Source organism: Oryx dammah, unplaced genomic scaffold (assembly GCF_014754425.2).
Source record: "Oryx dammah isolate SB20612 unplaced genomic scaffold, SCBI_Odam_1.1 HiC_scaffold_11077, whole genome shotgun sequence".
In the NCBI taxonomy this organism is placed as follows: domain Eukaryota; kingdom Metazoa; phylum Chordata; class Mammalia; order Artiodactyla; family Bovidae; genus Oryx; species Oryx dammah.
The window spans coordinates 2,578,616-2,650,704 of NW_024080471.1; the positions used below are offsets into that span (position 1 = coordinate 2,578,616).

Consider the following 72,089-nt stretch of genomic DNA (forward strand, 5'->3'; position numbering starts at 1 on the left):
CTTCTGCACCACCCAACTGCCCACTAGCTGATCCTGTGCCACAGCTGCCTCTTGCCATTCAGTTGCTGTTCCCTGTCTTATCAGCTACTGTCTTACTTGGGTTTCTCTTGATTTGGATGTGGAGTATCTCCTCTCTGCTGCTTGCCACTCCTGCACCGTGCAGCCACCGCTTGTGGCTCCTGCACCAAAGATGCTTGAGATGATTTCCATTTTTTTGAATTTACCAAGGTTAGATTTATGGCCCAGGATGTGATCTATCTGGAGAAGGTTCCCTGTGCACTTGAGAAAAAGGTGAAATTCATTGTTTTAGTGTGAAATGTCCTATAGATATCAATTAGGTCTAACTGGTCCATTGTATCATTTAAGCTTGTGTTTCCTTGCTAATTTTCTGTTTAGTTGATCTATCCATAGATGTGAGTGAGGTATTAAAGTCTCCCAGTCTTATTGTGTTACTGTTAATTTCCCCTTTCATATTTGTTAGCATTTGCCTTACATATTGGAGAAGGCAATGGCAACCCACTCCAGTACTCTTGCCTGGAAAATCCCATGGACAGAGGAACCTGGTAGGCTGTAGTCCATGGGGTCACTAAGAGTCAAACACAACTGAGAGACTTCACTTTCACTTTTCACTTTCATGCATTGGAGAAGGAAATGGCAACCCACTCCAGTGTTCTTGCCTGGAGAATCCCAGGGATGGGGGAGCCTGGTGGGCTGCCATCTATGGCGTCGCATGGAGTTGGACACAACTGAAGTGACTTAGCAGCAGCAGCAGCAGCCGCCTTACATATAGTGGTACTCTTATGTTGGGTGCATATATATTTATAATTGTTATATCTTCTTCTTGGATTGATCCTTTGTTCATTGTGTAGTGTCCTCCTTTGTCTCTTTTCACGGCCTTTATTTCAAAGTCTATTTTTATCTGATATGAGTATTGCTACTTCTGCTTTCTTTCGGTCTCCATTTGCATGAAATATCTTTTTCCAGCCCTTCAGTTTCAGTCTGTATGTATCCCTAGGTTTGAAGTGGGTCTCTTGTAGACAGCACATATAGGGGTCTTGTTTTTGTATCCATTCAGCCAGTCTTTATCTTTTGGATGGGGCATTCAACCTATTTACATTTAAGGTAATTATTGATAAGTATGATCCCGTTGCCATTTACTTTGTTGTTTTGGGTTCAGGTTTATAAACTTTTTCTGTGTTTTCTGTCTAGAGAAGATCCTCTAGCATTTCTTGGAGAGCTGGTTTGGTGGCGCTGAATTCTCTCAGCTTTTGGTTGTCTGTAAAGCTTTTGATTTCTTCTTCATATTAGAATGAGATCCTTGCTGGGTACAGTAATATGGGTTGTAGGTTTTTCTCTTTCATCACTTTAAGTATGTCCTGCCATTCCCTCCTGGCTTGAAGAGTTTCTTTTGAAAGATCAGCTGTTATTCTTATGGGGATCCCCTTGTGGGTTAATTGTTGTTTTTCTCTTGCTGCTTTTAATACTTTTTCTTTGTGTTTGATCTTTGTTAATTTGATTAATATATGACTTGGGGTGTTTCACCTTGGGTTTATCCTGTTTGGGACTCTCTGGGTTTCTTGGACTTGGGTGATTATTTCCTTCCCCATTTAAGGGAAGTTTTCAACTATTATTTCCTCAAGTATTTTCTCATGGCCTTTCTTTTTGTCTTCTTCTTCTAGGACTCCTATGATTCGAATGTTGGGGCGTTTGACATTATCCCAGAGGTTTCTGAGGTTGTCCTCATTTCTTTTCTTTTTTCCTCTCTGCTTCATTTATTTCCACCATTCTATCTTCCACCTCACTTATCCTATCTTCTGCCTCAGTTATTCTACTATTGGTTCTGAAAGGTTGTTGCTGAACGAAAAGACACCAGGATTCTTGGCCTCTGGAGGAGAAGAATTCAATCTGGGGTCAGAGACACGGCTTGATCGCTCAAAGCTTTTGTATAATAAAGTTTTATTAAAGTATAAAGGAGATAGGGGACAGAAAGAGTACCCCTTCCCCTCCACTAGTCTTCAGCTGGGTGTTATATAGTCACTAGCAGTCTGTTAATGAAAGAAAGGAATGTCTTAAAACTCAGAAGGGCACCAGGCCCCTCACCCATAAGATGCATTTTGGGATAATCTTGGCACCAGATTCATCCTGGGCCATAAAATGATTAACTTGAATCTTGTAGAAGGGCAGATTACCATACAGATAGTTTCATTTACATAGATTTCTACTACTACTACTAAGTCTCTCCAGTCGTGTCCGACTCTGTGCGACCCCATAGACAGCAGCCCACCAGGCTCCCCCGTCCCTGGGATTCTCCAGGCAAGAACACTGGAGTGGGTTGCCATTTCCTTCTCCAATGCATGAAAGTGAAAAGTGAAAGTGAAGTCGCTCAGTCGTGTATGATTCTTTGCGACCCCATGGACTGTAGCCTACCAGGCTCCTCTGCCCATGGGATTTTCCAGGCAAGAGTACTGGAGTGGGTTGCCACTGCCTTCTCTGTTACATTGATTAGGGGAACAATATCTGAGTATAACATACTGGTTTGTCAAGTAGGTTCTGAGCCATTAGGCAGAACGGACTTGAAGACAGAGTCTGGGGTAAATGTATAGTACATTAAAATAGCTTAAGACAAACATTTCCATAAGAAAAATGAATTGGTTAACTCAAGGTTTGAGAATAATTAACTTAAGGTGAAACCAGGTGTCACTGTGGCAACACAGTATTTAAGAGAAACCTCCTTTTAAATTTGTATAGAGAAGAAAATAATATCGCTAGTTTGTTTCCTCCTGCTTAAGAGAGATAAAAATGTCTGACACGGGTGCAGCAAAATATCGCTAGTTTGTTTCCTCCTGCTGCTTAAGAGAGATAAAAATGTCTGACACTTGCAGGCTATTCTCTCCGTTTGGAGACCCCTGGCTTTCCTGCCTGTTACCCTCTCATTCCTCCCTTTTCTTTTAGGAGAATTATGTTGCCTAGGGAAAAGGGGCATCATTCTCATTCCATAACTGCTTCCGAGCTGACAAGGGGCGTTGTCCCTAAATTGATGAGGCAACATATTCTCCTAATCCGCATACTCAGGATATCTGATCCAGGGGTCCCAAATAGTAGTTGGAAGAAGCTGCAGCAGTAGCAGGAGTTTGAGCAATCATTTGTAACATAAAAGCTTTCATGAGACTAGAAATAAATCCAGTTACACAGTTACAGATGCAGGGAGCAAACAGCAAAAACAAAACAATCAGAATTATTATAATTAAGATAGCTTTTCACCATGAGGAACTAGCTAACTCTCCCAAAGTGAGGCAGTTGAGGCTTCAGGAGTATCCATGGCCACAATCATCTTGTTCATGTGTTTAGTAAAATGAGTAACATTAGTGCTCATATCAGGTATATATGTACAGAGTTGGGTATGAATAATGGCACACGTTCCTCCTTGCACAGCTGTCAGACTATCTAAAGCCAATCTGTTTTGTAAAACCACCTTTCTAATTTGTGCTTGTTCAGCATTAAGAGCTGAAATAGCTTTTTGAGAATCTTGTAATGCCTGTTGAGTAAAATTAGTCAGAGCATCCACTCATAGCATAACACCTGTAGTTCCCAAAGAGGGAACAAACACTGCAGCCAAATAATCACACCAGTGAAATACAGACCTTGCCCACCGAGTTTTAAGGTGGCATAAATTAGCAGGCTTTTCTGGAAGCTCTGAAAACACAAAGCCATGAGTAAAGGCTAGACCCAGGGTGCATCTCCCTATCCAACCAGGGGGAAGCCATGCCCATAGGTAAGAGCCACATATCCAATAAGTCCCATTTGGAGCAAGCCAGCATGACTGAGATATCCAGTCCCAATTAGTGCCTGGTCAGACAAAGGGAGGACCTGAACTGGGGTTCGGAGAAGGCAATGGCACCCCACTGCAGTACTCTTGCCTGGAAAATCCCATGGACGGAGGAGCCTGGTAGGCTGCAGTCCACGAGGTCGCTAACAGTCGGACATGACTGAGTGACTTCACTTTCCCTTTTCACTCTCATGCACTGGAGAAGGAAATGGCAACCCACTCCAGTGTTCTTGCCTGGAGAATCCCAGGGACAGAGGAGCCTGGTAGGAGGCTGTCTATGGGGTTGCACAGAGTTGGACACGACTGAAGCGATTTAGCAGCAGCAGCAGAACCGGGGTTGGAAAACACGGGAATGATTATGTTGCATATTTCCTGAGGCAAAAATCCCAACTGTTTCCAGTCATTGTAATTAAGTTGTGAGCTAACTTTTGGGGATGGCTCTGTTTATTCCCAGCATATAGGGGTAGTAGATATTGGACGTCCTTTTTCAGGAGTTAGCCATATCACCTCATCCCATATTTGAGAAATGTCAGGTAAAAAACAATTAGATCTAGACCTATTTGCCTTATGTGTAGCAAGATAGTCATTGAACCGAGACAATGTATAATCAAAATTAAAAGTCACATTATGTCCATAGTTAAAGTGCAACGTGTTGCACCAGTCCATTTTAGGGTCGTTAGATGTCATCAGATGAAGAAGAGGCATCCCATATGATTGTTGTTGAAGGTATTCACAGACTTGGAGAAAGTCTTTTCCTTGAAGTGGAGATGTCCACCATGGGAAGCCTTCCACTGATGAAGAGGAGAGTGCTCCGCAGACCTAGCAGTTAGACTGTGGAATGCAGCGTAGGAGTTAGCCCAGGACAGGAAGGCATTGTCTTGGAGATCAAATGGCAGACTCAGGATTTTTGGAGTCAGCAGAAGTAAGCTCACATAAGTTATCAGGCCCATCTGAAAAGTACAAAGTCAGAGCCATAGGAAGTAAAGACATAAAATGAAGTCACTTAGTTTTGGTCAGGGTGCCACCTCTTAACTTGAGTGTGATGTACCCACGAATCAATTCCTGGCACTTTGACAGCTGTGGGAGAAGAAAGAATAACCTGGTAAGGGCCTTCCCAGAGGGGCTCGAGGGATGGGCCCCTAAATCTCAATGTTTTTATGAGGACCTTGGTTTCTGGCTCAAATAGAGGCTTGCTTGACTTAGAGGCTGGGTCAGGAGTCGTCTCTTGGAGTTCTGTTAATGCCTGTTGAAAAGCTGAGAGCTAAGTTACATAACTAGTTAATTCCAAGGCTTCAGGGTCTATAACAATGTCTGTGCATAAGAAAGTCCTTCCATAAATACATTAAAAGGGGGACAGTCCCTCCTTTTTTGGGGGGAATTCAAGCCCTCATTAAAGCTATGGGTAGGACTTTAATCCAGTTATCCTGAGTCTCTTGAGTTAATTTGCACAGGTGTCTTTTGATAATGTCATTAGCTTTTTCAACCTTTCCTGAGAATTGGGGTCTCAAGGAACAGTGTAAGTGATATTCTATTCCTAGAGTGTTAGATACCCGCTGAGTTACAGCAGCTTTAAAGGCAGAGCCATTGTCACTCTGAAGGCTCCATGGGAGCCCAAACCTGGGGACAGTCTCATGCATTAAAATCTTTATAATCTCCTTAGCCTACTCACTATGACAGGGAAAAGCCTCAATCCATCCAGTAAAAGTATCCACCCAAACTTGTAAACAAGAATACCCATTAGCTTTTGGCATATGAGTAAAATCAATTTCCCAGTCCTCTCCAGGATACTTTCCACTTCATTGTAACCCAGATTTTGCTAGCATTGGTTAACTCAAGGTTTGAGAATAGTTAACTTCAGGTGAAACCAGGTGTCATTATGGCAACACAGTATTTTAAGAGAAACCTTTTAAATTCATATAGAGAAGAAAATAATATCACTAGTTTGTTTCCTCCTGCCACTTAAGAGAGATAAAAATGTCTGACACGTGCAGCAAAATAACGCTAGTTTGTTTCCTCCTGCTGCTTAAGAGAGATAAAAATGTCTGACACTTGCAGGCTATTTCCTCCGTTTGGAGACGCCTGGCCTTCCTGCCTGTTACCCTTTCAGTTCCCTCCAGAGTGCTTTTGATCTCAGCTATTGCATTATTCATTATTGATTTACTTAAAAAAAAAAATTCCTTCTAGCTCCTTGTTAAACTTTTCTTGCATCTTCTCAATCCTTGTCTCCAGACTATTTATCTGTAGCTCCATTTTGTTTTCAAATTTTTGGATCATTTTTTCTGTTGTTATTCTGAATCCTTTTTCAGTTAGACTCCCTATCTCCTCTTTTGTTTGGCTTGGTGGGCTTTTATCATGTTCCTTTACCTGCTGAATATTTCTCTGCCTTTTCATCTTGTTTAGGTTGCTTTGTTTGGGGTGGCCTTTCTGTATGCTGAAGTTTGTGGCTCCTCTTTAATTGTGGATGTTCCTCCCTGTAGGTGGGGTTGGACGAGTGGCTTGTTAAGGTTCCTGGTTAGGGAAGCTTGCATCGGTGTTCTGGTGGGTGGAGTTGGATCTCGTCTCTCTGGAGCACAATGAGTTTTGAGGTGTCTATGGGTTTCGTGTGACTTTTGGCTGCCTGTACTTTTGTGCTCAGCTTTATGTTCCTGCTCTGTTGGAGAAGTAGCTTGGTGTGTCTTGCTCTGAAACTTGGTGGCTCTTGGGTGGAGTTTGGTTTCAGTGTAGGTATGGAGGCTTTTGGATGAGCTTTTGTCAATTAATGGCCCCTGGAGTCAGGAGATTTCTGGTGATCTCAAGTTTTGGATTTAGCTCTGGCTTTCCATCTTATACTTGTAGTAGCCTCAAGACTTCTCCATCCACACAGCGCTGATAACAAAACACCTAGGTTAATGGTGAAAAGATTTTCCACAGTGAGGGACACCCAGAGAGGTCCACAGAGTTACATGAAGAAGAGAAGAGGGAGGAGGGAGATAGAGGTGACCAGGAGGAGAAGAGGGGGAATCAAAAAGGGAGAGAGCAGTCTAGCCAGTAATCAATTCCCTATTTGCTCTCCACAGTCTGGAACACTCAGAGAGGTTCACAGAGTTCCATAGAGAAGAGAAGAGGGAGGAAGGAAATAGAGGTGACCAGGAGGAGAGGAGGGGGAGACAAAAGGAGAGAGACCAGTCTATCCTGTGATCAGTTCCCTAAGTTTTCTCCACAGCCTGGGACACCCAAAGAGATTCACAGTGTTAAGTAGAGAAGAGAAGGGGTAGGGAGGAGATAGAGGTGACCTGGGGAAGAGAAAGGAGAGTCAAAAGGGGAGAGAGCAATCAAGCCAGTAATCACACTCCTAAGTAAAAATGGGTACTGAAGATTGGATTTTTAAAGGTACAATTTTGATAACAATTACCAAAAAGCAAAGATTAAAAATCTAGGGTAGAGGTTAGACTCTCAAAAATACAATATTAAAAAAGCAAAACCAAATAGCAAAAGTTATATAAAAAATGAAATTTGCTTTAAAAATAGGGTCTTTTTTTTCAAGGTTAATAGTAGGTTTTAAAAATGAAAGTTAAAGGATTATTAAAGAATTTAAAAATAAAAAAATTAAAAAAATTTAAAAATGATAATAGTAAAATATATCTAGGAATATCTCTGGAGCTGTTGAGGGCAGTGGATAGTCAGTTCAGTTTCAGATAGTTCCTTGTTCCACCTTATACTTCTTCTCAAAGTCTATAGGTCCCTTCCAATTTAGCCAGTGTTAACTACAGGGTTTTACTCTGTTGCACCTGTAACTTCCAGAGCCCTTCCCTCTTGGTTTATTTTGGCTTCCTCTCTTTGCAAGTCTCTTCACTATCTAACTTCTGCCCTGACACAAGGGGGCGAAGGTGGTCATTTATTTAGGCTCACTTGTTCAAATGTGCTATAGGGAGGGAGCAACACTGCAAACAAATACCCTTGGTGTGTGTGGGGAGTGCTCGCAGTGTCTGGGTCACACTGGGTTTGCCCCCACTCACGGCATGTGTGCTTTCCCAGTCTACACTGCTTAGGCTCCAGGTTGCTCTGCTGGGGAACTTTCTGGGGTGGGCCCTGGGTTGCATGCACTTCCCAGATCTACACAGCTCAGGCTCAGGTTTTCAGGTACTCCACAAAGGCACAGACTCAGTTGTGCCTGCGTTTTGTGCCCTTCCCAGGTCCAAGCAGCTCAGGCGACCAGGTGCTTGGCGAGCGCACACTCCCCAGGTGCCATGCATCTTATCACCTCCCTGGTTCCAGCTGCTTGGTTTTCTGGGTGTGCAGCTGCATCTCAGGCGTGCCATCTGTCTCTTCTGGGGAGCTGATCTCTGGCTGTGACTCTCCTGATGTATGTCAACTGTCTAGGATCCCAGGAAGATTTGGTTAGCGACTGAGAACCTGTTCACAGTTTGGTAGAGGATGCCCCTTTCCTTCCAGCTCTGGCTGGCACCCGCCTGCCTTCCTGCCTCCAGCGGGGGGTTGGCCGGTCCCCAGCCGGCTAGCTGTCCTCTGGTATTCGCTTAGTCCATTGTTCTGTGTGCTGCCCGGCAGTGTTAGGTTAGAGCTTTTTGTGGGAAAGTGCTCTCTTTCTCTCTCTTTCCTCCCCCTCTCCTTTTTTTTTTTTCTCTCTTTGGCTATCTCATAGTTTGGGTTGCTGTCTCATGTTAGCTCCCTCATATTGCCCTCAGGGCATTCAGGCCTGGTCCTTACCTTAAGCAGTGCAGCCCGCGCCTCCCTGTTCAGCCCCCACTTGCTGGTGGCGGATGCAAGTGCCTGGGCTACTTCTCCTCTGGGAGTTGTAGTTAGACCTGTAATCTGTGGGGTTTATTTATTTTTTCCTTCTGGTTATGTTGCCCTCTGAGATTCCAAAACTCCCCACAGACCCGCTAGTAAGAGGGTCTCCTGGTGTTTGGAAACTTCTCTTTTAAGACTCTCTCCCTGGGATGGGTCACCATCCCTACCTCTTTTGTCTCACTTTTTACCTTTTATATTTTGTCCTACCTCCTTTCAAAGACAATGGGCTGCCTTTCTGGGTGTCTGGTGTCCTCTGCCAGCCTTCAGAAGTTGTTTTGTGGTATTTGCTCAGTGTTCAAATAATCTTTCAATGAATTTGTGGGGGAGAAAGTGGTCTCCCCATCCTATTCTTCCACTATCTTAGGACTGCATCCCTGTCTCTGCTTTTCAATACACTGTCTAGGTTTGTTAAAGCTTTCCTGCCAAGAAGCTTTCTCATTCCTTGCCTGCAGTCACCGTGTAAGGTTTACCTTGCAGTATAAGTCCTGTAGCTTTATTTTGCTACTCCAGCTATGGCCTTTGGTCATTGCATCTGCACATACATTTTAGATTCAGACTTGTTAATTTCCAACAACAAACCTGCTGTTGATTGGTGATTAGTTTTGTACTACATTAGTCATTCAGTTTAGGAAGAAGACAGTTTTCAAATCAACACTAAGTAAATGTTTTATTTTTGCTGTTTTGGATTTGTTTTTGCAGGTGTCTTTCTTCCCCTTCTTCTTTTGTTATTTCTTGTGATTTGATGACTAACTTTAGTGTTGTGCTTAGATTCCTTTTTCAAAGTATCTGTTGTAGATTTTTGGTTTGCAGTTATAATGAGGTTTTGATATATCAGACTGTCTATAAACAAGATTGTTTTAAGTTGGTCATCTTGTAATTTCAGATTCACCTCCAATATCTTGCATTTGTGCTCTGATCTTTTCAGTTATATGTTTTCATATGTTTGTGTGCAAATGATTTCCTGCCTTTACTGTTTCCCTTTACTGGTGAGCTTCTCCAGTCATAATTTTCTTATTTCTAGTTGTTGCATTTTTTTCTTCCCCACCTGGAGAAGTTCCTTTAGTATTTGCTGCAAAGCTGGTCTGGTGGTACTGAATTATCTTTTATATTATTGGTCGTAGATTGTTCCCTTTCATAACTTTAAATAATTGTGTCACTCCCTTCTGACTTGCACAGTTTTTGCTGAGAAATCAGCTGATGACCTTATGGGAGTTGCCCTGTACATTCCTTGTTGCTTTTAATATTTTTTATCTTTAATTTTTGTCAGTTCAATTACTGTGTGTCTTGGCATATTTCTCCTTGGGTTCATCCTGCCTGAGACTGCCTGCTTCCTGGACGTGGATGACTGTTTTTTTTTTCCCATGCTAAGGAAGTTTTCAGTAGTTATTTCTTCAAGTATTTCCTCAGATCCTTTCTTTCTCTGGATCCCTACAATGTGAATGTTTGGGCATTTAATGTACCAGAGATCTCTAAGACTGTCCTCATTCCTTTTAATTCCTTTGTCTTTATTCTATTCCATGGCAGTGATTTCTAGTGTTCTATTTTCCAGGTCACTGATCTGTTCTGCCTGTTTTTCTATTGATTATTTCTAGTGTGTTTTTCATTTCAGTTATTGTTCATCTTTTTTCTTTAGTTCTACATCTTTGATAAACATTTCTTGTATCTGCTGTATCTGTGCCTCCATTCTTTTTCTGAGATCTTGGATCATCTTTACTATTGTTACTCTGAATTTTTTTCAGGTAGGTTGTCTATCTCCACTTCACTTAGTTGTTTTTCTGAAGCTTTATCTTGTTCCTTCATCTGGGACATATTCCTCTGCTGTCTGATTTTCTGACACTGTGGTTTCCACTCCATAGGCTGCAGGACTGTAGTTTTTCTGGCTTCTGCTGTATGCTCCCTGATGGATGAGGCCAAGAGACTTATGTAGGCTCTCTGGTGGGGGGAGGTATTGGTAACTGCCTACTGATGGATGGAGCTAGGTCTTGTCCCTCTGGTGGAAAGGGCAGTGTCAGGGGATGTTTATTGGATAGCTCTTTATTCAGGAAGGCTTTAAGCAGCCTGTCTGCTGATAGGAGGGGATGTGTTCCCCCCTTGTTGGTAGTTTTGCCTAAGGCATCCTAGCACTGGAACCTGCAGGTCGTTGTCTTGGTGAAAAATGGAAACCTCCAGTGGCACCAATGAGTATGCACCAGAACTGCTACTACCAGTGTCCTTTGTCCCTGCAATGAGCCACAGCCACCCCCTGCCTCAGTGGTTAAGTCCAATACTAGTGGTTAAGTCTGGCGCAGTCTCTTATGAGGTCACTGCATTTCCTCTGAGTCCTGCTGTGTATAAAGACCCTATGTATGCCCTCTAGGAGTGCAGTTTGTTCCCCCAGTACTGTGTAATTTCTGTGATCAAATCCTGCTAGCTGTCAAAACCAGATTCTCTGGGGACTGTTCCTCCCAATGCCAGAAACCCAGGCTGGGGAGCCAGATGTGGGGCTCAGAAGTTTTACTCCTGTGGTATGTTTTCTAGTTTTTGGGTCACCCACCTGGCATGTATGGGATTTGATTTTATCATGATTGCCATTGTGTTGTGGATTTGGATGTAGGGTATCTTTTTTGTTTAGTTTCAGTGTTTTTTTGGTCAGTGGTTGTTTAGCAGTTAGTTTTGATGTTGATGTTTCTGTAAGAAGGGGTGAGTTCATCTCATTCTGCTCCTCCATCTTTAACCTTCCATTTTGTCTTTAAATGTCTCAATTTTGTGATACTGTTTTTTAAATTATTATTTCTGGAACTGTTTTAGGGCTGCTGTATGTCTAATGACTTGAAAACAATTATTTCCTTTATTTTTCTTTACCCAATTTTGTCAGGCAGAATAAATCTGGTCTGTGTCACCCTATCCAGGAAGGATATATTTCTCCTGGTATTACTTAAATTTTCTATTTGTTATTTATATATAAAAATGATTTTAAAATCATTTGCTAATTCACTTCTAATACTTTTCCCATAGACATTTTTAATGCATACAATGGCATCACCTGCAAATCATTCCAGTTTTTGATGCTTTATTTTTATTTGGCCTTAATGACCTAGCTAAAGCATTCAGTCCAGTGTTAAATAGAAGTGGTGGTAACAAGCATTCATATCTGACTATTAATATAAAGAAGAAACATTCCATTATTTATCTGTTTAGTATGATGCCTGTTGTATGTTAGCTTTTTGTTTTTAGTTAAGTCTTCTATTTCTATTTTGAAATTATGAATGTGTGTGAAAGTTTTATCATATTTTTCTGTATCTGAGACACTACTATGGCTTCACTTCTTTTTCTGTAATGTGGTAGGCTCTATGTCAGTTAACTTAAAACTTTCAAACATTTGCTTGAGAATTTCAAACTTACAAAAATTCACAAGCATAGTACAAAAAACTCGCAATTCCCAATTCTGAATTGCATTTCCTCCATCTACCCCTTACACGTGCTTGAACTCTATATACACAAATTACTTTTTCCTTTCTAACACATTTTAAAATAATCTGCACATGAAACTTCATCCCCCCATACACCTGAGTGTGTATGTTCCCCAAACAAAACACTTACCTACAGACCCAAGTGTGAAAATAAACACTATCTAGTCTACACTCTTAGTTTTTAAATTTTTCCAACTGTTTACCTTAAAATTGAAGTATATTTGCTTTACAGTGTTATTTTCTGATGTACAATGAAGTGAGTCAGCTATATATATATACACATATACCCTTACTCTTGGACCTCCCATTCCCCATCCTGGTCATCATAGAGCAACGAGCTGAGCTCCCTGTGCTATACTGTGCAGGTCTCACTAGCTACATATTTTTATACATAAGTGTATTTATGTCAGACCTAATTTCCCAGTTCATCCCACTGTCCAATTACCTGCCTGTGTCCACACATCCATTCTCCATGTCTATGTCTTTATTTTGCCCTAGAACTAGGTTCATCTGTACATTTTTTCTGGATTCCACATACATACATTAATATGCGACATTAGTTTTTTCTGACTTAACATCACTATGTATGACAGACTGTTGACTCTCACATCTCTCCAGATGACTCAATTCTGTTTCTTTTTATGGCTGAGTAATATTCCATTGTACCACCTATTCTTTCATCTGTCAATGGACACTTAGGTTATTGCTGTGTTCTGAGTATTGTACATACTACTTCAGTGAACACTGGGTCTTTCTGAATTATGGTTTTCTAAGGGTTTATGCTCTTTAGTGGGATTTCTGGGTCAAATGGTAGTTCTACTTTTACTTTTTTAAAGAACCTCCCTACTGTTCTCCATAGTGGCTGTATCAGTTTACATTCCTACCAAAACTGCAAGAGGGTTCTGTTTTCTCCATACCTATTTTATAGACTTTATGTTAATGGTCATTCTGACCCATATGAGATGATACTTCACTGCAGTTTTGATTTCCCTTTCTCTAATAATTAGTGATGTTGAGCATCTTTTCATGTGCCTGTTGGCCATCTGTATGTCTTCTTTGGCACGTGTATGTGTGCTCAGTCGTCTCCAACTCTTTGTGACCCCACTGATTACAGCCCACAGGCTTCTCTATCCATGGGATTTTCCAGGCAAGCATACAGAAGCAGGTTGCCATTTCTTCCTCCAGAGGATCTTTACAACCCAGGGATAGAACCCGTATCTCTTTGCATTGGCAGGCAGATTCCTTACCATTGCACCACTTTTGGGGAAGCCCATGTCTTCTTTGGAGAAAAGTCTATTTAGGTTCTCTGCCCATGTTTTGATTAGGTTGTTTGTTTTATACTGAGCTGCATGAGCTGTTCATATATTTTGGAGATGAATCCCTTGTCAGTTCCTTCATTTGCAAATATTTTCTCGCATTCTGAGGGTTATCTTTTTTTCTTCTTTATAATTTCCATAAAGTTCTATTTGGTCACATTTTTTTTTTTACTTTCTAATGAAAGTAGGAGGTTGGTAAAAAAAAATCTTGAGGTGGTTTATGTCAGAAACTGTTGTACCTATGTTTTCCTCTTAAGAGTTTTATAACACCTAAACTTACATTTAGGCTATTAATCCATTTCTAGTTTACTTTTGTGTGTGGTGTTAGGGAGTTCATTCTTTTACATGTATCTGTCTAATTTTTTTAGCACCACTTACTTAAGAGATTGTCTTTTCTCCATTGAATGTTCCTACCTCCTCTGTCCTAAATTCAGTGACCACAAGTGCATAGGTTTACCTCTGGGTTTTCAATCCTGTTTCATTTCTATTTGTTCTGTGATAATGCCATTATGGTCTTGATTGCTGTTGCTTTGTAGTATAGTCTGAAATCAGCCTCATTTCTCCAGCTCTATTTTTCTTAAGGTTGCTTTGGCTATTTGAGGTCTTTTGTCTTTCCATGCAAATTTTAAAATTTGTTGTTCTCAGTTCAGTTCAGTCGCTCAGTCGTGTCTGACTCTTTGCGACCCCATGAATTGCAGCACGCCAGGCCTCCCTGTCCATCACCAACTCCTGGAGTTCACTCAGACTCACGTCCATTGAGTCAGTGATGCCATCCAGCCATCTCATCCTGGGTCGTCCCCTACTCCTCCCGCCCCCAATCCCTCCCAGCATCAGAATCTTTTCTAATGAATCAACTCTTTGCATGAGGTGGCCAAAGTAGGAGCTTCAGCTTTAGCATCATTCCTTCCAAAGAAATCCCAGGGTTGATCTCCTTCAGAATGGATTGGTTGGATCTCCTTGCAGTCTAAGGGACTCTCAAGAGTCTTCCCCAACTCCACAGTTCAAAAGCATCAATTCTTTGGTGCTCAGCCTTCTTCACAGTCCAACTCTCACATCTATACATGACCACAGGAAAAACCATAGCCTTGACTAGATGGACCTTAGTCGGCAAAGTAATGTCTCTGCTTTTGAATATGCTATCTAGGTTGGTCATAACTTTTCTTCCAAGGAGTAAGTGTCTTTTAATTTCATGGCTACAATCACCATCGACAGTGATTTTGTTGTTCTAGTTCTGTGAAAACTTCAAGTGGTAATTTGATAGGAATTGTGTTGAATCTTTAGATTGCTTTGGGTAGTATAGTCATTTTTACAATACTGATTCTTCCAATCCAAGAATATGGTATAATCTCTCCATCTATTTGTGTCATCTTTGATTTTCATCAGTTTATGGTTTTCTGAGTCCAGGTCTTTTGCTTCCTTGAGTGAGTGAAGTCGCTCAGTCGTGTCTGACTCTTTGTGACCCCACAGACTGTCCATGGACAGGCTCCTCAGTCCATGGAATTTTTCAGGCAAGAGTACTGGAGTGGGTTGCCATTTCCTTCTCCAGGGAATCTTCCTGACCCAGGGATTGAACCTGGGTCATCTGCATTGTAGGCAGACACTTTACCATCTGAGCCACTGGGGAAGTCCTTTGTTTCCTTATAGAGCTGTATTCCTACATATTTTATTCTTTTCTGGGGATGATAAATTGGATTATTTCCATAATTTTGCTTTATCTTTCATTCTTATTGTACAGAAAAGCAGGAGATTTCTTCACATTAATTTTGTACACTGCAACTTTACCAAACTCATTGATTAGCTCTGTTAATTTTCTGGTAGCATGTTGAGGATTTTCTACATATAGTATGTCATCTGGAAAAAGTGACAGTTTTACTTCTTTTCCAATTTGGATTCCATTTATTTCATTTGATTGCCTTGGCTAGGACGTCTAAAACTATGTTGAATAAGAGTGGTGAGAGTGGCTATCCTTACATCCTTATTGTGTACAACCTTGTCTTCTTTCTGATATTAGAGAAAATATTTTCAGTATCTCACCACTGAGAATGATGTTTGCTCTATGTTGGTTATGTTTATGGCCTTTACTATGCTGAGGTAGTTTCCCTCTTTGCCCACTTTCTGGAGAGCTTTTTTTTGTTTTTTTAAATCATAAATGCTGTTGAATTTTGTTAAAAGCTTTTACTTCATCTATTTAATTTTTTAATATAGTGTAGCACATTGACTTGTGTGTATTGTGAAGAGTTCTTGCAATCCTGAGAGAAATCCCACTTGATCATGGGGTGTGATCCTTTGAATGTGTTGTTGGATTCTGTTTGCCAGTATTTTGCTGAATAATTTTTTATCTATGTTAATCAGTGATATTTTGGTATCTGTTCATCAGTGACCAGTGACATTGATATCATTTTCTTTTGTGTGTGGTATTTTTGCCTGGTTTTGGTATCAGAGTGATGTCAGCCTTGTAGAATGGATTTGGTAGTGTGCTTCCCTCTGCAATTTTTGGAAAGACTTTGTGAATAAGTATTAACTCTTCTCTAAATGTTTGCTAGAATTTGCCCATGAAACCATCTGTTCCTGGACTTTTGTGTGTTGGAAGACTTTTAAACTATACTTTCATTACTTGTGATTGGTCTGTTTCCCAATCTGGGAAAATCCTAACCTGGTTCAGTCATAAAAGGTTATACCTTTCCAAGAATTTGTCTATTTCTTCCAGATTGTTGATTTTATTGGCATATAGTTGCTTGTAATAGTCTCTTATGATCCTTTGCATTTCTGCAGTGTCAGTAGTAATTTATCTTTTTCATTTCTGATTTTCTTGGTTTGAATCCTCTCCTTTTTTTTCTTCTAGATCAGTATGGCTAGAGGCTTATCAGTTTTGTCTTCTCAAAGAATCAACTTTTATTGTTATTTGCTATTGTTTTCTTCATTTCTATCTCATTTCTGCTCTGAACTTTCTTTCCTTGTACTGACTTTGGGTTTTGTTCTTCTCTAGTTGCTCTAGGTATGAAGTTAGATTGAGATCTTTGTTTCTTGATGTGAGATGGAATTATTATAAACTTCTGTCTTAGAACTTTTTTTGCTCCATCACTTAGGTTTTGTATCATTGAATTTTTATTGTAGTTTGTGTTTTTTATTTCCTCTTTGATTTCTTTGGTAATCTCTTGGTTATTTAGCAATGCAGTGTTCAGCCTCCATGTTTGTGTGTTTGTTTTTTTTTTTTTTTAGTTTTCCTGTAACTTGATTTCTAATCTCATAGCATTGTGGTCAGAAAAGTTGCTTGATAAAATTTCAATTTTCTTAAATTTTCTGGGGCTTGATTTGGGACCGAAGATGTGATTTTATTCTGGAGAATGTTTCATGTGCACTTGAGAAGAAAGTGTACTCTGCCACTTTCAAGTGGTGTATCCTGTAATGTAAATTAAATCTATCTGGTCTGTTGTGTCATTTAAAACTGTATTATTTTGTCTGGATGATCTGTCCATTGGTGTTAAAGTCTCCCACTATTGTGTTACTGCCAATTTCCCCTTTTATGGCTGTCAGCATTTACTTTATGTATTGAGATGCTCCTAATTGTTGTATCTTTCTTGGATCGTTCCCTTGATCATTGTGTGTTTACTTATAATATTCTTTAAAGTCTGTTCTATCTGAGTATTGCTATGCCTGCTTTCTTTTTGATTCACATTTGAATAGAATATCTTTTAAAATCCTCTGATTTTCGATCTGTATGTGTCCCTAGGTCTACAAAGGGTCTCTTTTAGATGGCATATATACAGGTTTATGTTTGCATCCATTCTGCCAGTTTGTATACCTGATTAGTATTTTGTGGGGAAATACTTAGAGATTATGCCAGTATATTAAGCTTCTGCATACAAAGTAGTAGGCTAAGTATGTTAAGTAGACATGCTGAATGAACCACCTGTATGATGGCTGCCAGTGATGTTTTTATCTATTGCCATTATTCTTCCTACATTTATTAGTTGGCATTGTATACAGAAAAGCTTTTTTTCTGTTCCTCTATTTATTTACAAATTAATGTTACTGTTATTTGTTTTAATGTTCAAATTGCCTCAGATTAGGCTAAGGATACCTGTCCAAGGTGGTTCTTTTGTTGTTTTGACATGTCTGAATAATTCTTTGAACATTTTCATATTGTTTAATAGATAAGACCATCCTGTATTTCTCCTCATGACTGACTTAGAATAAGGCATTACTCTAGAGATGTGGTCCATTTTTGATGGCAGGGTAGTATTTAGTAGTTAATAACTTGGTACTTGGTGTGCTCAGTCCTACTGAGGTGTCATTATGTTCAGGCCCTCTCAGCTGAGAGATCTGTAAAACACACACACACACACACACACACACACACACACACACACACGACCACTAATATAACTATTTGTGTATTTAAAATATGAGTTACAGTCCAGTCCAACCCTCCAAGATGTTTTCTAGCTTCTCTTGTTTCCATTTTAACAGATACCTTTTCCAACAGTGAGGAATTTGACTTTAAACATCCTCCACACATTTACTTATCTGCCCAGTGTTACCAACGCATCAGCCCATGCTAACCGTCTTTTTCACCTGCACTCAGCACTCATGATGCAGGTGGACAGATCACCTTTCTCATCCCTGATGACAGACTTGTGGGGAGGAATGTAGGAGGACCAGCAGACATTTGAATTCCTTACAACCACTGATTCCAGTTCACATCTAATACCTTAAATTGGAAGGAACAGCACACTGAGCATTGGGCCATACTGTATAAATGCTCTAAATGCAGACATTCTACACATTTCACTGATTGATTAGATTAGGCTTAACCTAGAGCTTCTGCCCATTTAAAATGGAAATATTTTTCTGGTAATTACTGTCTGACGTCCACTGAGATGCTACTTCAAACATTTCACACAACTTCAATAAAAGTATCACCTCAAAGTAAATGATTTCCTATAATTTCCTATAGTTTGTGCATTTTCTCTGGCCTGTGGACGAAGTCTTTTCTACAAATACTGATAGAGGGTTTACCTTGATTTCTCTGATATTTAGTGACGTGGTTTTGGGCAGAAGGTTCCCTGTATTCATTCGCCAATAGGTCTTCTCTATTCTGAGCTTAATTCCAGTAGAAGATTTTTCTATGTCCTGAATATCTTCATATTATTTGCTCCCCTCTGAAAGTTATCTGCTGTATTTTAAGAACTGACTTTAGACCAAAGGTGTTCTCAAAATGCTAACAGATTTTTCTCCCTACTTGGTGTTCTTTGTTCTATAAACTGTTGACTTCACCCAGAGTGATTTCCCTCATTTATTACACCTATAGGGTTTCTTCTCCAATGTGTTCTCTGATGTACAGTAAGTTTTGACTTCACATAGAATGATTTTCTGCAAACATTACATTCATAGGGTTTCTCCCCTGTATGGGTTCTGTGATGTGCAATGAGTTTTGACTTCTCACAGAAGGATTTTCCACATTCATTACATTCATAGGGTTTCTGTCTTACATGAGTTCTCTGATGAACAATTAGAGCTGACTGCTGATGGAAATTTTTTCCACATTCAGTGCATTCATAGGGCTTCTCACCTGTATGAGTTCTCAAATGTTTAGTGAGAGTTGACTTCTCAGAGAAAGATTTCCCACAATCACTACATTCGTAAGGTTTTTCTCCTGTGTGAGTTCTTTGATGTTTAATGAGATCCGATTTTCTTAGGAAGGCCTTCCCACATTCATAACATTCATAGGGCTTCTCCCCTGTGTGTGTTTTCTGATGTACGGTAAGGACTGACTTAAATGAGAAGGCCTTCTGACATTCACAACATTCATATGGTTTCTCCCCTGTGTGTGTTCTGTGGTGTTGGGTGAGGGTTGACTTTTCACTGAAGGATTTCCCACATTCTCGACATGCATAAGGTTTCTCCCCTGTATGAATTCTCTGATGTTTAATGAGGTCTGAATTCTTGTAGAAACTTTTCCCACATTCATGACATTCATAGGATTTCTCCCCGGTGTGGGTTCTCTGATGTCTTGTGTGGGCTGATTTCTGGTTGAATGTTTTTCCACATTCATGTTTTTCTCTTGTGTGTATGTGCTGTTGTGCACCAAAGACTATGGTTCCACATTCATTATATTCAATTATATTATCAGTTGAGTGGGTCATCTGAATTGGAGTCAGGTCTGACTTTTGGCTCGAAGGGTGAACACTATGTTCAAAGAGAATGGAGTCCTCAAATAAATTTTCTCCACATTCTTTAAATGCGTAGTGATTCTCTTTTGGATGTGTTCTTTGAGCAATGAGAGGTGAAATATCACAGGTTTTTCTGTATTCAGTGTATTCACAGGTGTTCTGTCCTGTGTAAGGTTTCTTACGTTTAACAAAGAGTGAATTCACATGGAAAGCTTTCCTACATTCATTGTATTCAAAAGGTTGCTCCAAAATTTGAATTTTTTGATGCTGAACAGAGTCTTCATTAAGACAGAAGCCATTCTCATTTTTATTATATTCATAAGACTTCTCTCCATAATGAATTCTTTCATGCTTGTCATCATGGAACCATTTTCTACCTTTGTTAAAGTCAAACTTCTTTCTGCTGCTGTTAATTAATTCTGAAACAGAGGGACAAGAAAGATTAGTTCACAAGGATATTTAGAGGAAATAGTATTAGGTTTGGGGGAGTTGGTCAGTTTAGGTCCTAATCTCTTCATGCCTAGAGTATGACAACAGTGTATACATCCAATTTCATCTCTTTTTCAATTCTACCCAGGAGCAACAAGTCCATATTCTAAAAGCACTAATTCATAAAGGAACAGTATTAAAACCCATGCTGCAATTCTGTTTCTAGCTGATTCATGATGAATAAAAATATGCAACAAAAGAGCATGTCAGTGAACCATTCTTCCACAGGATCAGACTCACAGCTCTATTCTAGTTAGTGTGTGTGTGTGCTCATGTGCACGCTCAGTCATGTCCAACTGTTGCCAACCCCATGGACTGTAGCCCACCAGGCTCCTCTGTCCATGGAATTTTCTGCAAGAATACTGGAGCAGGTTGTCATTTCCTCCGCTAGGGGATCGTTATGTTCTCCTTATTATAATGCATCAGAGTTACTCATCAGGGGACCTTTCCTGACATCAAACCCTGTTTCAATCCCTTCTGGCTTTTCCTCCAAATAAATCTCAATCCTGCTTTCACATACATGTTTCAACATCTCCGTATACCATGAAAATGATAAAATTCTAGACCTGGTCCTAAAATTTCATTATCTTTAACCTTATGATTTTTTGGTTATTATAGATAGCCTCTGAGTGAGTGATAGTTGTTCAGTCATGCCTGACTTTTTGCAACCCCCTGGACTGTAGCCTGACAGGCTCCTCTGTCCATGGAATTCTCCTCGCAAGGTTACTGGAGTGGGTTGCCATTTTCTTCTCCAATAATCCTCTATATCCTTGAGTTTAATGTCCTAAGTGAAAACTCATTTATAATTTTACTTTATTGTAATATAGCTGATTTACAGTGCTGTGTTAGTTTCTGGTATACAGGAAAGTGACTCAGTTATACATATTTTCATACTCATTTCCATTGTAGTTTATTACAGCATACTGGATATAGGACCTTGTTATTTATTCTACATATAATAGTTTCTATATGCTAAATCAAAACTTCCAATGCATCCCTTCTCTATCCCTCTTGCCTTTGGTAGTCACAAGTATGTTTTCTGTGTCTGTTTCATAGATAAGCTCATTGGTGTCGTATTTTAGGTTCTGAACAAAAGTGGTATCATATGGTGTTTGTCTTCCTGACTTAGTATGATAATCTCTAGGTCCATCCATATTCCTAAAAATGGTATTTCCCCTCTTTTTTATGGCTGAGTAATCTTTGGCCACCTCATGCCAAGAGTTGACTCGTTGGAAAAGACTCTGATGCTGGGAGGGATTGGGGGCAGGAGGAGAAGGGGACGACAGAGGATGAGATGGCTGGATGGCATCACTGACTCGATGGACGTGAGTCTGAGTGAACTCTGGGAGTTGGTGATGGACAGGGAGGCCTGGAGTGCTGCGATTCATGGGGTCGCAAAGAGTCAGACACGACTGAGTGACTGAACTGAACTGAATATTTCATTGTATATATGTATCACATCTTCTTTATCCATTTCTCTGTTGATGGACATTCAGGTTGCTTCCATGTCTTGACTATTATAAATATTACTGCAGTGAATACTGGGGTACCTGTTTCTTTTTGAATTACAGTTTTCTCTGAATACATGCCCAGGAGTGGGATTGCTAGATCATAGGGTAGTTTTATTTTTTAAGGAACCTCCATACTGTTCCCCATAGGGGCTATGTCAATTTATAGTTGTACCAACAGTGTAGGAGAGTTCCCTTTTCTCCACATCCTTTCCAGCATTTATTGTTTGTAGATTTTTTGATGGTAGCCATTCTCTGGTGTGAGGTAATACCTCACTGTAGTTTTGATTTGTATTTCCCTAATAATGAGCAATGTTGAGCATCTTTTCATGTGCCTGTTGGCCATCTCGGTATATTATTTGGAGAGAGATCTATTTAGCTCTTTAGCCAATTTTTTGTTGAGTTGTGTGAGATGTTTGTATACTTCGGAAAATAATTTTTGTTGGTTCTGAAGGATTTAAGTATCATTGAGACAGTTTTTTAGCCATCATTTTCCAAACGTTGAATGGATATATTTTTCTCTAGGTAAGCCCAGCTATTTATCCCCTATAAATTGCTTTTTCATCTACTGTCATCCACTCCTCACTGTTCCCCTAGTTCTGTCTTCTTTGTGTGTTCCAGCCCGTCCACCTTTAGATGTATAGATGTATGGGATTCTCTGGTGTCCTGGTGTGTTAGGCAGAGGGATTTGGTGGTTCCCAGATTTTACTGCTTGGAGATTGAAGGCAAATAACAAGACAGATATCTCAACTATAACCATAGTGACATCACTCAAAGGGCAATTTTTAAAAAAAGCTTTGTGTTTTGTGGATACTGCATCAGACTATATGGTATAAATCAGTTTGTCCTAAACCCTAGAGAAAGTCATCCCAATCAGGGAAAGAAGTTTTTGTGGGTGAAAATTTAGTGTTCATGCCTAGAATCTTATACTACCGGAGACAGAACAAGTTCCCATGATGGATAATTTTTGCCTATGGGGGCATTAAAAAAGGATTAGGTTCTCAGGGAAGGTAGTATACAAAGGAGACCACATGACCAAGGTGGTCTTCAGATGGAGCTACTTTGGGAGATGCCTTTTGGAAAAGTAATAGAATTTTCTAATGAGTTCCTGTTGAAATCTGTTGCCTGACCCATTAGAAGCTGATAATGGGTCTCTAGCCTATTGCACCTACTTTTGGGTGGATCACTTGGAATCTACCAGACAACCTGTAAAAAAAAAAAAAAAAAAAGACAAGCATAATCTGGGATTATGTTTATGTGTGTGAAAGTCTGGCATTAATTTGTCCTTTAAGTGTGAGCCCTCTGATAACAGGGATCGTTATCAGAATGTTCAAATACTTGTGCAAGCCCCTGATAATGAAACAAACCTCAGACAAAACCTCAGACATGCAGTCTGTAAGCAGTTTTCCTATAGTGTGGTTACTTCATTAGAAAGAGGTGTGAAATTTGTTCTTGAATTTAGCTGAAGAGATTCATGGGCCTGCCTCAGCCTAGAAGGCATTTAAACCAGCTTCATCTGACTGGCCAGAATTGTATGGATAGCAAAATGTGCCACTGACTTCATTGCAGTTCAAGGCACAGTGTGGGCAAAATACTAATGTATCCTGCTTCACCTGGGTACAGCTAGGCCAGGTAAAACCTTCATGTTAAAGGCTAAAACAAAATGAGAAATGGCTCATTATATAGAAAAACTGGCCTGAAGTCACCTATGGAGAAGTAAAATGAGTGGCACTGTGGGATTCTACAAAATATAATTTTACTTTGCTGCACAGTTAGAACTTTGTGAGTGAATATTAACAAAACTTAGAACCTAAATGTTGGAGAGTAATTTATTACATATGGATAGAATGCTAGAGAAATTTACATTTCATTGAGGGTGCTGAAACCTGGGACCCTGATGCAATCTTTGGTATAAGGCTGGAGACAAAGTGTTTGTTCTTTTTTTCCCTGAAGAAATTTGTCTACCAAAAAGTTAAGAGAAAGAACTCCAAATCTTCTCTCTCGTCTCTTAACAGAGGAGAGGGAGTATTACCTGTCCCTTCTACAGAACCATGCTCAGATTCATTGTTAGTGTTCTTCACCTGCAATACCAACTTCAGCAGGACTCCTGGCTTCTCTCTCATTGCACCAAGACAGTAGGTACATCAGGCCACAGAGTTAGTAGTTCATATTAAGTAAATATAATTCATCATTATTCTGTTCCAGAAACTATATGTACTCTATTTATGATATGGACAAAAATAAATATGTACAACTTAACACTCTGAAAATCTCCACAACAATAACTTCAGACCCAAATGGCTTCAGTGGTGAAATTTTCCAAACACCGAAGAATTTATTATAAAAACCATGAAACAATGTTCTCTTGACTCATCTTACGAAAATGAGTGTATATGCAAAACGGAAAACAAACTTATGGTTACTCAAGGGGAGACTGAAGGGTGGAGGGACAAATTAGGGGTCTGGTTTAAGAGATACAAACTGTTATATAGCAACAAGGATATACTGTATAGCACAGAGACTTATATGTATTGTCTTGTAATAACTTATAATGGAGTATAATTTGCAAAAATATTGAATCACTATGTTGTTCACCTGAAACTAATACTGTAAATCAACTATTTAAAAAGTGTAATACTATTTTTCAAATACTGAAAAATTCAAAATAAATCTTTTAAAACAAGTATGTTTCAAATATGTACCCCAATTATGTTTCAGTAACAGAATGGAGGGATAAGTTCTGGGATAGTCACAGTGGAACACTGCAAAGGAATAAATTACTGATACACGGCATGTATGACAAACACAGTGCTGATCCAAAGACAGCAGACACATTATATAATACATACATAGTGCACATATATTTACATATAGTACATACTGTATGACTACAATTATCTGAAGTTAAAAACAGGCAAACGATCTATGCTATTAGAAAGGGGAGCAATGTTAGTTACTGGGAGGACACCACCAGGGGCCTTCTGGGGTGATTAAAAAATTGTTCCATATGTTCATCATGATTGATATATGGGCATCTCTGTATAGACTATTTACTTGAATGTTTAAACATTTGCATTTAACTCATTATATAATTTATACCTTAAAAGAGATACCACCATTTTGACCCTGGGAAGATATGCATGATTCAATGACATTGAATACTTGAGCCATGTTAATGTGCATTCCAAAGGTCCAAAGCCACAAAAACATGATTCCTGAAGACCCTTTCAATGGTCTTAATCTCTGAAGTAACCCTTTGTGATCTTATTTTCTCCTAAACAGCATGTGGCTTATACTCCCACTGACTCACTCACCTGGGACACTCTGACTTGAGCACTCTTCCTCTAATATCCATGGCTCCTCTCCTTGCTCCAATTTGAGGATCACTTCTGGCTTAGGGATACAGTACCCTGTGAATGAGGATTATATGACTTGAAACAAATTGGATAAGTATCAGGGTCTTTGAAGGAACAGGACAGTGTACTTCAAAGAATATACAATTAAAGAAGGCTCATTTAATCCTATAATGGGGCAGAGGTGGCTCCCCTGGTGGCTCAGAAAGTAAAGAATCAGCCTGCAATGTGGGAGATCCGGGTTTGACTCCTGGATTTGGATGATCCCCTGGAGAAGGGAATGGCAACCCATTCCAGTGTTCTTACCTGGAGAATTCCATGGACAGAGCCTGGGGGGCTATAGTCCATGGGGTCACAAAGAATTGGATATGACTCTGTGTGGGCAGAGGACAACACACTCTTTCTGGTACTCAAAAGGGATAAACTGACCTTGGTCTCTAAATCCCAAACCTAAGTATTATTTTAGTCTACAAAAATCCCACAAGTTTCTATAAGTAAGAAGGTACATGTACACTGGGAGTCTACATACATGGGAAACAAGTGCTACCTACCCACTGAGATGAGGTGGCTGTAGTTCTCTAGCATCACATCCCTATACAGCATCCTCTGAGCTGGATCCAGGTGCTGCCACTCCTCCTGAGTGAAGCCCACAGTCACATCCCAGAATGACAATAATCCCTAGAAAACCACACTTTGGCTCAATCTCCAGGGGTGAGAATCAGATGATTGATGTGGGGGAAGAAAAAGAATTTAAAGACTAATTCTTACCATTTTCCTGTAAAAATGTTAACAAAGGATCTTTACTTTGTAGCTTACACTTTGGTGTTAAAGTGTGTATAGTATTACACTTTGTGATTAAACAAAAGAAACCACGGTAGAGATACCATTGGCAAATCGGTTTATTACTTAATGGAAAAATACCCTCATGCCTTTATATGACTGAAATTGTCCTAGTTTTTGAGAATTCCAAGTTGAATAATTTAGTCTTCCTGGTCTCAAAGAACTTATTCTCATAAGGAAACATATCAAGACATACCTACCATATAACTTAAAGGATTCATATCACAAATACATGCAATGCAGACAGAGATCATAAAGGGATGCTATGCAAGTTCATGTGAGAGTGTCAGCCCCTTGGATTTCACTAAACAGATAACACTTACAGTGCTTATATAGAAATAGTAGTTTATTTGCAAATATATGGAAAAACTGCTGGAAAAGAAAATGTGTAGCAAGCCAATGGACTGCACAACAGGACAGGAGAGTAAGTCTGAAGCTGTGATGAGATGAAGGCTGTAGAGGCAGGGGGAGAAGCTTTGGGGGAAGGAAACCAGGGACTATATTTGGCTTAAATTCTGTTAGTGATCTCCAGATATTTCATCACTCAACCTAATCTATAAAATTCTTGAGCAACCACTAGTTTTATTTCTCTATAAATTAAATATTATCAATTCACATACAAGAACTTAATTCTGTTCTTACTTTTCAGATAAAAATCTAAACAAGCTAGTACTTTCTTCCTGTGTCCTAAAGAACAGACAGTATGTGACATACACACAGTTATCTTGCACACTCCCTTGGGGCACAGCTTCCCTCTCTCCCCCACCTCTACTCACCCCAGGTCATTGCTGTGAATAGCAGGAAGCCAATGGTGAAATGGAAACACACAATTCAGTCCCACTTAAACTAATTGTTGCTGAGGAAGCAGTGATCTCAAAGTAGGGTGGAGACTGTGCTGGAGAGCACTGTTGGAGCTGGATCGCATATAGTAAGGGGGCAGCAGCAGCAGAAAGGCTAAACAGACAACTTGGTTAACAGAGGGAGAGAGAAAGAGTTACTCTCAGAGGCTCTGCATGGTCTGTTAGAGGTTCTGGAAGCCTCTTGTCAAGTCTGGGGAAACAAAAGGAAGAGCAGGGTAGACACACAAGTGAAATGAAACAGACATAAAGTACACCAAATAAACAGAACAAAGAAGTGGAATATCAACTGGAAGTTTGGATAGATGATTCTGGAAAAGAGGAGAGAGCTCTAGTATGAAAAAAAAAAAAGACTTGGGTGAAAATGGCAACTCCATGTCACTGGGCTCACCAGAGTGAATCAGATGGTCACAGAGGAGATAAGGAAAGAAAGAAATGCCAGCACAGAATATGAAGGAATACCAATATTTGAGTGGCTGACAGAAAAAAGAAAAATAGGCTAGAAAAAAGAAAAATAGGCTATGAAAGCCAAGAAGAAAATTTTTGAAATGTAAAAAAAGAACCAAATGACAGGAGAATAATAGGAAATAATAAGTAACAGTTTCACAAGTAACACAGTTTCACAAATAACTGACACTCCCAATTAAAGATGGCAGACTTAAAACACATCTACTTCTGAAGCCTCTGATGCCTCCAGCAATGTAAGTGGAAGAAACAATAAAAATAAATGTGCAAATAACAGAATATACTGGAAGACAATTTTATTCAACTTCTAGATGATATGAGCAGATAGTATTAGAGAGAAACTACAAGCATGGTACCTACAATTTATATAAGCACAGATGTGGAAGCTTCTGACCACAGCCAGTGACCACCAAGCTCTAAGCCCTCCAACCAGGGCTAAGGGTCAGCCTAGGTGGTAAGACAAATGGCAAAATAGCTGACAGTTGACTGCTAGAGCATTTTAGTGTCCCCCTTACTCTGTGGAGATCCAGCAGTTAATGAAGACCAAAGTTGAGGAGCAGCCATTTTATGAAGTTGGGACACTTAAAAAAAAGCTCCATACATAGTTGGCCCTCCATATGTACAGGGTCCACATCCACAGATTAAACCAACCACGAACTGAGAATATTTGGGGGAAAAAAACTAGAAAGTTCCAAAAGGCAAAACTGAATTTGTCACACACCAGCAACTGCTTACAACTACATACTATTTAAATAGTATTTACATCATATTTGGTATTATAAGTAATCTGTTGGTGCTGCTGCTATGTCGCTTCAGTTGTGTCCAACTCTGTGTGACCCTAGAGATGGCAGCCCGCCACGCTCCCCTGTCCCTGGGATTCTCCAGGCAAGAACACTGGAGTGGGTTGCCATTTCCTTCTCCAATGCAGGAAAGTGAAGTCGCTCAGTCGTGTCCGACTCCTAGCGACTCCCTGGACTGCAGCCTACCAGGCTCCTCTAGTAATCTAGAGACAATTTAAAGTATATGAGAGGATCTATCACAAAGGAGGCAAGAATATATAATGGGGTAATGACAGCTTCAATAAATCATGCTGGGAAAACTGGACTACATGCTCACACCATAAAAAGTAAAACTCAAAATGGATTAAAGACTTAAATGTAAGACCTGAAACCATAAAACTTCTAGAAAACATAGGCAGGGAACTTCCTTGGTAGTCCAGTGGTTAGGACTCTGTGCTTCCATGGCAGGGGGCCCGGGTTCAAACCCTGGTCAGGGAACTAAGATTCCACAAGCCATGTCCAAAAAAAAGGGCTAATAACCCCTGACCCCCCCACCCCCAAGACCTATGAGCACTACCTTCTCTTTAACATTAGTCTTAGCACCATCGCCAGGCCGACCATTGGCAACAAGAAGAACCAAGAGATATGGGGCATCAAATGCCAACTGTCACTGGAAAAGCCCAGTTGTCTATGAAGCCTCTACTGCAAGATGGTGGCTCCTCTTTTGTTTGAACAGGGAAAGTAAGCAGGAAGCCCAATTGTGGAGAGTTCAGCTATTTTTATTCTTGGTTTTCTGTTGCCTTCCTTCTACAAGTATATTAGAGAACCACTGGAGACAGAAAACTATGAGGTGTTGCTTTTTAGAAATGATTATGAAAGCTTTTATCACTGCTATACCCTTAAAAGCCTAAGCTCTACACTTTTTGAAATTTTAGGGAGAGTGAGCCTATAATTTCAAGATACCTTAAATAGCAAAATTTGAACCATGTCTTCCAAGTGCCATTCTTCATAAATCTATTTAGAATCAAGGTTAAAAATCACCACCAGCAAATCATTTTCGTAGCCTATATGGCAACTGAATATTCTATTTAATTTTTCAGCATTGCTTTATTATAAGACACAGGTTGCAAAAAATAATAAGCTATTTGTATTGTAAGCTGAAAAGAATGAGAATCATAGAGTAGATCTGCAGCAATCTCTTCTGAGGATAGCAAGAAAAATAGACATTTCAACTGAACCTTTAGATTCGCAATCAGGTTGATGGAAACATATAGCCCCAGGTCATTCACCTTAAAACCTAAATAAAGAAACAGTCAGCCAACCAGAGGTATAGAATTGGTATAGAATTTAAAGGCTCAAGAGATAGTTTTCTATGACAGTTAACCTGGGGTATCCTCTAATGCACATTAATGAAGTCTCCTTTATGTACAGTTGGTAAGGTCCCCTGGAGGAAGAAATGGCAACCCACTCCAGTATTTTTGCCTAGAGAATCCCATGGACAGAGGAGTCTGGTGGGCTACAGTCCATGGGGTTGCAAAAAGTTTGACATGACTGAGCGACTAATACTTTAGCAATGTTTTGGACATTCTACTCAAACAAGGGAAACAAAAGCAAAAACTACCAGGTAGGGACTAGATCAGACTAAAAAGGATTTGTACATTGAAGAAAACTATCAACAAAATGAAAAGGTGGCCTAATGAATAGGAAAAGATATTTGTAAATAATATATCCAATAAGGGGTTAATATCCAATGTGTATAAAGAACTCATACAGCTTGACATTAAAAAAACAAAACAGTTAAAAATGGGCAGGGACTTGAACAGACTTTTTTCTAAAGAAAACATACAGATGGCCAGTAGAAACATAAGACAATTTCTGGCTACCAAGTGGCAGCGGTTGGGGAGGGAGGAATTAGATGAAGGTAGAATAAAATGTAAAAACTTTCAGTTATAAATAAGTACTATGGATTAAGTACAGCTGATAAAGATAATTTACACTGCTACATGTTATTAAATGAAAGTTGAGAGCAGACAATCCTGAGTTCTCATCAAAAGGAAAGCAAATTTTTTTTCTATTCCTTTAGAAAAAATGAGATGATGGATATTCACTTAGCCTACTGTGGTAATCATTTATGATATAAGTCAAATCATTATATTGTACACCTTAAATGTAGGTGCTATATGTCAATCACATCTCAGTAAAATTGGGAAAAATTTAAAAGTACATGGCATGATGTGAGTAGGTTTTATGCAAATATTACACTATTTTATGTATGGAACTTGTGCATCTGCAGATTTTGATATCTTTGGGAGGTATCTAAAACCAACCTCCATCAGATACCAAGGGATGAGCATATATGGACAATATGGACAATTCTGCCCAAAGTTAAGTTAACTAAGAAATACAACTCTTCAAACTTCAGTCCTCCATAATGTGGTTCAGTTGCTAAGTCATGTCTGACTCTTTCTGACCCTATGGACTGCAGCACACCAGGCTCCCCTGTCCTACACTATCTTCTGGAGTTTGCTCAAATTCATGTCCATTGAGTCAGTGATGCCATCCAACCATATCACCCTGTGCTCCCACCCCTACCTTGCCTTCAATCTTTCCCAGCATCAGGGTCTTTTTCAGTGAGTCGGGGGTTTGCATCATGTGGCCAAAGTATTGGAGCTTCAGCAACAGTCCTTCCAGTGAATATTCAGAGTTGATTTCCTTCAGGATTGACTGGTTTGCTCTCCTTGCAGTCCAAGGGACTCTCAAGAGTCTTCTCCAGCACCACAATTCAAAAGCATCAATTCTTCATCCCTCAGCCTTCTTTATGGCCCACATCTCACATCCATATATGACCACTGGAAAAACCGTGGATTTTTGTCAGCAAAGTGATATGCTGTCTAGGTTTGTCATAGCTTTCCTTCCAAGAAGTACACGGTTTTTTAATTTTATGCTTATAGTCACTGTCCATAGTGACACTGAGTGAACTCTGGGAGATGGTGATGGACAGGGAGGCCTGGCGTGCTGTGATTCATGGGGTAGCAAAGAGTTGGACATGACTGAGCGACTGAACTGATAGTGATTTTGGAGCCCAAGAAAATAAAATCTGTTACTGCTTCCACCTTTTCTTCTTCTATTTGCCATGAAGTGATGGGACTGGATGCCATGATCTTAGTTTTTTGAATGCTGAGTTTCAAGCCAGCTTTTTAACTCTCCTTTACCACCCTTACTGAGAGGCTCTTTAGTTCCTCTTCACTCTCTGTCATTAGAATGGTAACATGGATGTACCTAGAGAGCACCATGCTAAGTGAAACAAATGAGAGAAGGACATGGATGTACCAAATGGGTGCCAAGTGAAATAAACAATACAGAGAAAGACAAATAATGTATGATTTCACTTATATCTGGAATCCAAACAAATATATGAACAGATATAACCAGACAGAAACAGAGTCATTAAAAAGAACAAACCGACAGACCTTAGTGCTCTGATTCCAGGACACATCACCCTCCACTTCAGGAACTGAAGGGGGACCTCCTACTTGCCTGCCTGGCCTGAAGGAAAGTCCTCTGTGTCTATCCCTAGCCATTACCTACAGAACCTTGTGGTAAAAAACAGCCACATCTACATCCTTAACTATCCATTTACTTTGTCATAGTTACTGAAGCTAATCAAACTAGATCTTCATAGAGAAATATGAAAAGAAAATGAAGACTTATCAAACAAGTAGGGAGAACCAAAGCATTAAAAGTAAGCCATCAGAATGAACAGAATGATTAAGGAGTAAGGGAGGGGGGAAGTACAAAAATAAGGGTAAGTAGTGAAATATTCTAAACAAAATCCTCAAAGAGGGACTTCTCTGGTGATCCAGTGGTTAGGACTCAGTGCTTTCACTGCCGTGGCTGAATTCAATCCCTGGTTAGGGAACTCCTATCCCACAAGCTGTGTGGCATGGCCAAAAAAAGGATACGCAAAGATATTCCAAAGAATATTGCTTCCACATAAAATGAGAACAGCTGTCTATAAGAATCCATCAGAGAGAAAACAGAGTACTTGGAAATGTTCATATTTGCTTAAATTGTGGAAATATAAGATAAATGCTCTCAAAAGGCTACTAGAAAACGAACTTGACAAAGAATACAAAATTGTCTCTCAAAATAAAAATCAGAAAAATAATGAGCTTATAAAATGTGAATGAATTCATAGATAAATACCACTCTAAAAGAAATTCTAGGACAGACCACATAGGATAGTGGAAAAAAAAAAAAAGAAATAACAGCACATATGCCCAAAGAAATAGATGAATCTTCAGATTTAAAAGACACACTGACGGCTGAGACACTGTGAGCACACGCCAGTGTTACTTGCTTGCAGTGTCCCTCCCTCCCCACAGTGCGACTGAACAAGTGAGCCTAAAAAAAGTGTTCACCACCGCCCCCCTTGTGTCAGGGCAGGAATCAGACACTGAAGAGACCAGCAAACAGAAGAAGCTAAAACAGAGGGAACTGCCTTGGAAGTGACAGGTGCAACAGATTAAAACCTGTCGTTAGTACCGACTACATAGGAAGGGGCTATAGATCTTGAGAAATATAAGCCAGACCAAGGAACTATCTGAAAATGAACTAACCCCACACTGCCCACAACAACACCAGAGAAAGTCCTGGATATATCTTTACTATATTTATGATCATTCTTTTTTTTTTTAACTTTTAAAAAATTTTTAAGTCCTCTATTACTCCTTTAATTTTCATTTTTATAACCTACTATTACTTTTCAAAAAAAGACCCTATTTTTAAAGCAAACTTCATATATATATTCTTTAATAATTCTTATGACTTTTTTTTCTTCTTCTTCTTTAATATTGTATTTTTGAAAATCCAACCTCTACTCTAGATTTTTTAATCTTTGCTTTTTGGTATTTGTTATCAATTTTGTACCTTCAAAAACCCAATCTTCAGTACCCATTTTTACTTGAGAGTGAGATTACTGGCTTGACTGCTCTCTCCTCCTTTGGACTCTCCTTTTTCTCCACCAGGTCGCCTCTGTCTCCTCCCTCCCCCTTCCCCTCTCTACCCAACTCTGTGAATCTCTGTGTGTTCCAGATGATGGAGAACACTTAGGGAACCGATTACTGGCTGGATCTGTCTCTCTCCTTTGCATTCCCCCTTTTTATCCTCCTGGCCACCTCTGTCTCCTTCCTCCCTCTTCTCTTCTCTGTATAACTCTGTGAACATCTCTGAGTGGTCCAGACTGTGGAGTGCACATAAGGAAGTGATTACTGGCTAGCTTGCTCTCTCCTCTTTTGATTCCACCTCATCTCATTTGGGTCACCTCTAACTCCCTCCTCCCTCTTCTCTTCTCCATGTAACTCTGTGAACCTCTCTGGGTGTCCCTCACTGTGGAGAAACTTTTCATCTTTAACCTAGATGTTTTATCAACAGTGCTGTATAGAAGGAGAAGTCTTGAGACTACTGTAAAAATAAGACTGAAAACCAGAAGCAGGAGGCTTAAGTCCAAATCCTGAGAACATCAGAGAACTCCTGACTCCAGGGAACATTAATTGATAGGAGCTCATCAAACGCCTCCTTACCTACACTGAAACCAAGCACCACCCAAGGGCCAACAAGTTCCGAAGCAAGACATACCATGCAAATTCTCCAGCAACACAGGAACACAGCCCTGAGCTTCAATATACAGGCTGCCCAAAGTTACTCCAAAACCACTGACATCTCATAACTCACTACTGGAAACTTCACTGCACTCTAGAGAGAAGAAACCCAGCTCCACCCACCAGAACACAGATACAAGCTTCCCTAACTAAGAAACCTTGACAAGCCACTGATACAACTGCACCCACAGCGAGGAAACTCCACAATAAAGAGAACTCCACAAACTCCCAGAATACAGAAAGGCCACCCCAAACTCAGCAATATAAACAAGATGAAGAGACGGAGGAATACCCAGCAGGTAAAGGAACAGAATAAATGCCCACCAAACCAAACAAAAGAGGAAGAGATAGGGAATCTACCTGAGAAAGAATTCCAAATAATGATAGTGAAAATGATCCAAAATCTTGAAATAAAAATGGAATCACAGATGAATAGCCTGGAGACAAGGACTGAGAAGATGCAAGAAAGGTTTAACAAGGACCTAGAAGAAATAAAAAAGAGTCAATATATAATGAATAATGCAATAAATGAGATCAAAAACACTCTGGAGGCAACAAATAGTAGAATAATGGAGGCAGAAGATAGGATTAGTGAGGTAGAAGATAGAATGGTAGAAATAAATGAATCAGAGAGGAAAAAAGAAAAACGAATTAAAAGAAATGAAGACAATCTCAGAGACCTCCAGGACAATATGAAAAGCTCCAACATTCGAATTATAGGAGTCCCAGAAGAAGAAGACAAAAAGAAAGACCATGAAAAAATACTTGAGGAGATAATAGTTGAAAGTAAAGTGAAGTCGCTCAGTCATGTCCGACTCTTTGTGACCCCATGGACTGTAGCCTACCAGGCTCTAAGGAGCCTCTCAGTCATGGAATTTTCCAGGCAAGAGTACTGGAGTGGGTTGCCATTTCCTTCTCCAGGGGATCTCCCCAACCCAGGGATCAAACCTGGGTCTCCCGCACTGCAGGCAGTTGCTTTACCGTCTGAGCCACCAGGGCAGCCCCTACTAGCTGAAAACGTCCCTAAAATGGGGAAGGAAACAATCACCCAAGTCCAAGAAACTCAGAGAGTCCCAAACAGGATAAACCCAAGGCAAAACACCCCAAGACACATATTAATCAAATTAACAAAGATCAAACACAAAGAACAAATATTAAAAGAAGCAAGGGAAAAACAACAAATAACACACAAGGGGATTCCCATAAGGATAACAGCTGATCTTTCAATAGAAACTCTTCAGGCCAGGAGGGAATGGCAAGACATACTTAAAGTAATGAAAGAAAAAAACCTACAGCCCAGATTACTGTACCCAGCAAGGATCTCATTCAAATATGAAGGAGAAATCAAAAGCTTTACAGACAAGCAAAAGCTGAGAGAATTCAGCACCACCAAACCGGCTCTCCAACAAATGCTAAAGGATATTCTCTAGACAGGAAACACAAAAAGGGTGTATAAACCAGGACCCAAAACAATAAAGTAAATGGCAATGGGATCATACTTATCAATAATTACCTTAAACATAAATGGGTTGAATGCCCCAACCAAATGACAAAGACTGGCTGAGTAGATACAAAAACAATATATATATGTTGACCCCTATATATATTGTCTACAAGAGACCCACCTCAAAATAAGGGACACATACAGACTGCAAGTGAAGGGCTAGAAAAAGATATTCTACTCAAATAGAGACCAAAAGAAAGCAGGAGTAGCAATACTCATATCAGATAAAATAGACTTTAAAACAAAGGCTGTGAAAAGAGACAAAGAAGGACACTTCATAATGATCAAAGTATCAATCCAAGAAGAAGATATAACAATTATAAATATATATGCACCCAACATAGGAGTCTGCAGTATGTAAGACAAATGATAACAAGTATGAAAGGGAAAATTAACAATAACACAATAATAGGGGGAGACTGTAATATCCCATTCACACCTATGGAGAGATCAACTAAACAGCAAATCAACAAAGAAACACAAACTTTAAATGATACAATAGACCAGTTAGACCTAATTGATATCTATAGGACATTTCACCCCAAAACAATGAATTTCACCTTTTTCTCAAGTGCTCTCAATAGATGCAGAGAAAGCCTTTGACAAAATTCAACATCCATTTATGATAAAAACTCTCCAGAAAGCAGGAATAGAAGGAACATACCTCAAACATAATAAAAGCTATATATGACAAAACCACAGCAAACATTATCCTCAATGGTGAAAAATTGAAAGCATTTCCCCTAAAGTCAGGAACAAGACAAGGGTGCCCACTTTCACTGTTACTATTCAACATAGTTCTGGATGTTTTGGCCATAGCAATCAGAGTAGTAAAGAAATAAAAGGAATCCAGATTGGAAAAGAAGAAGTAAAACTCTCACTGTTTGCAGATGACATGATCTTCTACATAGAAAACCCTAAAGACTCCACAAGAAAATTACTAGAGTTGATCAATGATATAGTAAAGTTGCAGGATATAAAATGAACACACAGAAATCTGTTGCATTCCTATACACTAATAATGAGAAAGTAGAAAAAGAAATTCGGAGAAGGCAATGGCACCCCACTCCAGTACTCTTGCCTGGAAAATCCCATGGATAGAGGAGCCTGGAAGGCTGCAGTCCGTGGGGTCACTGAGAGTTGGACACGACTTAGTGACTTCAGTTTCACTTTTCACTTTCATGCTTTGGAGAAGGAAATGGCAACCCACTCCAGTGTTCTTGCCTGGAGAATCCCAGGGATGGGGGAGCCTGGTGGGCTGCCCTCTATGGGGTTGCACAGAGTCGGACACAACTGAAGTGACTTAGCAGTAGCAGAAAAAGAAATTAAGGAAAAATTCCATTCACCATTGCAATGAAAATAATAAAATACTTAGAAATATATATACCTAAAGAAACTAAAGACCTATATATAGAAAACTATAAAACACTGATGAAAGAAGTCAAAGAGGACACTAATAGATGGAGAAATATACCATGTTCATGGATTGGAAGAATCAATATAGTGAAAATGAGTATACTACCCAAAGCAATCTACAGATTCAGTGCAATCCCTATCAAGCTACCAACAGTATTTTTCACAGAACTAGAACAAATAATTTCACAATGTGTATGGAAATACAAAAAACCTCAAATAGCCAAAGCAATCTTGAGAAAGAAGACTGGAACTAGAGGAATCAACCTGCCTGACTTCAGGCTCTACTACACAGCCACAGTCATCAAGACAGTATGGTACTGGCACAAAGACAGAAATATAGGTCAATGGAACAAAATAGAAAGCCCAGAGATAAATCCACACACCTATGGACACCTTATCTTCGACAAAGGAGGCAAGAATATACAATGGAGAAAAGACAATCTCTTTAACAAGTGGTGCTGGGAAGACTGGTCAACCACTTGTGAAAGAATGAAACTAGAACACTTTCTAACACCATACACAAAAGTAAACTCAAGATAGATTAAAGATCTAAATGTAAGACCAGAAACTATAAAACTCCTAGAGGAGAACATAGGCAAAACACTCTCCAAAATAAATCACAGCAGGATCCTCTATGACCCACCTCCCAGAATACAGGAAATAAAAGCAAAAATAAACAAATGGGATCTAATTAAAATTAAAAGCTTCTGCACAACAAAGGAAACTATAAGCAAGGTGAAAAGATAGCCTTCAGAATGGGAGAAAATAATAGCAAATGAAGCAACTGACAAACAACTAATCTCAAAAATATACAAGCAACTCCTGCAGCTCAATTCCAGAAAAATAAACGACCCAATAAAAAAAATGCCAAAGAACTAGACAGACATTTCTCCATAGAAGACATACAGATGGCTAACAAACACGTGAAAAGATGCTCAGCATCACTCATTATCAGAGAAATGCAAATCAAAACCACAATGAGGTACCATTTCACACCAGTCAGACTGGCTGTGATCCAAAAGTCTACAAGAAATAAATGCTAGAGAGGGTGTGGAGAAAAGGGAACCCTCTTACACTATTGGTGGGAATGCAAACTAGTACAGCCACTATGGAGAACAGTGTGGAGATTCCTTTAAAAACTGGAAACAGAACTGCCATATGACCCAGCAATCCCACTGCTGGGCATACACACGGAGGAAACCAGAATTGAAAGAGACACGTGTACCCCAACGTTCATTGCAGCACTGTTTATAATAGCCAGGACATGGAAGCAACCTAGATGTCCATCAGCAGATGAATGGATAAGAAAGTTGTGGTACATATACACAATGGAGTATTACTCAGCCATTAAAAAGAATACATTTGAATCAGTTCTAACGAGGTGGATGAAACTGGAGCCGATTATACAGAGTGAAGTAAGCCAGAAAGAAAAACACCAATACAGTATACTAATGCATATATATGGAATTTAGAAAGATGGTAATGATAACCCTGTATGCAAGACAGCAAAAGAGACACAGATGTATAGAACAGTCTTTTGGATTCTGTGGGAGAGGGAGAGGGTGGGATGATTTGGGAGAATGGTGTTGAAACATGTATACTATCATGTAAGAAATGAATCGCCAGTCCAGGTTCAATGCAGGATACAGGATACTTGGCACTGTGCACTGGGATGACCCAGAGGGATGGTATGGGGAGGGAGGTGGGAGGGCGGTTCAGGATTGGGAACACGTGCATACCCATGGTGGATTCATGTTGATGTATGGCAAAACCAATCCAGTATTGGTTTTTACTTTATAAAATAAAGTAAAATTAAAAAAAAAAAATAAAAGACACACTGAATACAAAGGACGGTTTCTGGAAAAAAATTAAAATGTGTATGTAGCTCCACCTGATGAAATATCTGAAATCCAATTAAAAATCCTTAAACTTCTATGAAAGTAAACAAGTAATGGCTGACTGCAAAGCAATAAGAATCAAACTGATACCTGATTCATCCTGAGCAAAAATCAGTAACAGAGGAAAGGAAGAGAGAGAGATGCTTACAATTTTCTGAAGACAGTAACTTTTTTTTCCTGCCCAGAATTATATAGCCAGCCAAAAAGCCATTCATACAACAAAGAAAAACAAGTATATGATAAAATTAAAAACCATACATCCTGAGCTTGTTTTACAAAATTATTCCAGAGTATACACTATTGAAACAGCAGAATCCAAGAAAGAGAAATACATGACACAAGAAAAAAGTGAGAATGTAAGAGATCAGCATTAAATAGTTTCCAGTAAAGCCAGAAAAGACAGTTATCAGGGTTATAAATGGAAGGGAAGTGGTTCTGTTTACTGAACAGGTGGCATAAGACTGTCAACATCCTGAGAAGTACATGTACTCAAAGCATCCCTCCATAATGACCATGGACAGTGCTGCAGGCTTCAGACTCAGGCTGAGCTGCTCTGAAACAAGAGAAGTGGCATTGTTCCACCAATGAACAAAGAATTAATATAAAGAAAAGTGCTGAAATAGGCAACCTAAAATGAGATGATAAAACCTGCAAAAAAAGACAAAACAAGTCCACTATCATTTACTGCAGTGGGCTCAAACCCAGGTAAAAAGTCCCAACCATTTTCAGTGTTCCTTTGAGTAAATCACTCCATCTACCTTCCACATGGATGTTTGTTGACTACCATTCATCACCTCTAAAATGATATAAAAAGAGCACTGGAATTATATGAGCTAATAAAGGGATGGTACCTGAAAGGCCTCACACATGGTCATTTTTCAATTACAGCTTTTCTACAGGTCAAGAACTACTGTTCTCACAAATTACTTTTGATATTGCCAACAACAAAATAACCTGAATACTTCAAGCAAGTCTAACTAGCATTCCATTTTTTAAGAATAGAAAAAATATTAATATTAAACATGTAAATAAACCATTAAAATGATTTCTATAAAACATGGGATATGAGAGGGGGAGAGAGTAAAACCTGCTGGAAAAATCACATCTTGTTTATAGTTTTGAAATATATATGAACATCAAATTATATGTCTGAAATTAACATAATATTGCAAATCAAAAAGAATTCAGTCCAGGCAGAAAACCAGTAGGCATTGTTCAAAAACATTTTAAGACCAAAGAAAAACCCATAGCTACCTGGGCAAAAGATTCCTTACAGACATACAATACGTTACCTAAAGCCTGGGGAAAAATGTTGGGGATACAGTTTCTTTTTTGGGTTATTCAGATAATGAAAAATACTTGTGTACACTAGGAAATTTAGAAAGTCATACACATACCCAGGATAGGCTGCACTCCTAGGAAAGACCTCAGAAGACCTAAGCTTGTATGTCTAGTTGATCTCTACATGCAGAGCAAGCAGGATACTGTCAGGAGCCGCGTTAGGCATTACTGACAAAATGGAGGCATGGCCCCAACTCCCTCTCTTTGTCCCACAGGCACGGACCCGGGATGAAGGAGTTAGGCCTTGTGATTCTGACTTGTTTTTTCCTCTCCTCAGCTGAGTTGACTGAAAAGAATATTAAGGTACTTACTGTTCTTATTGCACAAAGCCTTCTGCAGCTGTGCTCAGAGAATAATTCATAAAGTTAATCATTGACATTTGTTCAAAGACTTTTACAAAAGAGTGTTCCAGGATGAGCACCTAGGCTGGAGCTTGAGGCCATAGGAGGGATTGCTATCTGAAGCCTCTTTGTGAGGAAAGTGTTTATGGCAAAGGAGTTTGCTGAATTTAGGGCTTAGGAATAATTAAAATAGAAGCTGAAGATTTAAGGAATGTTGTAATGTTAGCATATTCTACTACAGCGTATAGAGATTAGGAACTTTAGAAATATTAATAGCTAGAAGCCCTTTTTAAGAAATAGTGAGTTTAAGATACTAGGGGCAAACAGGACTTAGAAAGGTAAGAAATAAGCTGAGGTTTGTGGTATGCAGTCCAGACTTAAGCACGAATTACAAAGTAATCACGAGTTAAAGTAAACACTATTCTGAGAGAACCGCTGGAGCAGAAACTGTTTGAAGGGCAACAATGACTTATGGAGACAATAAATCTGGGTGAGGGGAAATTGAAAATGTCAAACCTCTGACCTAATGCTTTTGTTAAAGTATAAAGCGAATCTTAAGCTTGAAATAAAGTTATGCAGTCCAAGTAAAATGAGAGGCTGCATAGTGACTCGCCGACACCGCCCATTTCTTCAGGTTGATTCCCTGGCTGCTGGAGCTGGATTCCAGCAGGATACGAAGGCTAGGGCAACTGAACATGGGCGTGCTAAGTCCTAAAGAATAACTCCAGCACTGTGTCAATTTGCAAAGACTGGGAAAGGTGGTTGCTTGGGAGGTTTTTTTTTTTTTCTTTCATCCCAGCTTTCAAGGAACAGTCTGTCAAAACACTAACTGAACACAAGCTAAAAGAACAGAGAATTCAGTGACCAGAGACGAAAAGAAATACCTTGCAAAAACAAAAGCAGCTTGAAAGTCATATGGGTAACTATAGCCTTCAACAATTAAAAACAAAAATCTGGAAAAGAGCAAGAAAGTAATTTCTAAAATTACAATGTTACTTTTCAACAACAACAAAAATCACAAAGCATACAAAGAAACAAAAAAGTATGGCCCAATCAAAGGAAAAATGTAAACTGACAGAAACATTCCTGAGGAAGACCAGACACTGAACTTCTTAATAAAGACTTTACTCAAAAAGCTAAAACAGAGGTAGGAGTCAAGATGGTGGAGCAGGACATGGAGTTCATCTCGCCCCACAAATATATCAAGAATACATCTACAAGTGGAACAATTCTCCCAGAATACCTGCTGAACACAAACAGAGACCCTCAGACACCTGTAAGGACAAGATTAATCCTCAGGTAACCAGGTAGGACCAAAGAAAGAAACTGAAAAGTGGCAATGGATGGGACCTATGACCCTAAGCAGGAGAGGAGGTTCCCACACCCAAGGAAGCTCCCTCACCAGGGGTAGGGGGGGTCAGTTGGAATAAAAAAGGGGGCTTCAGGGGTTGGAGGAGAGTGTAGCACCTTTCTGTGGCATGCAGGACAGAGATCTATACAGGTGGTCTGTGCCACAGCTTTGCATGCTCCAGGCAGAGACATGTGTCTCCCAGTGCGATGGGGGCTGGATGCTGACCAGGGTGTTGGGAGAGCAGACCCAGAAAGAGGACTGGTATTGCCTGTGAGGAGGCAGCCTGAGAATGGGTGTGAGGAGCACCATAACTGGGAATGCTCTTGTAAGAAGCCCGGGCTGCCACAAAAGTGAAGCAGCATTGTTCAGTGACATGCAGAGAGAGGAGTCACCACTGTAGCCTCTGTCCCCACATGCTGGTTGCTTCCACTATGGGCACTAGGGGGGCACCTGCAGGAGTGGGCTGGTGTGGACCTGGTTGCCATCTCTGGCCCCTCCCACTTGGTGGGCAAGTGTGCCACAGTTAGTTATTGCCTCTGCCCCCTCCTGCCTGGGCGGGCCCATGCACCCTTGATCCCTTCCCACCTGTGAGGGCTTCATGTGCTCTGGGATAGCCCTGGGAGGAGACACCTATAGGTAGCGCACACGCAGAGGGGAAGATAAAACCACAGCTGAACCCCAGGAGCTGTGCAGCTAAGAAGAAAGCTGAAATTTCTCCTCCAGGCTGGCTGCATGAACAAACGATTTACTCCCCCAAACCAACTTTGTAGACATGGCACCTAGAGAACATCTAAACATATTCAATAGCTCTCGTAAATGAGATGGGTCTAGCCATAGCAGCTGTGGGCTCTGGGGGCACTAACACGTGGGGGATGGGCTGGGCTGAGCTGTCCCCATAAGCAGTCACAGTGGGTCCAGATGCATGATTACTGCAATCCTGGGACCTGACCTCAGTGAATCCAGGCTGGTGACCTGATGAAAACAATTGGCCTGAGAGAAGCCAGAGCCAGCTGCTAGAAAACCTACAGTTAAGGTGAGGCTGTGAGCAGTGCCAGCAACAGTATAATCTGTGAGCATGGACAGTGGGTAAAAGGTGACATAACAGAGCGTGCTTGCAGATGAATAGCTCCACAAGAGGAATACTCAGTGGCTTCTCTCCCAGCGGGAATCCTCCAGTACCACCGCAGATCAGAAACACAGCTGAAATACAGATGTACTCCCACAGCTAGGGAGGGCAGTGACAGCACAGAGCAAAGGGGAGGCTCTGCTCAATATCCAGGTGAGGCTGTGGTCACCACATCATCAGTCACAGCTCTTAAGGTGATAAGCATAAGCTGAAGAGCAAGGTGGCACACATTCGAACTAAAAACAGCCCTTGGACCAAAAAATGTTAAAACCCACACAGGCTACACAGAGCCATTTCCATGTTAACAACAGCCCTCCAAGACAGTATGAGGGTTTGCTATTGGGAGGAAGATCTCCAGAACATGTAGCCTTGAATGCCAGTGGGGCTTCAAGTGGGCGTGCAGGACCTCCACAGGGCTGGGGGAAACACAGACTACATGCTTGGAAGGTGCACTTGAGGTCTTGTGCAGTGTGACCCAGCTCAAAGCAGTACTTCCAAAGGAACCTGGGCTAGAGCTACCTAGTGGTCTTGCAGGGTCTCCTGGGAAGGTGGGGATTGGCTGTAGCTCATGGGGGAAAGAATACTAGTAGTGAAGGCCCCAGGGAACTGTGGCATGAGTACTCATCTAGGTCCCCATTCTGGCAACAAGATCTGATCCTACCCAACAGCCTGAAGGCTCCAGTGCTGTAAAGTCTCAGGCTAAACAAACCAACAAGACAGGAGCAGAGCCCCACCCACCAGCAGACAGACTGCCTAAAGTCATACTGTGCTCACTGCCACCTCACAAACAAACCCTTTGAAGCAGCCTTGTGCACTAAAGGAACCACACCCAGCTCCACCCCACAGAGAGCACTCACCAGTCTCTCTGACAAGGAACCTGCACAAGTCCCTAGACCAACCTCACCCACCAGGGGCCAAACACAAGAAGGAAGAGGAAAAATAATCCTAAAACCTGAGGAAAGGAGACCACAAACATATAAATTTAGAGAAAATGAAATGACAGAGAAATATGCTGCAGAAGAAAGAACAACCTAAAGACCTATAAGAAAAACTAAATAAAGAGGAGAAAGGGAATCTACCTGAAAAATAATTCACAGTAATGATAGTAAAGATGATCCAAAATCTCAGAAAAAGAATAGCAGCACAGACCAAGAAGATACAAGACATGTTTAACAAAGAGCTAGAAGATTTAAAGAACAGAGATGAATAACAAAATAACTGCAATGAAAAATTTACTGGAAAGAATAAATAGGATAACTGAGGTAGAAGAATGAATAAATAAGCTGGAAGACAGTGGTAGAAATACTTCCACAGAACAGGATAAAGAAAAAGGAATGAAAAGAAATAAGGACAGTCTCAGAGACCTCTGGGACAACATTAAAAGCAACAATTGAATTGATTATAGCTGAAAACTTCCCCTATCATGGAAAAGGAAACAGTCACCCAACTGGAGGAAGCAGAGTCCCATACAGGATAAACAAAAGGAGGAACACATGTTAACAAAATGTTGAGACACATGTTAGTCAAGCTAACGAAAATTAAATACAAAGAAAAAAAACATAAAAGCCAAAAGGGGAAAAGCAACAAATAATATACAAAGGATTCCCCACAAGGTTATCAACTGATTTTTCAGCAGAAACTCTACAGGTAAGAAGGGAGTGACACGAAATATTTAAACCAATGGAAGATAAAAATCTATAGCCAAGAATACTCTACTCAACAAGGTTCTCTCATTCAGATTTGACAGAGAAATCAAAAACTTTACAGATGAACAAAAGCTCAGAGAATTCAGCACCACCAAACCAGCTTTAAAACAAATACTAAAGGAACTTCTCTAAAGGTAGAATAAATATGATATCAAAGCTATCAACTGTTAGATGAGGAGAGTACTGATGCAGGAAACAAGGACAGCAAATTGAAACTGAAAGACCAGCAACTTAAAACAATCTATACAGACCACTATATTGAAACCACATTAAAACACACACACACACGGGAACTATAAACCAAGAAACAATAGATGCACACACAAAAAGAAAAAGGAACCCTAACACAACACAAAAGATAGTTATCAAACCACAAGAGAACAAAGAGAAAGGAAAGAAAAAAGACCTACAAAAACAAATCCAAAAATATTCAGAAAATGGCAACAGGCACATACATATCAACAAATACCTTTAATGTCAATGGATGACATGCCCAAACCAAGATACAGATTTGCTTAATGGATACAAAACTAAGATCCATATACATGCTGTCTACAAGAGACCCACTTCACATCTAGGGACACATACAGACTGAAAGATGCTGGATGGAAAAAGACGTTCCAGCAAACGGAAATAAAAAGAAAGCCAGTGTAGCAATACTCCTATCAGACAAAATTAGACTATGAAACAAAGACTGTTACCGAGAGAGAAGGAAAGACACTACATAACGACCAAGGGATCAACCCAAGAAGAAGCTAAAACAATTTTAAGTATATATGCACCCAACAAAGAAGTGCCTCAATATTTAAGGCAAAATCTATCAGCCATAAAAGGAGACATTGACAGTGATGCAATAATTGTGGGGGACTTCAATATCCCATTTTCATCAATGAACACATCATTCAGAGAGAAAAATCAATACAGAACCACAAGTCTTAAATGAAATATTAGACCAGACAGAATTGATATTTGTAGGACATTCCATCCAAAAGCAGCAGAATAAACTTTCTTCTCAAGTGAACACAGAACATTCTTCAAGATAAATCACATCTTAGGCCACTCTTCTTTGGTCGCAAAGAGTCGGACATGACTGATCGACTGAACTGAACTGGGCTGCTAATCAAGCCTCATTAAATTCAGGAAAACTGAAATCAGATCAAACATCTTTTTGACCACAATGCTATAAGATTAGAAATCAATTACAGAATACCTAGAGACAAACGACACTGAAAACACGACAATCCATAACCTATGGGCTGGAACAAAAGCAATCCTAAGAGTAAAGTTTATAGCAATACAATCTTACTTCAGGAAGCGAACAAACAAAACCCCAAACATCCTAACTTTATACCTAAAGCAACTAGGGAAAGTAGAAAAAACAAAACACAACATTAGTAGAAGGAATCAAGATCAGAGCAGAAATAAATGAAATAGAAGTGGAGAAAACAGAAAGGAACCACAAGTTCCACGTTTGTTCAGTGGATTAGAGGACATGGAAAACTGTAAAGATGAAGAAAAGAAGGTTTTCTATGTCCTACTGGTCATACTTAGAAGACATTTCCATACTATAACCATTGTTTTGTGTATGCATCTTATTCCTTAACACTATTGTTGTTCAGTTGCTCAGTCATGTCCGACTCTTTTGATCCCATGGACTACAGCACGCTAGGCTTCCCTGTCCTTCACTATCTCCTAAAGTTTGCTCACACTGATGTCCATTGAGTCAACGATGGCATCCAACCATCTCATCCTCTATTGCCCCCTTCTCCTCGTGCCCTCAATCTTTCCCAGCATCAGAGTTAATACTATATACGAGGAGTCTCTTGAGAGTGAAGAAGCTGGCTTGAAACTCAACATTCAAAAAGCTAAGATCATGGTATCAGGTCCCATCACTTCATGGCAAATAGAAGGGGAAAAAGTGGAAGCAATGATAGATTTTATTTTCTTGGGCTCCAAAATCACTGGGGAGTGTGACTATAGCCCTTACATTAAAAGACACCTACACCTTGGAAGGAAAGCTATGAGAAACTTAGAGAGAATATTAAAAAGCAGAGACATCACTTTGCTGACAAAGGTCCATAAGTCAAAGCTATGTTTTTTTTCAGTAGTCATCTATGGATGTGAAAATTGGATCATAAAGAAGGCTGAGCGCCAAAGAATTGACACTTTCAAACTATGGTGCTGGAGAAGACTCCTGAGAGTCCCATGTACAGCAAGGAGATCAAGCCAGTCAATCCTAAAGGAAATCAACCCTGAATATTCATTGGAAGGACTGATGCTGAAGCTCCAATACTTTGGCCACCTGATGCGAAGGCTGACTCACTGGCAAAGACCCTAATGCTGGGAAAGATTGAAGGCAAAAGGAGAAGCTGGTGGCAGAGGATGAGATACTTAGGTAGCATCACTGACTCAATGGACATACATTTGAGCAAACTCTGGGAAACAGTGTAGGACAGAGGAACCTGGCATGCTGCAGTACCTGGGTCACAAAGAGCTGGACACAACTTAGCTACTGAACAACTGTGTGTGTGTGTATAGTTGACAGTAAGTACTTTTGGGGAAATATCTAGTCATTCTAGATGTTCTGAAGTGCCTGATATATGTTAAAAGTAGAGGTAGTAAAGAGGCATTTTGTGAATACATTTTTGTTAAAATTCATATGAAATATTGTCAATTTCAGAGGGGCTGGCCAAACTACCTCTCTGAACAGTACGCATTGTGTTTGTGCACTGAGGGGAAGGAGACGGAAGTGAAAAGAGCTCTGTGCCAGTGTTTATACTGAGGCAAGATTAACCATTGTCTTTGTGCATTTTTCCCCCACTTTTACTGTGTATTTAGTGTATGTAATGGACAAACAAGTCCTAATTTACATTTAGTCTTTCCAGATGTTATAGAGGTTGTCACTGTATGACAAAACTAGAATTAGTAAATAATACATTTTGTGTTAAAATTTCTAGGAAAGACTGTCTTCTGAAAATTTGAGCATTATAGATAGCCCTTTGGGTTGGTGAAGGTGGAAGAGAAGGGAAGGATATTGGTCTTAGGCTACAGTGTTCTCATATGTTGAAGACACTTTGAGATTATAACTGTTACATATATGCTGTTTATTCAAGACTGCTCTATATATAGTAGACAAATTAAGTCTTTGTTTGAAATAACTAGCGCATTTAGATGTTTAGAGGTGCCCAATGTATTTTAAATGTAGAGGGAGTAAGATAATCACTTTGTAAATATCTTTTTGGTTAAATTCATAGAATTAGATCTTTGGGGATGTTAAATGTTAAACCACCTCTTGAGCAGTATACTATTGTCTGTACTTATTCAGTGGCTCAGAGGAAGTGGGAGGGAAAGAATTAGAAAAGGTAACATGCTAGTGTGTTCATACCTGGACATTTTCAGACAGAACCATTTTGGGGTTCATGTATATTTTATTTTGTTGTGTATATAATCTATATAGTGGACAAATGAGTCCTAAGTTTGCAACATCTAGTCTCTAGATGTTACAGACATCGCCACTGTATGATAGTGATAAAATTAGCACATTTTGTACACTATCTACTGAAATTTATAGGAAAGTTGTCTTCTGTAAATGATGTTTGGATATGAATTTGTTCAACTACCTCTAAACATTACATGTGCCTATTATTTGCCCACTGGATTGGTGGTGGAGAGAAGGAAGTGAGGGAGGGAACAGTTCAGATCAAAATAGTCATATTTAGAAGATACTTCAGGTTAGGGCTTCCCTGGTGGCTCAGATGGTAAAGCGTCTGCCTGCAATGTGGAGACCCGGGTTTGATCCCTGGTTTGGGAAGATCCTCTGGAGAAGGAAATGGCAGCCCACTCCACTACTCTTGCCTGGAAAATCCCATGGATAGAGGAACCTGGTGGGCTACAGTCCATGGGGTTGCAAAGAGTCAGACGATTGAGCGACTTCACTTTAGGTTATAACCATTGTTACATGTGTGCTATTTTAATTAACTGTTCTGCGTACATAGTGGATAAGTAAGTTCTCATATAAATAGCTAGTCTATCTAGATATTTAGAAGTGTTTGATGTATTTAAAAGGAGAAGTAATGAAATAATACTTCTTGTAAATATATTTTAAAAACTGATGAGAAGGCCTGCCCTGGTGGTCCAGTGGTTAAGAATCTGCCTGCTAAAAGCAGGGGAAATGGGTTCAATCCCTGGTATAGGAAGATCCCACATGCCACAGAACTAAGCCCATGTGCCACAACCACTGAGCCTGCACTCCAGAGCTTGTGCTCTGCAACAAGAGAGAAGCCCAGCTCACCACAAGTAGAGAAAGTCCATGCACAGCAACGGAGACCCAGTGCAGCCAAAAAATAAATTAATTAAAAAAAAACACTGATGGGAAATATTGTCTTTAGAAATAAAATTGTTAAACCTCCTCCCTGAACAGTAAACTCTGTGCTTTTTCATTGGATTGATGGAAGTGAGAGGGAAGACTGCAAAAGATGTTTTGCTAGTATGTACTAGAACATTTCAACTTGTCCATTTCTCTGTATGTTACATATACTTCACTGCATATATTATGTATATACTGGACAAATGGGTCCCAATTTTACAATATCTAATTTCTAGATATTAAAGAGATTGCCAGTGTATGATAAAATTGAGTTAGTAAATTAATACATTTTGTACACTGTATGTTAAAATTCATTGAAAGGTCATATTCTGAAAAGGACCTTTGGAAGTGAAATTGTAAATCACATTTAAGTGACAAAAAGACATTAATCTACAACAAAGGAGCAAGACTAATTAATGGAGAAAAAAATCTCTTCAATAAGTAGTACTGGGAAAACTGGACAGCTACATGTAAAACAATTAACTTAGAACATTCTTTAATCTATACACAAAAATAAACTCAAAATGGATTTTAAAGACCTAAATGTAAGACCAGATGGATACTATAAAACTCTCAGAGGAAAACATAGGAAGAACACTTTCTCACATAAATTGCAGCAATATCTTTTTTAATCATCCTCCTAACATAATGGAAATAAAAACAAAAATACACAAATGTGACCTAAGTAAACTTAAAAGTTTCTGCATAGCAAAGGAAACCATCAGCAAAATGAAAAAAAAAAAAATGGGAGAAAGTATTCGAAAATGATGCAACTGACATGGGATTAATATTCAAAATATACAAACAGCTCATGCAGCTCTATGTATAGAAACAAAAAAAGAATGAAAAAGTTGGCAAAATATCTAAATACATATTTCTCTAAAGACATACAGCAGGCCAAAAACCACACAAAAAGATGCTCAACATCCCTAATTTAGGCCAACTTTTTCACTCTCCTCTTTCACTTTCATCAAGAGGTTCTTTAGTTCTATGCTTTCTGCCATAAGGGTGGTGTCATCTGCATATCTGAGGTAACTGATATTTCTCTTGGCAATCTTGATTCCAGCTGTGCTTCATCCAGCCTGGCATTTCCATGATGTACTCTGCATATAAATTAAATAAGCAGGGTGACAATATACAGCCTTGACATGCTCTTTTCCTGATTTGGAACCAGTCTGTTGTTCCATATCCAGTTCTAACTATTGCTTCTCGACCTGTATACAGATTTCTCAAGAGGCAGGTAAGGTGGTCTGGTATTTACATCTCTGGAAGAATCTTCCACAGTTTGTTGTGATCCATGGCAACCCACTCCAGTACTCGTGCCTGGAAAATCCATGGAGGGAGGAGCCTGGTAGGCTACAGTCCATGGAGTCTTGAAGAGTCCGACAGGACTGAGCGACTTGTTTCACTTTCCATTTTCATGCATTGGAGAAGGAAATGGCAACCCAACCAGTGTTCTTGCCTAGAGAATCCCAGGGACGGGAGAGCCTGGTGGGCTGCTGTCTGTGGGGTTGCACAGAGTCGGACACAACTGAAACGACTTAGCAGCAGCAGTCAAAGGCTTTGGTGTAGTCAATAAAGCAGAAGTGTATGTTTTTCTGGAACTCTCTTGCTTTTTCGACATGTTGACAATGTGATTTCTAGCTCCTCTGCCTTTTCTAAATCCAGCTTGAACATCTCAAGGTTCATGTACTGTTGAAACCTGGATTGGAGAACTTGGAACATTACTTTGCTGGTGTGTGAGATGAGTGCAATTGTGTGGTAGTTTGAGCATTTCTTTGGCATTGCCTTTCTTTGGGATTGGAATGAAAACTGACCTATTCCAGTCCCATCACTTCATGGCAAATAGATGGAGAAATAATGAGAGAATTTTTTTGAGCTCCAAAATCAATGCAGATGGTGACTGCAGCCATGAAATCAAGATGCTTGTTCCTTGGGAGAAAAGCTATGACCAACCTATACAGCATATTAAAAGCAGAGATATTGTCAACAAAGATCCGTCTAGTCAAAGCTATGATTTTTCATGTAGTCATGTATGGATGTGAGTAGGGACTATAAAGAAAGCTGAGAGCCAAAGAATTGATGTTTTTGAATTGTGGTGTTGGAAAAGACTCTTTAGAGTCCTTTGAACTAAAAGGAGATCCAACCAGTCCATCCTAAGAAAAGTCAGTCCTGAATATTCATTGGAAGGACTGATGCTGAAGCTCCAATACTTTGGCCACCTGATGTGAAGAACTGACTCATTGGAAAAGACCCTGATGCTGGGAAAAATTGAAGGCAGGAGGAGAAGGGGATGACAGAGGGTGAGATGGTTGCATGGCATCACCAACTCAATGGACATAAGTTTGAGCAAGCTCCGGGAGTTGGTGATGGACAGGGAAGCCTGGTACGCTGCAGTCCATGGGGTCATAAAGAGTTGGACACGACTGAGCGGCTGAACTGAACTATAATCAGAGCCTTCAGCAAGTCATGATCTTTTTGCAGTCATAACATCAGAGGTCACTGATCACAGATCAGTTCAGTTGCTCAGTCATGTCTGACTCTTTGCGACCCCACAAACCAGAGCACGCCAAGCTTCCCTGTCCATCACCAACTCCTGGAGTCCACCCAAACCCATATCCATCAAGTCGGTGATGCCATCCAACCATCTCATCCACTGTCGTCCCCTTCTCCTACTCCCCTCAATCTTCTCCAGCATCAGGGTCTTTTCAAATGAGTCAGCTCTTCACATCAGGTGGCCAAAAGATTGGAGTTGCAGCTTCAACATCAGTCCTACCAATGAATACCCAGGACTGATCTCCTTTAGGATGGACTGGTTGGATCTCCTTGCAGTCCAAGGGACTCTCAAGAGTCTTCTCCAACACCATAGTTCAAAAGCATCAATTCTTCAGCACTCAGCTTTATTATAGTCCAACTCTCACATCCATACATGACCACTGGAAAAACCATAGCCTTGACTAGACAGACCTTTGTGGACAAAGTAATGTCTCTGTTTTTTAATATGCTGTCTAGGTTAGTCATAACTTTCCTTCCAAGGAGTAAGCGTCTTTTAATTTCATGGCTGCAGTCACCATCTGCAGTGATTTTGGAGCCCAGAAAAATAAAGTCAGCCACTGTTTCCACTGTTTTTCCATCTATTTCCCATGAAGTGATGGGACCAGATGCCATGATCTTAGTTTTCTGAATGTTGAGCTTTAAGCCAACTTTTTCACTCTCCTCTTTCACTTTCATCAAGAGGCTCTTTAGTTCTTCACTTTCTGCTATAGGGTGGTGTCATCTGCATATCTGAGGTTATTGATATTTCTCCCAGCAATCTTGATTCCAGCTTGTGCTTCATCTAGCCCAGCATTTCTCATGATGTACTCTGCATAGAAGTTAAATAAGCAGGGTGAAAATATACAGCCTTGGCATACTCCTTTTCCTATTTGGAACCAGTCTGTTGTTCCATGTCCAGTTCTGACTGTTGCTTCCTCACCTGCATACAGGTTTCTCAAGAGGCAGGTCAGGTGATCTGGTATTCCCACCTCTTTCAGAATTTTCCACAGTTTATTGTGATCCACACAGTCAAAGGCTTTGGCATAGTCAATAAAACAGAAATAGATGTTTTTCTGGAACTCTCTTGCGTTTTCCATGATCCAGCAGATTTTGGCAATTTGATCTCTGGTTCCCCTGCCTTTTCTAAAGCCAGCTTGAACATCTGGAATTTCACGGTTCACATATTGCTGAAGCCTGGCTTAGCAGAATTTTGAGCATTACTTTACTAGCGTGTGAGATGAGTGCAATTGTGCAGTAGTTTGAGCATTCTTTGGCATTGCCTTTCTTTGAGATTGGAATGAAAACTGACCTTTTCCAGTCCTGTGGCCACTGCTGAGTTTTCCAAATTTGCTGGCATACTGAGTGCAGCACTTTCACAGAATCATCTTCCAGGATTTGAAATAGTTCAACTGGAATTCCATCACCTCCGCTAGCTTTGTTCGTAGTGATGCTTTCTAAGGCCCACTTGACTTCACATTCCAGGATGTCTGGCTCTAGTTGAGTGATCACACCATCATGATTATCTGGGTTGTGAAGATCTCTTTTGTCCAGTTCTTCTGTGTATTCTCGCCACCTCTTCTTAATATCTTCTGTTCCCATTAGGTCCCTACCATTTCTGTCCTTTATTGAGCCCATTTGTGCTTGAAATGTTCCCTTGGTATCTCTAATTTTCTTGAAGAGATCTCTAGTATTTCTGTTGTTTTCCTCTATTTCTTTGCATTGATTGCTGAGGAAGGCTTTCTTATCTCTCCTTGCTATTCTTTGGAACTCTTCATTCAAATGGGTATTCTCTCCTTTTCTCCTTTGCTTTTTGCTTCCATTCTTTTCACAGCTATTTGGAAGATCTCCTCAGACAGCCATTTTACTATTGGGTTAACCAAGAAGTTCATTTGGGTTTTTCCATAAGAGGTAATGGAAAAACTTGAACGAACTTTTTGGCGAACCCAATAATAATGAAAAAGTTTGAAATGTTGAATGTTATTAAGAAGTAAGCAAATGGTCTTGCAAAAATATCACAATAGAATTTCTTAATGCAGAACTGCCACAAAACTTCAGTTTATTTAAAAAAATCTGCAAAGCACAATAAGATATACCTACATGTACCTTACTTTCAAAGAACTGTGTTTTGATCTGTTGGTCTGTTTGAGGAGAATTCCTACAACTCAATAACAACAACAAAATTTTTAAATAGACAATGGACTTGAACAGACATTTCACCAATGAATATATACAAGTAGCTAGCTTATGAAAATATGCTTAAAATCACTAATCATTAGGGAAATGCTAATCAAAACCACTATCAAATATTACTTACACCTATTATGAGAGCTGCTATTTAAAAAACCTGAAAATAACAAGTGCTGGTGGGAATATAAAAGGGTGCAGCTACTGTGAGGAACAGTATGGTGTTCTTAAAAAAAAAACAAAAAAACCCCACTGAATTACCATATGACCCAGCAATACACTTCTTAGTGTTTATTGAAAAGAACTGAAAGCAGAATCTCAAGACATGTTTGTACAACCATGTTCATAAAAGCATTATGCACAGCAGCCAAAAGGCAGAAGCACATATCCATCAACAGATGAATGACTAAACAAAAATGTGATATATATACACACACATACAACATGGATGAACCTTGAGGATTATGCTAAGTAAAAGAAGCCAGTTACAAAAAGACAAGTCCTTTATGCTTTCACTTCCAGGAAGTATGAAAGAGTAGTCAAACTCATAGAAACATAAAGTAGAATGGAGGCTTTCACTGGTCAGGGAGCAGAGAGGAATGGAGAGTTTTTGTTTAATGGGTGCAATGTTTCCGTTTTATAAGATGAAAATATTTTGGAGGTTGACTGTAACATAACGTGAATAAACTTAACACTACTGAACTATACACTTAAGAACATTAAGATGGTAAAACAAAACAAAAACAAGGATGCCTACTTTGGCCACTTTTATTCAACTCTGCACTAGAAATTCTAGCCTGAGCAATTAGGCAAAAAAATAGATAAATAAAAGGTATTCAAACTGGATGGAAGAATTAAACTATCTCTATTTGCAGATGACATGACTGCATATATAGATAATTCTAAAGAATCTACAAAGCAACTATTAGAACTAGTGAACAAATTCAGCAAAACAGGGTATAAGCTCAACACTCAAAAAAATCAGTTGTATTTCTACATGCCATCAATAAGCAATCAAAAAGGGAACTAAGAGGAGACTTCCATTTACAATATCATCTAAAAGACCACTTAATAGTAAATTTAAGCAAACATGTAAGATCTGTATTCTGAAAACTACAAAGTAGAAAATCTAACTTATTGGAAAAACATCTCATGTTCATAGATACTATGACTTAATATTCTTAAAGTGGCAATATTTCCCAAAGCGGTCTATAGATTCAATGCAATCCTTACCAAAATCGCAACAGCCTTTTTGTGTGGAAATAGACAAGCTAACCTAAAATTCATATGGACTTGGCAAGGGACCTTGCTGTGGAACACAGTTTGCCAGTTTCAAAATAAGTTAAACATAGAATTATCACATGATCCATCAATTTCACTCCTAGGAAAGAACTGAATATAGGTCTTCAAACAAAAACTTGTACATGAATGCTCACAGCACTGTTCTCAATAACCAAACATGGAGTCACCCCCAAATGCCCATGAAATGATAGATAAACAAAAGGTAGGACCAACAATGGAATATTTATTTGGTCATAGAAATGATGAAGTAATGATACAAAGTACAACATGGAAGGGTCCTGAAAACACATTAAGTGAAAGAAGTCACATACAGAAGGCTACATGATTCTATTTATATAAGCTATCCAGAATAGGCAAACCCATAAGAAGAAAATAGATTAACAGTAGCTAGGGGCTGGGGGGAATGGGAGTAGCTGTTTATTAAGTGATGGTACTGCTTATTAGGATTCGCTGGTAGCTCAGTGGTAAAGAATCCATCTGCCAATGAAGGAGACTCAGGTTCGATCTCTGGGTTGGGAAGATCCCCTGGAGTAGGAAATAGCAACCCACGCCAGTATTCTTGCCTGGAAAATCCCACAGACAGAGGAGCCTGGTGGGCTGTAGTACATGGGGTTGCAGAGAGTTGGACAGGACTTAGAGACTAAACAACAGTATGGGGGGGTCTCCTTTTGGTATGATGAAAATATTCTTGAAGTAGGTGGTGGTCATGGTTGCACAACATCATTAATAAACAAAATGTCACTAAATTCTACATTTTAAAACGGGTGAAATGTGAATTTTATGCTATGTATATTTTACCAAAATTAAAAAAGGAGAATCCCTTGCCAGACTCTACAAAGATTTAGATGTTGCCCAACCCTCAGGATTGTCACAAAGCCTGCCTCCTCCTATTAAATAACCTAGGTCACCTGGTCTATCCAGATTGTCTCTTCTTTGAAAAACCATGAGTCCTAATGCTGGCTCTAATTCACTTGAATTATTTATCACGTATTTCCTTTTGACATCACTTAACTTTTCCTGTGGAATAGACAAGAATCATTCCCTTGATTCCAACCACTTCTTTATGCAACTGAAAGACTGTCACAAGAAGGTTCACAACATCACATAATGAAGTCTATCAAAAAATTTTTTTTTATGGCTCAGTTTCACAGCTCAATAAGATCACAGGATCTGCATTTACCTACATGGCATCTTTGTCCTACTACTGATCTGTTCTTCTAAATCAGAGGTCAGCAAACATTTTCAGTAAATGTTCATAGTAAGTATTTCAGGTCTGTGAGCTGTCTCTGTCACAATCACACAACTCTGCCCTTGTAATCTGAAGGCAGTCACAGCCATAAATAAAAAAGCATAGTTGTGTCTCAGTAAAAGTTTTACAGACACTGAGATTTGAATTTCACACAATTTTCACATCACAGACTATAACTCTTTGATTTGTTTCTCGATCTTCTAAAAATTCTTTGTGGGCAATAAAAAACCAGGCAACATGTCTCATTTGGCCCATGGGCTGTAATTTGCTGACTTGTGCTCTATATTTTCCCTGATGTTAACATTTATTTCTACTATTTCAAATAAATGTATAGACATGGTATAAACTTCAAATAATCAAAACTGTGCATAAATTAAACAACTCACCTGTGATGTGATCATTTTCTGTTGCTTCTGGAGAAATGTAGAGAGCTGAGAGAGTACACCTGAGAAAGAAGGAAGGTCATGAGTGATATCACCTGCCTAAAAAGCTCCACCCTAGTAGCTGGCATAATATCTTAGAATGGGAGATGCCTTGAGAAGGGGCAGAAAGGATAACAGTAAGGGAGGGAGCACTCCATGTCCATGCATGACTGTGGTATGATTATGTAATACTTAGACAATCTAGTTTTCAAATGTAAAAGCATTTGTTTTCTGCTCATTTGTTAACAGTGTATGCTCTAACATACAGAAAATGTGAACAACACATTAAACTATAAGCCAATTAGGAAAAGCCAAAGAATAGAACATTAGAACTGATGCTGAGCGAAAATACTCAGCACAAAAATTTATAATGTTCAAACCAGAAAATCTCAACAATGTTCTGAAAAAAAGGATGGGGTATTTTTGGAAGGGGAAAAAAAGAGTTTACTCTTAATTTGGTTTCGGGTCTCAATAGTATTTTTTAATTAAAAACAATAAACTGGTTTTGATTTCTGTGTTGTTAAGGCAGAAAAGACCTCCCTGGGCCATCAAGAGACTCCATGGCTGTCCTTGATTCTGCCATAGCAAAATGTAGGATTGTAAATTAACCACTTTTTTACCACTTCCTGCCCACCCCTACCCAACTCCATGCTTTAAGTAACACATAAATAGACCTGTCTTAAGTCCCAGTCTTAACGACCTGTCTTGCAGCACCATCTCTGATTCTGCAAGGTCAGGACAGAGGGGACATCAGGTATTCTCTAGCTGTGCTGAGTGCAGGAGCAGTTCAGAATACAAGTGGAGGAAAGAGTGAGTGAAGGGCGCAAGAAGGTAAACTCCCTCCCCTGTGGCTGGTCAGCTCTTCCTTCCACAGGATGCCTTCACAACCTCCCAGGAAGTAGTACCTTCTGTTCCTTTGTCCAGAAAGTTGGCCCAAGGTTTCCACCATCACTACCACCTGGTCCAGCAGGAGTCTGCTCCTCTGAGGTCCCAAGCGAACCAACTGTCCTGCTAGAGACTCCTGCTTCCAGAATCACCCTTCCTACTTCACAAAAAGCTGTTCTGTTGCAAGAAAGGTGTACCTAAAGGGTCAGAATATTTGTCCAAGATCTAAAGCTCCTGGAATTTAAGCGGGACCTCCTGTAAAAGCCAACTAGGGCTACTGAAGGCACAGGCAAAGCTGACCATAGGCGGTTAGGCGAGACCCTCAGCGAGGCTCTGAGTGGGAAAAAGAAAACAAACAAGTTTCTCCGTTGAGAAGAAAAGTGCACATCTACTGGGAGCCCAGAAGCCAGTTTCTGCGCGGTCTTCCAAGGTCTCAGACCACCCCGCACCTTGGAAATGAGAAAAACAAGCTTCACCTGGTAACCAGCGCTGGGACGTGCTGGTCCTCACCAGGAGCATAAAAACGGAGTCAGCGCCACACCGAGTCTGGAGACAAAGCCGTTTCTTCCTTCACCTACGGGCCCCCCCCCCCCGGTCGCCTGTCTCAACTCTGCGGGGCTCCACCGAACCGTCCTGCTCCTCAGCGGTCGGGTCCACAAGCCTGAAGCTCCGGAATCATCTCCTCGCGAGACTGCAGCTGCAGCCCGGAACCTGCAGTCTAGCAGGGAGAGGAGAGGAGGGAGCGCACATGCGCAGAAGGCCATAGCGACCGCCGCGTCCTGTCCCAGCAAAGGCACAGTACGTTTCTTGAAAGCGTTATTGTTCAGTCGGTAAGTCATGTCTGACTCTGCGACTCCATTAACTGCAGCACTCCAGGCTTCCCTGTCCTTCACTATCTCCTATAGTTTGCTCAAATGCATGTCCCGTTGAGTCGGTGCTACTATCTAACCATCTCATCCTCTTCCGCCCCATTCTCCGTTTTGCCTTCAGTCTTTCCCAGCACCAGGGTCTTTTCCAGTGAGCAGGCTCTTCCAATCAGGTGGCCAAAGTATTGAAGCTTCAGCAACAGTCTTTCCAATGAATATTCAGGTTGATTTCCTTTAGGATTGACTGGTTTGATCTCCTTGTAGTCCAAAGGAATCTCAGGAGTCTTTCCCAGCACCACAGTTCGAAAGCATCAATTCTTCCGAGTTTAGCCTTCTTTATGGTCCAACTCTCACATCTGTACACCACTGCTGGAAAAACCAGTTTTTGACTGTATGGACCTTTGTTGGTAAAGTGTTGTCTCTGCTTTTTAATCGCTGTCTAGGTTTGTCATAGCTTTCCTTCCAAGGAACACGTGTCTTTTAACTGCAGTCACTGTGCCCAGGGATTTTGGAGCTCAAGAAAAAAGAAAATAAAATCTGTCACTGCTTCCACTTTTCCTCCTTCTATTTGCCATGAAGTGATGGGGTTGGATGCCACGATCTTTGTTTTTTGAATATTGATCTTCAAACCAGCTTTGTTACTTTCCTCTTTCACCCTCATCAAAAGGCTCTGTAGTTCCTCTTCACTTTCTGCATATCTGAGGTTGTTGATATTTCTCCCATCTCAATTAGGATAGAGTCTGCGATAGAAACAAACTTATGATTACTCAAGAGGAAGGGGGGGAAGGGATAAATCAGGAATTTTGGATTACTATATATAAAATAAATAAACTGCATATAAAATTGATAAACAATGACCTGTATAGCACAGGGAACTATATTTAGTATCTTGTAATAACCTAAAATGGAAAAAATCGGAAAAAGTATATATATGGGTGAGCTTAGTCACTCAGTCGTGGCCAACTCTTAGCGACCTTATGGACTGCAGGCCGCCAGACTCCTCTGTGCATGGGGATTCTCCAGGCAAGAATACTGGAATGGGTTGCTATGCCCTCCTCCAGGGGATCTTCCCAACCCAGGGATCAAACCCAGGTCTCCCACATTGCAGTCAAATTTATTACCAACTGAGCCACCAGGGTAGCCCATGTATATAAATACTTACATGTGTAACTGGATCAATTTGCTATACACTTGAAAGCAACACTGTAAATCAACTATACTTCAGATGAAAAAAAAAAAGGCTCTAAAATTTTGTACATTGGGTGGAATTACCAGATTTAGCAAATAAAGTACAAGTCATGAGACACTTTTTTATTCTTTGTTCATCTAAAATAAATTTTAAGTATCTAAATTATGTATCTCTCATCAATTAAATATCTCTGATAATATTGGCTCTCCTTAACAATTCCTTGTTTTTAAGAATTGAGTTACATTATTTATTCCAGAGACTGTCCATTTACATGGTTCCATTTTCATTATGTTACTTATTTCGTAGTTGTATCTCACTTATTTCGTCCTTTGGACATTCATTAATGAGAAAACACATTTAGCTTTATGAACGGATATAATGGCATAAAGTTAACAACTCTGGGAACTGCTCTTCAAATTTGATTTGTTAAACACATAAGACCATCATTCATGGCAAAACTTGCCTTTCCCACTCAGGATCACACTGGATCTCTTTGATTAATAATTTTTTAACATGTCCATTAACAAAAAAACTTTTTGTCAGTTTTTTCTGTTCCCTTTTAACACTATAAATGATACTTTCACTTGTCCTTATGCTAAAAAAGCAGTTAGTAAAACATCCATGTAAAAGTATCAAATTAAGAGATGAAACTCATTTCAAAATACAGTCATAGCAAGCACAATAATGATTATCCACATAATCATTTTATAATCATTACTGAAAAAGGAGAAATTGTTCTTCTCTCAATTTCCATAATTCTATTGTTAGAGATACTGAAAACTACAAACAAGAAATAAGCAAATTAGTTTCATTTAATGGAATATTTAAAAGGTTAAATAAGAATTTGGGGCCTTTTCTGGAGGATTAAAATATTTCAGTGCTTTAAATATTAACTGAGAACTCTTCCAGCTGTATTTGTTAAAGAGTGTCAATGAGTTTCTGAATGCAAGAGAAATGAACAATACTGACTACCAACAAAAATCACAAAAGTCCTTTAATAATTCAAATGTTAATAATATAAATGCTGAAGTAAGAGAACAACTTCATGTCAATTACTTCAACATCTATATAAAAAGTATCTCTATCTGAATAGCAAGTATTATGAAGAATGTGGCGGGACAGTCAACACCTTCCACATAACCTTTCATGCTTTGTTTACCCTTGGAAACAAAGGATAAAGGATAAACAAAGGATATCATGTCTTCACTTTTATGTAAACATCCACCAAAATTTGTATTTGTATTACCTCCATCAAAAGCAGTGTAGAAGCAAGGGGAAATATGTATTTTCTACATTGTAATTGCTTGCACCCATGGATATGTTGGAAAAAAATAATAAGGCTATTAAAACACTGATAATCTCTGTATCATAAGTGAAGCTATTATTTTTGTTTTTGCAGTGGACTTTATCTTGGCACTTGAAATTGTGATTGCAACTTAGGAATCAGAAAATACTCTGCCAGTACTATGTTAGGTCATTTGAGCTGAAAGAATGATGATGGTGTGGAGGGTATTTACAGCTTCTGCTTCAATTACTATATCTCAATCTGAATTCCTGTTAATAAAAAAAAATTATTTTATCTCTTTCTATAGTATTGGTTCCCCTGGAGAAGGAAATGGAAACCCACTCCAGTATTCTTGACTGGGAAATCCCATGGACAGAGGAGCCTGGTGGGCTACGGTCCGTGGGGTCGCAAAGAGTCAGACATGACTTATTGACTAAGCAACAACAATATCCTATTTGAGGATAGAGGATTGAATGTTTTCCTCCTAAGAACAGGAACAAGACAAAGATGTCAACTACTGGGGAGATATAAATAAAAATAAAATCTTCCAATTCAGAAAACCTTTCCGTATTGCATAGAAGGAAAAGAAAACATCATTTCCTAGACCCAGCATGATGCACTGATGTGCTTGCCCTGCATGGTGTGAAAATGCCCCTCTCTGCCATACCTCTTTTTCTTTCAAAGGGCACACCTTTCAAATCAGGTGTCTTTTCCTCAAGAAGCTCCATGGATACTCCATCCAGAGTAGAGAATATGGTAGCCTTTTAGTTGCACAACAGGTCTCTCCTCAACAGGTTTATAGAAGGATTGGGAGAGACCAAGAACACACGTTCCTTAGTTAGAGGACCTAACTGCATGTGAGTTGTAGAGGAAAAGGAATAAGTAGACTGATGCAAAATACTAATAGTTTGTAACCATCTGCTGTCACCAGATGGAAAACAAGTAGTTCCTGAGGAAACTGCAGGATAAGCAGAACTTTATCAGAACAGGCAAAGAGATTACCCTGAGGAAAAGTTACTGACACATATGGTTCACCATTTCCCACCTTTGAGAGTCTCTCAATCTATCCATTTTGAGCTGTTTGCCAAGATTTCCTAGCTGGAGGTTTTGTTCTTCTCCATCCTCCTGATTCTCTTGTCCCTGTAGTCAGTCCCTGCCTCCTCCAGACCCTGCCTCCTCTGATCCCTTCATGGGTTGACCAGAGTAGGGATTTCTCCCTTTAGTAAAGAGTTCTGATCAGCCAACACGGAAGTCTTCAATTTCTTTTCTTGGATGTCTTTCTCTAGATTATCCCTACATTGAGTATCTGCTGCTCAGATTTGACTGTCTATTCTTGTCATCCTACCACTTTCCCTTAATTTGGATTTGGATAGTTGGCAAGAGAGTCAAAACAAAGTTTGCTAAAACTAGAGCATATTTTGATCTGACCCTAGGTTCCAACTAGGGGGTTCTGAGAAAGCATCAGCAAACCACTGATGGAAATCGATGGGGGACCCCCATGTCTTCTAGGTGCATTGCTGCAACATCACCCAGCTCAACATTTGTGGAAAGGCTTCAAGTATAGCTGTCAGCAACCCTTCTCTGAGTTCGTAACTGCCTTGGTTACTCCATAGTTATGAGGGGTGGGGTGCCAGATAGCTTTCCCTGATGTAGTGATCTTCCAGACCCCAATGTGATTCCTCTACCAAAGGAGCAAAATCTCCTAATTGCAGAATTCCATGCAGTTGCTGGTTGCTCAATTTCATCTAATAATTAGTATATATTCCTATGTGTGGGCTGTAAACTGAATACACACTGAGGTGTACTTTTGCAACTTTCTGGGGCATAGAGGAAAGAAGCCTTTAAATAAGAAACATCAGCTGGTAAGAAAGGCATTTGAATTACATGGGCATCCTGAGTAGCTTCTCAATGGCATTGGTGCTGCTGGTGACCCAAATAGACTAGCTGGCTTCCTTCACATTGAGACCAAAAAAAAAAAAACAAAAAAAAACACACAAACACAAAAAATTGTAACCAGGGCACTTTGGTTTCCCTTCCTGTGTTTACATTATTTCAACACCTTGTTTCTTTGCTTTTTTCCAAGTGACTAGTATAGCTACTCTCCCTGTTGCCTTCCATGCAGATCTGTTAATCTTCCCATGATGCTCTATCATTTCTGGCTTTTTACTAATAGCTATGCAGTGTAAATGGCAACCCACTTGTGTTCTTGCCTTGAGAATCCCAGGGACGGGGGAGCCTGGTGGGCTGCCGTCTATGGGGTCGCACAGAGTCGGATGTGACTCAAGTGACTTAGTAGTATGCAGTGTGTGGAGCATAAGGGACTCCTGAAGGAGTCACCTCGTCTAAGACATTAAGTGGACTCAGTCTAGGCCATAAAGTACATTAACTGTGTCCTCAAATTGAGTAGGTAGTTTATTACCAGTTAAAGAAACTGCCTAGATGGGAACCACCCGTCTGAAAGATTATCACCTCCCTCTCCCCGACTCAGTCTGAGGCATGGAGGGGCAAAGACAGCCAGGAAAAGCAGGAGGAGCAGGGCAAGCAGAGTGAGAAGCAGGGTTCTATGAGAGAGAAAATGTATTTGTCTTGCATTTTCTCTTTAATTTTTTCAACAGCTTCTTCTGGTTATCCAAATAATTTTTAAATTTTCTCTTGGAATGGTTAGAATTACATTCTTCCCGTAAATATCAGCAACTCATTTACTGGGATAGACTCCCTTCTAAGAACCTCTGCAAAATGAAAGAATTGTCCTCTGGCTACTGCAGGACTGGAATCTCATATGTATGCCAATTCCAAAGGCGACAGACAGATATTAACTGTTTTTAAAACAGACCAGCAGGCGACATTACCGGCTTCCCGTATTTCCCAATCATCCAGTGATCATGATGAGATTTTGGAGCCTATTATTATCCATAATTATTCAAAAGTAAAATCTTGAATTTGGGTGGTTTAGATAGTATTCCAAAAGAACAGAGGGCTAGGAGGAGGAGTATTTATTATTTATGGTCTTTTACCTGATTGTTGTGTGGCCAAGACTTTCAGCTGATCTGCTCAAATCAGGAACTACCAGACTCATCCCATTCTTATCAAAATTGCTGAAGAAATAATTAAAAATTAAAAATTTATAATTATTAAAGTTAAAAATTTCTCCCAACAAGAAGATCTATTCACAAAGGTAGAAGACAAAAGAACTTTATTGCTGAATAATCATAAAAGAAGAATGTGTTATGCACTATAGGAAGTCTGCTAAGAGATTACAAAGCCAGAAAGAAACAGCACCCTTTTATAAAGCTAATTGGATACAACTCATTACATACATGTTCTCAAGATAAACAATAACTAAACCTTAAGTAAGAGGACTTGACACCATCATTTATCATAGTTTACCTTAAATTCATCTGGTAATTGGGATGAGCATCTGTGTTAACTGAAGCTTCTCATATCTATTTGAAAGGAGGTAGTTTTGCAACTTGGAGCAAGGCACCTATAGAAGAAGTCAGGCTCCTACTCTCCTACAGAAACTGAGAAATTGGGAGTGCAAACACCTTGGAAGGGTACACTTCAAAGAGATAACTCCACGGCTCCTTGAGAAAGATATTATAGGGGTGTAAAACTGCCAAAAGGCTTTTTAAAAGGTTCATATTCATCCCAAAGGGATGGATAAAGCATTTACAGTTACACGTTTACAAAAGAAAATGTTCTAAGAAAAAGAAGTGGGGATATCTCTTCTATCATTTTTAAGACTGTACTAATCCTCTTTTCATTTCTATTTGCTCTTATTCTCACCACTTCTAGGTAATATTGTACTGTAGGTCTTAGGGCAACTAAGAAAGAAAATGGAGTAAGTGGCATAAGATGGGAAATAAAGAGGTAATGCTATCACTATATGCAGATGGCTTGACCTTGTATGTAGAAAATGCTCAGGGACTCACTGAAAAATATTAGAACCAATAAATGAGCTCAGTAAAGTTAAGGAACTGTGGTGTTGGAGAAGACTCTTGAGAGTCCCTTGGACTCTCTGAAAGGAGATCCAACCAGTCCATTCTGAAGGAGATCAGCCCTGGGATTTCTTTGGAAGGAATGAAGCTAAAGCTGAAACTCCAGTACTTTGTCCACCTCATGCAAAGAGATGACTCACTGGAAAAGACTCTGATGCTAGGAGGGACTGGGGGCAGGAGGAGAAGGGGACGACAGAGGATGAGATGGCTGGATGGCATCACTGACTCGATGGACGTGAGTCTGAGTGAACTCCGGGAGTTGGTGATGGACAGGGAGGCCTGGCGTGCTGCGATTCATGGGGTCACAAAGAGTCGGACACGACTGAGCAACTGAACTGAACTGAACTGAAAGTTAAGGATACAGGATCAATAATATAAATATCAATAGGACTTGTATACATTAGCAATGAGCAATCCAAAGTTAAGACAACAGACTAATTTACTCAATAGCATCAAAAGAAAAAATTCTTAAGAGTGAATTTAACAAAAGAAATGTAATACTTCTACAACGAAAAGTGAAAGATTTGTACAAGACTTGCCCAATGAAAATGTCATTGAAAGATTTTCGAAGATCTAGATAAATGGAAAGTTAGCAAGATAGCAAAAATAAAATTTCAGCCCCCTCTCCCTACAGAAACACCAATTTTAACAACAATCCATGGATGAAAAGCCAGTATGTGCTGTGCATTATGGAAGTCACTGGAAGAGAGAAAGAGAAAAGGGCAGAAATATATTTGGATGTCAAACAGTGGAAAATAAATCTGAAAAGATTCACTACCTTAGTGAAATTTCTAGGCATTCGGTGGTGTGCAGCATGTCAAGATATCCCTTCTATATGCTTGAAGTGACAATGACGGATATGGATACAGTCGCAAAGAGTCAGACACAACAGAGTGACTAACACTTTCACTTTTCACTTGGAGCCTTTGGCAGTCTTACTTGTGAGCCAATTTCTTTAAAAATCAATCAGTTAATCTCTGGAGTTTATGCATGTTTTAAATGGGATGGGGTAACAATTTTCTACATTTACAGGCAGTTATACCTCTATCATTTATTAAGTTAATGTCAAAACTTTCAGTGACTTAACACTTCATTTATCACTGAACAATATTCCATTGTATAGATGTACCACATTTTGCTTACCCATTTACCTACTGAAAGGTATCTTGGTTAATTCTAATTTTGGAAATAATAAACCTGCTATATTTTTATGCAGGCTTTTGTGTTAATGTAAGCTTTTAAATAAGTTGAGTAATCACCTAGGAAAGCAATGGCTAGACTGTATAAGACTATGTTTCTTTGTAAGACATTGCCAAAGCTTGCAAGAATCAACTTTAATTTACTTAACAAATATGTTAAACTCATGATCCAATACAAACATTCATTCAACACTCATTGAGTTGAAAAACAACATGCCAGTTTTAGGCACTGGATTCATAGTAGTGTGTAAAGTAGACAAAACTCCAAGCTCTGAATGTAGTTTATATTCTGTAGAGAATACAAAATAATGAGACCACATTAAAATATTTTGTATGCTAAATGACACCTTGACAAAAAATTGCAACATTAAAGTGGGATAAAGTTAACACAAAAGGAAAAACTATGGCGACAATAAAAAGATCAGGGATTGGGGTGGAGATGGAAGGATGAAAAGATAGCACAGAGGGCTTTTACAGCAGTGAAAACACTCACTATGGTACCATATGATGGATAAATGTCATCAACACATGTCTAAACCTGTATGATACACAATATCGAGTGACATGTAATGTAATTGATAGACTTTTATGACATGTCAATGTAAGTTCATCAATTGTAACATATATGCCACTGCTGGGGGATGCTGATAATGGGAGGGTGTACGTGTGTGAGGGGGAGGAAAGGGGAAATCCCTGCACTTTCCCCTCAATTTTTCTATGAATGTAAAACTGCTCTAAATATATTATCTCAATTTCTTTTTTAAAAGCTGCCGGAAGACTGATTCAATCTTTAGTACACATATGTACTAGTCTGCCAAGGCTGCTGCCTTAGTTCACTGGGGCTGCTATAACAAACTACCAACAGACCGGATAGCTTATAAACAATGAAACTTTATTTTGCACAGTTCCGGAGGTCGGGAAGTCCAAGACCAATGCAGGAGCATGGCTGCATTCTGGTGAGAGCAGTCTTCCTGGTTAACAGATGGCACCTTCTCATTGTGTTCTCATGTGCTGGAAAGGCTGGGGAGCTCTGTGGGGTCTCATTCATGAGCATTCCACTCTCCAGACATAATCACCTCCCAATGACCCCACCTTCTAACACCACTGCACTGGAGATGACGTCAACATATGAATTTAGGGGTGAGAGAGGGGACACAAACATTCAGCTGGCAAAACAAAGTACCACCACAGATGAGGTGACTTAATGCAACTTTATTTCCAACTTGTTTTTGGAAACTGGAAGTCCAAGCTCAAGGTGTTGGTCGGTTTGTTTTCCCAAGGCCTCTCTCCTTGGCTTCCAGATGGCTGCCTTCTGTGTTCTTGCATGCCCTTTTCTTTATGCATACTTGTCTCTGGTGTCTCTTTCTCTTCTTATAAGGATACCAGTCATGTTGGATTAGAGCCCATCCTTATGACCTCATTTCACTTTACCACTTTAAGGCCCTATCTCCAAAACAGTCACATTGGGATAGACTTGGGGGAAAAACAGTTCAGTCCATGATAACATACAACTGATTATAAATATTTTTCACAAAATACTATTTACCAGTATCTCTAATGAATTCTGACATTATGTTTTATTTCATTTCTTTAAAAATATTAGCTCTGATTCACTGAACTGATTTCACAGTTCCTTTATAGGCCAGTGTAGTTGCTTTGTAATGTGTTATGGAGAAGGCAATGGCACCCCACTCCAGTACTCTTGCCTGGAAAATCCCATGGATGGAGAAGCCTGGAAGGCTGAAGTCCATGGGGTTGCTGAGGGTCAGACACAACTGAGCGGCTTCACTTTCACTTTCATGCATTGGAGAGGGAAATGGCAACCCACTCATATTCTTGCCTGGAGAATCCTCGGGACAGGGAAGCCCGGTGGGCTGCTGTCTATGGGGTCGCAGAGTCGGACACGACTGAAGTGACTTGGCAGCAGCAGACTAAACTCAACTACATTTCCAAGTTCCCTTTTCTGTATGTTTCCCATTGGGGTGGGCCATAAAAGATATTCTTGTGCAAGACTTGGAGTGTGTAAGTGATGTAATAGCCATTTTGTATCTTTGTAACATGCTGCTGCTGACCTACTGAGCACCTCACTGGCATGAGACACCACTAGAACTATAACCATTCCACATAGGTCCTTTGGCATCTCTGATGCTCGCACCAGATAGGTGTGATCCCCTCACTGACTGAGGGACCCAGCTTCTGAAGGACACCACACCAAGGCCAGAGGCAATAAGAACTGTCTCCAGGTTTAGCCCCTCCTTGTCGGCACTACTCATGGTTGTGAGTTCTCATATTTTTGCTCTCTTTCACATCTTATCCATCTCCTTTCCCTTACTGTCTGCCCTGAGCACTTTAGTCAAATGTCTTCAACAGGCATGGAGACAACCTCATAGACACCGCTTAACCAGTTCCCACAGTTGTAGAAAGCCAAAGCCCTGTAATAAATCCCTAGACATACACATTCATCTTATGGTTCTATGTCTCTAATTATATCCTCCTGAATCACAAATCGCAAATTGGGTGTTGCTGCACCAGGGTTCGATTCCTGGGTTGGGAAGATCCCCTGGAAAAGGAAATGGCAACCCACTCTGGTATTCTTGCCTGGAGAATCTCATGGACAGAGGAGCCTGGTAGGCTAGTCCATGGGGTTGCAACAGTCAAACATGACTTAGCAACTAAACCACCACCAATCTGATTAGAGTCAGATTTAAAACCACTGAAGATCCTGTTTCAGGGGTAAAGAGGCACTGATAGTCCATGAGGTGCAGTGGCAATACAGTTACCCAAATGATTACCTCTAGGTATCTATTATCATGTGCCTACAGAAAGCAGGTTGTTGGGAATGAAAGATTTTCTCTCCTAGGTATTTTAGTGAACAAAAGGAGTATGAAACTGGTTGTTTATTCTAAATGTGCTGGACATTGAGAAACAACATGAGATGCTCAGGAATTTAAATTCCCAGCTCAAGATCCACAAAGACCCTAAGGCTTCAGTGATAATTCTGAAAGCACCTCATCCCCTAAAGCTGCAGGGCTGAGATTTATGAAAAGAAATCCAGTTACAAATCTGTTGGGTGGCTTAATTACTATGTACATTGAATTTCCAATCTTATATGGTCTCATTAAAATTAAAATTAGGGCACTGATTAGTAAAGAATCCCTGGGATGGGGAAATAACAGATTTCAGTGGAGATGATCTTCAATGCCTATAAATACTTTCAATATATCTATCAGGCAACCCCTCACCCCCTTAATCCACTGCTATGGCTTCATGAGGAATTCCCTATGACGAGCTGACCGGTGAAAGAAAAAACCCTCAGGCTTGGATCAAATCATTCTGCATGGTATGCAGCACCACGGCCCCACTCTGAGATGGTCTTGAAAGTTGGTGGTGAAATCACCTGATTTATTTTGCCTGGAAGGAGGAATGGCAAAAGTTATGAGTTAACACTTATTTATGCACAGTGCCTAAAGTCAAGCTGAAGTCGCTCAGTCGTGTCCGACTCTTTACGACTCCATGGAATGTTAGCCCACCAGGCTCCTCCATCCATGGGATTCTCCAGGCAAGAATACTGGAATGGGTTGCCATTTCCTTCTCCAGGGGATCTTCCTGACCCAAGGATCGAACCCAGGTCTCCCCATTGCAGGCAGACACTTTAACTTCTGAGCCACCAGGGAAGCCCTATGGTTTGGCTAAATGATCAAGGACTAAGGAGGGATACATTGGAAAACCTGTGAAAGGGAGTTCAGGGGGAGAGGTGCACATCTAGACCTTTCCAGATGAGGAGAGTGAAGGTCTTTGTGTACCAAGTGAATGCTCACGAAAGGGTGACTGCATCAGAGGACTGAAACATTAAGTGAAGGACACATTCTGCGATGCCAATCTCCTATCAGTCAGCTCCATTACCCAGTTACTTGTCATTGCCAAATGGGCTCATGAACACAGTGGCTGCAGCAGCAGTGAAGGAAATTATGCATGGGCTCAGCAAAGTGGACTTTCACTCAACAAGACCGATCTGGCTAAAGTCACTGTTAAGAGATTAACCTGCCAACAGCAGAGACCAACAATTAACTTGGCACCAGTCCCTGGATGGATCAGTTTAGCCATGTTACAGGTTGACTGCATTAGACCATTCTCATCACAAAATAGACTGTATCTTGTACTTTCCGTCAAAGATATTTACCCTGTACATGCATTTGCCTTCCCTGCCTGAAATGCATCTGTCAAAACCAACATCAACAGATATACAGCATGGTATTCCTTGTACTCTTGGACTCCAGGAGGGACAAGAGGCTGCTAAAGCCTCCACAGTGAGAGTCTTTGAGAGCACTAATGGGAATGCCTACTGATTTCAGTTCAGATCACTTCTTAAGGCTGTTTGTGGAGGAGGCCCTATACAAGTTGGGCATTTGAAAGTAACACCATCAGTGAAATTAAAAATTTTAAGTGGAGGATATGTTGCCTGCAGAGCCCAAAAAGGACTAAAAGATGGATTTACATTAACATTGTGTGTATTAAAAACAGAAAACAAAAAGCAGTCTGTAGTTGCTTCTTGACAGCAACAGAGATGAAACAGCCCTTGTTTTACATGTGATTTTCAGGAACTCAACTGATGAGGCAGATTTCTGTGTGGTGAAATAACTTATGCTTTTTTGGGGGGAGTATTTATATGACCTCAATGAATCTGTGAAATGAATCTCCTCAGAGGAGGATGTCATCAATGTCATGTCATACCTGTGCTCCTGGAGGAAACGGGATGCAGTTAAGACATTGCCTGCAAAGTCTGTGCAATGGCAGAGTTGTTCAGGTATCCCATGGGTAGCCTGGTAAAGGTACCTTGCGTCCCTTGGAGGTGAAGGTAAACTGTGGCTGAAAGGGTGTTAAAAAGAGCACTGAACAGAACATATTAGCCAAACTGGAATAAGAAAATATTTACTACTTGCTATTTGAAAGGAAACAGTGATTTCAGTAACATTGGGTACTAGGTTCTTAGCAGACAGGCCATAGCATTAAGGTTTTAATAATCCACTGTGAAGCACCATCATTATTTCCAGGCTAAGAACAAGCTATACTGGATCATTAACAGAGAAGTAGTGGTGATGTTCACTTGTTCTCGGTAGGTATTTACAATGGTTTCAATTGAGGTATATGGTACACTGTGGTCTCCTTTTGTCAATCCAATTTGTAAGTGCCAAAAATTTAATTTTATTATTCTTTGGATCAGAGCATCCATGCTTTCTTTGGGATTATGCTAAAATTAAGTCAGTGGGTGTTATGACCATGTGAAACTTAAGACAATAGTTCTGTTGGTTAAGATGAAACATCCTATTTGTTCCTAAATGACTCAGTCTCTCTGGGTTGCTATAATAAAATGCAATGGACCAGGTGGCTTATAAACAACAAAAGTTTATTTCTCACAGTTCAAGAGGTTGGGAAGTCCAAGATCATAGCACCAGAAGATTCCTTGTTTGGTGAGAACTGCTTCCTGTTCACAGAAGGCTGTCTTTTCCTAAGTCCCCACATGGTGGAAGAAGCAAGGGAATTTTCTGGAGTCTATTTTAAGAGCACTAACCCCATTCATGAGGACTCTGTTCTCCTAACTGAATCCCCTGCCACCAAATACCATCATACTGGCAGTTAGATTTCAACATGAATTTTGGAGGGAATTTCAGTATAGCACTGTATTTTATATTCAATAACACCTCTAAGATTTTAGGGGGTAACGATTAAATTTAAGGAGGTGCCCAGGTATAACTATAACTTGAGCCTTGTATTAAGGCTATGAAAATTTACCAATGGTACACTTCAGCATTAAAGTTAATATTAAAGTTAATTTGGAAGGTACAAAAGCCAATCACAGCACCCTTGTATCTTTTGTTGTACAAATGATTTTAGTATATTCCGGATTTCTGATTGAGTCAAACTGTGGATATAATTTATATAATTTTGTACAGAAACCACATCTCAATTTCAAAAACAAACTATGAACCTATATTTCAGTTATTTTGTTATTTACTCTCCTCGTATCTAAGTCTCTGCCTCCCTCCCTCCCTTCATTCTTTCCATTTCTTTTCTTTCTGTGGTTACTTGCTACACTTCAGGAGGGTTCTCTTTACTCTGATCAAATTTATAAATTTCTTTCTTCAGGAAAGGGTTAGGGGCCTGCTCCATGGCAATGGTTGCTTCACATGGTGCAATGATCCCAGGCTTAAGCTGCATTTGAATTAACCTCTTTGCTGCACCACAGGATAGGAGTTTTGTACTCTAACCATGAGTGCAGAACCTTAAAAAAAAAAAAAAAAAAAAAAGACATAACAGGTGGTGCAGCAAAAGCATGCTGGGCCCATAACCCAGAGAGGTTGGCTGACTTAACATCCTTTGTCTGCTATGGCTGTCTTTTTTCTGCCATGCAGGTTTCTTTCTCTC

The 72,089-nt window shown here is 39.9% G+C and overlaps 1 protein-coding gene and 1 non-coding gene across 2 annotated transcripts; one reads left to right on the forward strand and one right to left on the reverse strand.

Moving 5' to 3' along the window:
* Nucleotides 1-18,652: 18,652 nt before the first annotated feature.
* On the reverse strand, nt 18,653-25,829 carry LOC120860440 (zinc finger protein 37A-like). Its single transcript, XM_040236240.1, has 4 exons — nt 25,824-25,829; nt 25,454-25,580; nt 24,864-24,959; nt 18,653-19,971 (listed from the first exon to the last, which is right to left on the reverse strand). Exons 1-4 carry the CDS (start codon nt 25,827-25,829, stop codon nt 18,653-18,655), a joined length of 1,548 nt encoding a protein of 515 aa, XP_040092174.1.
* A 2,439-nt stretch (nt 25,830-28,268) lies between these two features.
* TRNAG-UCC lies at nt 28,269-28,341 on the forward strand. The gene has a single exon. It is a non-coding gene; the product is annotated as a tRNA-Gly (tRNA).
* Nucleotides 28,342-72,089: the final 43,748 nt, after the last annotated feature.

Bases quoted from the DNA above. Each gene is read 5' to 3' on its own strand.
- LOC120860440 (XM_040236240.1), bottom strand. The intron at 24,960-25,453 runs GTAGGTAGCACT...CCTCATTCACAG, and splicing joins CAGCCACCTCATCTCAGTGG to GGTACTGTATCCCTAAGCCA. The intron at 19,972-24,863 runs GTGAGTGAGTCA...CCTCTGTTTCAG, and splicing joins CTCAAGTCAGAGTGTCCCAG to AATTAATTAACAGCAGCAGA.